The sequence below is a fragment of the Conger conger genome, chromosome 5, assembly GCF_963514075.1.
Source record: "Conger conger chromosome 5, fConCon1.1, whole genome shotgun sequence".
Taxonomy (NCBI): Eukaryota; Metazoa; Chordata; class Actinopteri; order Anguilliformes; family Congridae; genus Conger; species Conger conger.
The window spans coordinates 62,309,190-62,379,518 of NC_083764.1; the positions used below are offsets into that span (position 1 = coordinate 62,309,190).

General features: G+C 46.4%; 5 protein-coding genes across 6 annotated transcripts in view; 1 reads left to right on the forward strand and 4 right to left on the reverse strand.

Annotated features, from left to right (window-relative positions):
• Positions 1-725: 725 nt before the first annotated feature.
• On the reverse strand, positions 726-8,391 carry LOC133128949 (inner ear-specific collagen-like). Its single transcript, XM_061242757.1, has 5 exons — positions 7,983-8,391; positions 5,565-5,645; positions 3,325-3,387; positions 2,081-2,604; positions 726-1,052 (listed from the first exon to the last, which is right to left on the reverse strand). Exons 1-5 carry the CDS (start codon positions 8,389-8,391, stop codon positions 726-728), a joined length of 1,404 nt encoding a protein of 467 aa, XP_061098741.1.
• A 12,203-nt stretch (positions 8,392-20,594) lies between these two features.
• Positions 20,595-33,668, forward strand: LOC133128496 (importin subunit alpha-3-like). Its single transcript, XM_061242080.1, has 17 exons — positions 20,595-20,838; positions 22,199-22,243; positions 23,165-23,254; positions 23,544-23,573; positions 23,910-23,962; positions 24,447-24,542; positions 25,387-25,472; positions 26,777-26,863; positions 27,230-27,399; positions 27,805-27,849; positions 28,222-28,353; positions 28,829-28,957; positions 29,690-29,794; positions 30,549-30,620; positions 31,143-31,305; positions 31,798-31,892; positions 32,228-33,668. Exons 1-17 carry the CDS (start codon positions 20,770-20,772, stop codon positions 32,324-32,326), a joined length of 1,566 nt encoding a protein of 521 aa, XP_061098064.1. The 5' UTR covers positions 20,595-20,769; the 3' UTR covers positions 32,327-33,668.
• Positions 33,669-35,477: 1,809 nt separating this feature from the next.
• On the reverse strand, positions 35,478-36,992 carry LOC133128951 (uncharacterized membrane protein C3orf80). Its single transcript, XM_061242758.1, has 2 exons — positions 36,973-36,992; positions 35,478-36,294 (listed from the first exon to the last, which is right to left on the reverse strand). Exons 1-2 carry the CDS (start codon positions 36,990-36,992, stop codon positions 35,814-35,816), a joined length of 501 nt encoding a protein of 166 aa, XP_061098742.1. The 3' UTR covers positions 35,478-35,813.
• A 2,470-nt stretch (positions 36,993-39,462) lies between these two features.
• LOC133129373 (zona pellucida sperm-binding protein 3-like) lies at positions 39,463-46,058 on the reverse strand. 2 transcript variants are annotated; one of them, XM_061243420.1, is made up of 8 exons: positions 45,622-46,058; positions 44,225-44,340; positions 43,610-43,713; positions 42,851-43,025; positions 41,401-41,518; positions 40,540-40,625; positions 40,265-40,425; positions 39,463-40,053 (listed from the first exon to the last, which is right to left on the reverse strand). In XM_061243420.1, exons 1-8 carry the CDS (start codon positions 45,997-45,999, stop codon positions 39,680-39,682), a joined length of 1,512 nt encoding a protein of 503 aa, XP_061099404.1. In that variant the 5' UTR covers positions 46,000-46,058; the 3' UTR covers positions 39,463-39,679. The 2 variants fall into 2 exon arrangements, with proteins under 2 accessions (XP_061099404.1, XP_061099403.1); XM_061243419.1 differs by having other exon boundaries at positions 40,259-40,425.
• A 13,919-nt stretch (positions 46,059-59,977) lies between these two features.
• LOC133129803 (schwannomin-interacting protein 1-like) overlaps positions 59,978-70,329 on the reverse strand; it is a 20,275-nt gene continuing 9,923 nt past the window's right edge. Inside the window, exons 3-7 of the mRNA XM_061244113.1 lie at positions 67,269-67,386; positions 65,598-65,822; positions 62,953-63,076; positions 62,420-62,513; positions 59,978-62,261 (exon numbers count right to left, since the gene is read on the reverse strand). Of these exons, the coding sequence (XP_061100097.1) occupies positions 62,210-62,261; positions 62,420-62,513; positions 62,953-63,076; positions 65,598-65,822; positions 67,269-67,386 (613 nt within the window). The 3' untranslated portion in view covers positions 59,978-62,209. The remainder of the gene's footprint in view (positions 62,262-62,419; positions 62,514-62,952; positions 63,077-65,597; positions 65,823-67,268; positions 67,387-70,329) is intronic.

The window sequence follows — 70,329 nt, forward strand, 5'->3', positions numbered from 1 at the left end:
GAGTTAAGGGCGTGGTCCTGAGCGATGTGCTGAGTTAAGGGCGCGGTCGTGAGGGATGTGCTAAGGAAAGGGCGCGGTCGTGAGGGATGTGCTAAGGAAAGGGCGCGGTCGTGAGGGATGTGCTGAGTTAAGGGCGCGGTCGTGAGGGATGTGCTGAGTCAAGGGCGCAGTCGTGAGGGATGTGCTGAGTTAAGGGCGCGGTCGTGAGGGATGTGCTGAGTTAAGGGCGCGGTCGTGAGCGATGTGCTGAGTTAAGGGCGCGGTCGTGAGGGATGTGCTGAGTTAAGGGCGCGGTCGTGAGGGATGTGCTGAGTTAAGGGCGCGGTCGTGAGGGATGTGCTGAGTTAAGGGCGCGGTCGTGAGCGATGTGCTGAGTTAAGGGCGCGGTCGTGAGGGATGTGCTGAGTTAAGGGCGCGGTCGTGAGCGATGTGCTGAGTTAAGGGCGCGGTCGTGAGGGATGTGCTGAGTTAAGGGCGCGGTCGTGAGGGATGTGCTGAGTTAAGGGCGTGGTCGTGAGCGATGTGCTGGGTTAAGGGCGTGGTCGTGAGGGATGTGCTGAGGAAAGGGCGCGGTCGTGAGGGATGTGCTGAGTTAAGGGCGCGGTCGTGAGGGATGTGCTGAGTTAAGGGCGCGGTCGTGAGGGATGTGCTGAGTTAAGGGCGCGGTCGTGACGGGCCCAGGCAGAGGGGCCGCGGCCGGGCGGGGCTCGGGGGCCGCGGCGAGCTCAGTCCTTCTCGGGGTACAGCAGGAAGCCGGAGAATGTGCTGTCGTCCTCGCTGCTGGAGTACACCCCGTTCCAGTCACGCAGCGTCTCCAGCCACACCTGGTCCCCGGCCGACAGCTTCAGCAGCACCAGGTTGGAGGCCTGGTCGATGTCCTGGCCGTACAGGGAGTCGCGCGTGCGCACCTTCCGCGTGCCGTTCACCACCAGCGCCGCGCGCAGCGGCCGGTTCCGCACCGTGATGTGGTAGCTGAACACGTACACCCCGCCGTGGCTCACGTTGAACTTGCTGCTCTCCAGGCTGTAGTGGCCCTCCTCGTTGTAGAACACCTTCCATCCAGATTCAGATTCACATTCAGATTCAGATTCACATTCAGATTCTGATTCAGATTCACATTCACATTCACATTCACATTCTGATTCACATTCACATTCTGATTCACATTCACATTCACATTCTGATTCACATTCACATTCACATTCTGATTCTGATTCAGATTCACATTCTGATTCACATTCACATTCACATTCACATTCTGATTCACATTCTGATTCACATTCACATTCACATTCACATTCTGATTCACATTCACATTCTGATTCACATTCACATTCACATTCTGATTCACATTCACATTCACATTCTGATTCTGATTCAGATTCACATTCTGATTCACATTCACATTCACATTCACATTCTGATTCACATTCTGATTCACATTCACATTCACATTCTGATTCACATTCACATTCACATTCACATTCACATTCAGAAAACTTTATTCATCCCTGCATGGCACTGACAAGTCAACAGAAAAACAATACCACAGACATCTGTGCAAAAACAACGGTCACACTTTGCAATAAGGTTCAGGAATTGGCATTTACTAATGTAGTTGTTAACATGAATTAATGATGGATAGATTAAGCATTAATGATGCACAAATGCATGAATTAAGCATGACATTAACTTTTCATTAGTTAATGCAATTGTTAACGGCTAACTAACGTATTTGTACATGGATATTTATACATTAGCAAACCATAGGATCAACTTATAAGTAGTTACCCATTAATAAATACATCAACTGACTTTTTCATTCCTATATGAATTGGCAATAACTAATGTTGTTGTTAACATGAGTTAATGATGTACAAATACATTAACAGCTGCATAGATTAACTCCTTAGTAGTAGATAGTTAACAACCACATTAGTTATTGCCAATTCATGGAACCTTATTGTAAAGTGTTAAATATATATATATTTTTTATTCACTGAGGTGTCAGTTGAATAATAATAGGAATCTGTAACGTGTCATTAGGATGTAAAATGGCAAGAATAAATGGGGATATTACCTTGTCGAACTTGATGGGCAGGCCCGGCGGGGGGAAGGACTTGCTGGGGAACAGGCCGACGCTGAACGCCGAGCGCTTCTGCGGCTCCGTGGACCCCCGGGGGCCCTTGAACCCGCGCGGGCCCCTCTCCCCCCTCACCCCCCTCTCCCCTTTGGGCCCCATCATCCCCCGCCCCCCTAGGGGCCCGGGCGGCCCCCTGCCACCCGGCTCTCCCTTCGAACCCGGGGCTCCCGCCTCGCCCTGCAGCCCCGGGGGGCCCGGGGGCCCCTGAGTCCCGTTGGTCCCGGGAGGGCCGGGGTCCCCGCTCTGGCCTGCGGGCCCCGGGTCGCCCCTGTCCCCCTTCATCCCGACGGGGCAATCCCCCTTCTGTCCCTGCTCTCCGGGCGGGCCCGGGGGTCCAGCTTTCCCGGGCCCCCCCTGTTCGCCCTTGGTCCCGTTCTCGCACGCGTCGCCCTTCTGCCCGGGGTCGCCCTTGAAGCCCGGCAGGCCCAGATCTCCCCTGTCGCCTTTGGGGCCAGGGTCACCTGCGAGGGGTTAAGAGCCAATAGCAGAGCAGAGGGAGGCTGAGGTCAGCGGACGCTCCGCACCAGTGGGCTCCAGCCCTGGTGCCGGAGAGCCGCAGGGTTTGCTGGTTTTTGTTTTCAGCACCCTGTTGAGACCCAGCTAACCAGGTGAGGTGTAATCAGCTGTTCTAATTGATTAATTAAGTGCAGAGTAACAGCAAAGATCACTGATCTACACTCTCAGAAATAAAGTGACAGTCGAGGTACATTTTTGTCCTTCCAGGATCACATTTCCCAGTTCTTGTTGGGTACAAATGAGTATGTTTTCCAAGCAAGGCTAGGGGTACAATTTTATGTACCTAGAGGTCTAACTCCATGTTACTCCATTTTATTGATCCCTCCGAAAAATATTTCCTTTCTGTTTGTCTAGATATCTTACTTGCTACATCCTGCATCCAAGGTGTGCCTCTCTGACTGAGCGATACACGGCTACATGGCATGCAGGAGTAAAATCACGTTTTTGGAGAAGGAAAACACTGCCAGGGCGGTCGTGCTCAGGACAACACCGCGTGTTTCCGGCGACATCCTCCGAGCGCACGATTACAGAGCCCACACGCAGCGCGGGAGCAGGGGTATGAGCGTCGGGAGATTACGCGTCCTCCCGTGTTTCCCCGTTATTGCTGCCCGGGGCTGTTCCTCTATGAAGCGTGTCGGTGCAGGCAGAGCCGTGGAAGAGCGTACCTTTATCCCCCGGGCCTCCCGGAATTCCGGGCGTTCCGACTCCTCCCCGGTCGCCTTTGTCTCCTGAGGGAAGAATAGAGGGGGCGGGGTGATTTGGGCGGGTAGGGGGCGGGAGGGGGGGGTACGGGGGGGACAGGAATGACACCCTCGTCTTTCTCAAGTTGGGCCGTGTGATGTCATCTGAACGGTACCATGACAACAATTGCGGTGACCGTAGCCATGGCAACCCGTGCCGATTGTGCTGATTATGGCATTGTTGGTGACGGCGATGATTCGGGTGTGTTTTTATTGCTCTGATCCCGCCTCCTGCTCAACTCAATAGGCTCCTCAGTTACAATCGGCCTCTCTGATAGGCTGAGGGAGTTGTCAGTCATGCCTGGTGGGTAGCAGGGGCACCTAAATGATGGAGCGTAATCACAATGAGTCTCCGACATCTGGAATCTGTTTTTTTTTTTTTTTCAGTTTTCCCATCATTGATGGGATCTGTGGAGTTTTTACAAGGTTTCCAAAGTCACGGAGAGAACACGATCAGCCCGATATCATCACGGTGTTATTATGGCGTGAGAGAGACACGGATTTCACTCAATGCCCAGAATAATGTATGGTGACTACTGTGAACACTAAAATGTCCCCCCCGAAACCATATCAAACAAAGTCGTTACAGTCCTGCACATTGTTTCAGCTCGATATTTACAGCGACCACATCTTGTAGCAGCAAAAACAACAGCCATCGGCTTTTTTTCACAATACACACTAAAACAGAGGTTTCCAAATTGTTTCGTTTTTTTAAATTGCGGAATCTTCCGTGATTTAAAGATAAAGTTTTTTTTCCATGACAGTGATGACAATCGATCTTTCACCAGCGTCCTATTGAACGTGATTCTGTGACATTGAACCGTTTCTGGGAGGGTTTACAGCGGTCGTTGTTGGCTTTAACTCCAGCCTCAAACATTGATTTTATAATTACTTCATCTAGTTGCTAAATAAGGGCTGTAGGTTTGCACATAACATACATAGAGTGAAATAATGTGTTATTTGTGTTGTCTAAGTAACAACTGTATGCTGGGATAGGCTCCAGCCCCCCTGCGACCCTTTTCAGGATAAGCGGGTTAAGATAATGGATGGATTACTTACCTACTTGAAATATTATTAGCCTACATTACTTACCTACTTGAGATATTACCTTTCCCTGCGACCCTGTTCAGGATAAGCGGGTAAGGATAATGAATGAAGGGCTAATTGTTAATTGGTTGGAATGAAACCTGCCCACACCACAGCTTCAGGTGTGATTGAGTGTGATTGGACAGAGATGAAGCTTAGATCTTGAGACTCCCAGAGGTTCAGGAAGACTTGGGCTGCTTGACGTTCGAAAGCCATGTTAAACACATACAAGTGGAACGGCAACACTTTGCAATGGCGGTCCTCACTCCTGGTCCTGGAGAGCCGCAGGGTGTGCTGTGGTCCTCACTCCTGGTCCTGGAGAGCCGCAGGGTGTGGCTGGCTTTTGTTTTCGCCTTAATATCAGCAACCGATTGACACCAAAGAAACCAGGTGAGGTGAGATAACTGTGTAATCAAGCGCTTTAATTGATCAATTCAGTGCTGAGGAACAGCAAAAACTCACACACCCTGCGGCTCTCTAGGGCCAGGAGTGAAGTTGTTAACATTAATTAATGATGTACAAACACATTAATTAATCATGAAATGAACGTTTAATTCGTTAATATATTAGTTAACTACTAACCGGTGTATTAGATACATTAATATTAATACAAAAGGAGGGGCGACATGGCTCAGGCAGTAAGAGCAGTCGTCTGACAATCGGAGGGTTGCCGGTTCGATCCTCCGCCTCCGACACCTAACCCCCATTTGATCCTGACGAGCTGGTTGGTGCCTTGCATGGCAGCCAATCGCCGTTGGTGTGTGAGTGTGTGTATGAATGGATCAATGAGAAGCATCAATTGTACAGCGCTTTGGATAAAGGCGCTATATGAATGCCAACCATTTACCATTTACAAAAGGAAACCAAAGAACCTATAATTAGTCGACCATTAACAAATACGTAAACTTTTTTTTATATTCCAATTTGAATTGGCATTAACTAATATAGTTGGAAACACAAATATATTTTGTACAAAAACAATCACGAAGCTGTACAGATGAAGTTGTCAGTAGATTAGCTAAAGGCAACATCATGTAAACAGTTTGTAAAGTTTTACCAGTGGAACCTTGAGAACCCACCTTTGTCTCCCGCAGCTCCTGGCACACCTGCGGGTCCAGGAAGGCCCCTTAAACCCGGCTCTCCCTTCTCTCCTGGAGCTCCTGAAACACACAATTGGGGAGTTTATTTGACCCTCTTACGTTACCCAGAGAGACGCAGGCAGCTGAAGCCATTTGGACAGCTGGGCAGTTTACCGAGGTACTTCAGGTTAAGTGCCTAGCACAGGGGCACGATGGCACTGTCCCACCTGCACTCAAACCTGCAACCTCTCAGTTAGAAGTGCAAGTCCCTAACCACTATACTGCACCACTGCCTTCATAAGGATACCATGAGCAATGTTAATGTTGTGCTCTGTGACAGATTAACACTATGCACTGTAACAGACTAAAATAGTAAACTGTAACAGACTAACACAATATGCACTGTAACAGATTAACACTATCCACTGTAACAGTCTAAAACAGTAAACTGTAACAGACTAATACTGTAACAGACTACCACCATGCACTGTAACACAGGCCAATAACATTCACACTGTAACTGAAGGTGACAACATCTGGACCGTAACATACGAACACCCACAGCGACGCACAGAGAAATTTGCTGACTGACTTTTCTGAGAGCCACCTATGTGCAGTGTTCACATTTGCTGAGAAGATTAGAGAGTTTAAAGAGGACACGTTGTCATACTTTCAGCCTGATAGGAAATCTCTAAAGCACCCATATTTCAGAGCAAGTCGACCGCGAGTCCCACAGCCAATGAAAGCAAGACTTCACACATTTCCTCCGCACGTCAAGCAGAGCGTATAATTCCTGGGTGCCAAGCGGAAACGCGGGGCTGAATAATTTAAACGGCAGTCGAGTGGAAAAAAACCCCAAAAGAAAAACCCAAGCTGATATTTTAAGTGCAGACATTCCAGAAATAAGTCCCAGTTCAAGGCATCGCCCGGGTACTCTTCCCTCCCCAAAACCGCGCCCCCCCCCCCCCTCCCCAAACAGAGAACGCTGCCATTTTAACACTCCTTCAATTAGCCTTTGTCAGACCTCTCCTTTCTTCCTACCACCACGGATTGAAAGAGCGGCAGAAACCCGGCGTCTCTCCCCGTCCGCGCTGAGCTTATCTCCTCTCCACAGAAAGCCTAAATCCTCCTAAAAAGCTGAACGTGCATAATATTAGTCACGTTTTTGACACAGACAGGCTTTTAATGTTGTTTCCGCACCTATCCCCGACCTGGCTGCTCTTATCTGCCGCTCCACCAGTCTAGCACCTTGCCCGGGGGGGGGCGAACGCAATCAAAGCCTCGTACGGATATCATAATCGCATCTGAGGTTGTAAATTTCCGACAGCTCGGGGGTAAATGTCAAAGCTCAGATGGCATGTTCTGCGCGCTGAAATATTTCTGATCTTCTACGGCGCGCAAGATTTTCATTGGCTGATTGACTGATTGGCGCAGTTACCCAATAAATAATTTCCTCCTTTTAAATTCCTAATGCAGTTTACATCACATTACATGTCATTTGGCTGACGCTCTTATCCAGAGCATATTACACTTTATTAGACTAAGCGGGCGACAATCCTCCCCTGGAGCAATGCAGGGTTAAGGGCCTTGCTCAAGGGCCCAACGGCTGTGCGGATCTTGTTGTGGCTACACCGGGGATCGAACCACCGACCTTGCGGGTCCCAGTCCTTGCGGGTCCCAGTTTATTGTCCAGCAGAAAGGCTAAAGTATGTAGCGCAGTGCAAAGGCAAGCGCTGTGTGTCAAATACACAATGCTGCAATGCTACAGAAACACACAGGCCTGCTGTACAACTGCACAGCTTCTCAGAGCCGAAGTACCACAGCTGCTGATCCACAGCGGGAGTGGGCGAAAACGCGCCCTGAATAACCAGCAGCCCAGTCGCTGAAGAGAGAAGGCACGAAACTGCGGAATAAACACTCAAATAAATACAAATAAGCGCCTAAACAAAGGGCTGTGTCGAAGTGTCCCTGAGCAAGACACCTAACGCCCAGATGCTCCTGAGGAGCTGGTCGGCACCTTGCATGGCAGCCAATCGCCGTCGGTGTGTGAGTGTGAGTGTGTGTTTGAACGGGTGAATGAGAAGCATCAATTGTACAGCGCTTTGGATAAAGGCGCTATATAAATGCCAACCAAAAATCCAGTTAAAGGGTTCTTTGTCGGGCAAAATTGTGAGAGTCTGGGAGTTTTCAGACTCCACACCTCCACACCTTTCAGACTGAGTGTGACACGTGTTACTGAACAGGCCTGTGTTGCTCTGCTCCTGAAGTCTTCCGATGTCACGGTGACAGTGAACGCACAGCCAGGAGACGGCAAAGTCCATCACAGAGTGTACCGGCTGCGGCTAGAGGCACTGCCGTTACAGGACAACAGGAGGAGGAGGAGGGGTGTGTGTATCTGCAGCGGTCTGGGGGGCTCACCTGGCAAGCCCATCTCCCCGGTGAGGCCCGGGGGGCCCCTCTCTGGGGGACAGCACTCGCAGACGTTGAAGAAGCACTCGGTGTAGCCCAGGCTGTAGTTCCCGTGTGGGACACCGGGGGGCGCCGTGCCGTCGGTGTGGTACTCCGGGAAGGCGTCCGCGGCGAAGGTGGTGCTGTCGGTGGGGGAGAGGGAGAAGGCATCCATGGCGCCGGTGGTCTCCTCCACGCCCGTGCTGGTGGGCATGGTGGTGGTGGTGGTGGTGGTGGTGCGCGTGCGTTCCACCCTGCCGCCGGGGGGCTTCTTGGGGTTGGGGTTCTTGGGCCAGCGCGTGGTTCTGGCCGCGGCGGCACCCGTCACGGCCACCATCGCCACAACGAGGACAAGCAGGCGGAGAGGCGACGGACCCATGTCTGTAGCTCTGCCGCGGCAGAAAGGGACAGAGCCGTCGCGGTTAAAACGCAGGCAGGGCAGGACCCCTTTCGAAGAGCGGGTTTTCCGGAACGCTCTTTCCCTTTCAAAGTTCTACAGTGGGGCAGTGTTCTAGAACTCCCGTGCTTTCAATTGCGCAACAGCGACTGTGACATCAGCCTTAGAATGTTCAGTTACGAACATCCTAATCACACATTTGTGATCCGGAAAAGTGGTTGGGCTTTTTACACGTGTAATTACACGGTAACTACTGATTGAATAATGAATAACTTCCGTGCAGTGTTAAATTCCCTTTTCGTAAAGTGAGTTGTTAGGATTATGAGTTACGCAATCAACGTACACTCGGTTGTGCTAATTTCCCTAATCATTAAAATTACGCTCGCTGTACCAGTAATCACACACATCCCTAATGAGCAAAAAAATTGTTTTTTAAAATATTGAGTTTATGTAAAGGAGCTTACCGCTTCGAATGAGGAAAATCTTCCAGTGACAGAGCTGTTTTTGCAAGGAAAACCCTTTCTAAACTTAGTCATTAAACTCAAATGTATGTGACTGTTTATGACAGGTTTTAATCCTGTTAAATCCTGTCCGGGGCAGGCAAATTTAAATCACAGTGCTAAACGTTCTAGTCTGTTCCAACATTTCTGTCTGCAGTGTCACCAGGTCTGTGGAGAGGCTGTCAGATTGAGATGAACAACGTGTTATTAACAGACAAATGTGACGAACCAGAATTATAACCATTTGACCTACCTGTTCTGATCTCACTTCAACTGTAATAAGTCTGTGTGTGTGTGTGTGTGTGTGTGTGTGTGTTTCCTGTGAATAATAATTCATGCCAAACCCTTTAAGTAATATTTGCGCTTAAAAAAGGAATTCCTTGTTTTTTTTTTTTACAGAATTTACAGATTTGTTTGTAAGTTATTCATTCATGAGTCCTGCATGTTGTGGCTCTTCAGATTTTTCTATTTCAGTATGATCGAAGAAAATAACATTATGACTTGCAAAATGTAAAAGGAAAACAAAATTAACCTCAATTTCTATATCGACATAAGCGCTAATGGATACCAGTGACTTAGGATCTGGACTAAAGGTTGAGAGTTTAAACAGAGTTGCATCACTCTCGACTAAATATTAACCTGGATCAGCTATATAAGGTAACCTGTGTAACCTGAATACACATATTATCCAAACAGGTAAGTAATTTTGGCTAATGATATTTAAAGTAGGCAAGTAATGTATGCTAATTTACAAGTAGGTAAATTGGCCTAATGTAGGCCAGCAATATTTCAAACAAGTATGTAATGTAGGCTAATAATAATGAAAGAAGGTAGGTAATGTAAGCTAGTAATATTTAAAGAAGGTAAATAATGTAGGCTAATAATATTTAAAGAAGGTAAGTAGTGTAGGCTGATAATACTTAAAGTAGGTAAGTAATGTAGGCTAATACGATTGAAAGAAGGTAAGTAATATAGGCTCATAATATTGAAAGTAGGTAAGTAATGTAGGCTATTACTATTTAAAGAAGGTAAGTAATGTAGGCTGATAATATTTAAAGTAGGTAAGTAAGGTAAGGTAATAATATAGTCTACTTCCTTTCATACCGTTACATCCCAGAGTTTCTTTAATCCAATCTGGTGTAAACTTAAACTTAAACTTAAACTTACGTGTCTGAAGAGATGCAGGCGTCGTGTCCTTGCCTGGTGAACCCTCCCGGCTCCGTGCATCCTTTTTATCGTCCGTTACCCCTCTCAACATCACAGCTCCACCAATAGGACAGCAGGGAAAGGGCCGGGGCGGGCCGCCATTGGCCGACGACCCGAGGTTTGGCGGGAGCCGAGGGACTGGAAACTCGAGGACATGCTAATAATGTTTTGTGTCGTATCGGGTTGGACCGGAATGAAACCGGCCGGTCCGTTTCTGGTTTCCGCGCGCCTTTGTGACACGGGATACAACACACTTACACCTAAACCTTCCACAAAGGCACTGTGCACGGAGCGGAGCATGGGCCACGGCACGTTTCGACACACGGGGACTCTATCCGCCGCCCCCCCCCCCCCCCCCGACGCATGGGCGAGCGGATTACTGGGAATTCTGGAAGGTTCTGAACAGCGTGTACCCATGACGTTACGCACACCGGACCCTGGGATACGCGGGTCGGCGGGGAACCGGGCCTGTGAGATCGCCTTGCTGTAACCGACCAACGGTCGCAAAGCGGGGGACTTCAAAATGTCCGCCGGGCCTGGCGACGGGGGGTTAGGAGAGGTAGGCGGAGGACGAGGACAAAGTGCCGATTGAATGGGCGAAACCTCCGCCGACCCGCGTCCGGTCGGCTTTCGCCAAGCGCCCGTGCCCGCTCCGGGTCGCACGGCGAACTTCAGAACCGCGAACCACCCGCCCGCTCTCCCGGCGGATGAGTTTACGGTCCTCACAAACGCCGCCGCACAAAGACGCTCAAAGACCTAGTCCGGGTTTCACCGAAAGGGACCTCAAAGTTGACCGTTTCTCAAATTCTGCAATACCGAGCGTTTCGCCCTCTTATATTGGACGTAAGCCATCAAATATTTTCTTCTTGTCGTGGGCTTAGACTATTCCCACGAATACAGCAGACAGTGTGAAATGCATCTTCTATACCAAACTTTCTCAGTCTAATATTAGACTGAGAAACCCGTCTTCTTAAATTAGATTAATTCCCTCTCACATTGTGCTCAAACCCCCTGATATCAGACTTATTCCGCATGCCATTGCGTAGGATGCAGAATATTTCACCACACCTCTCTTAACATCTCTGGCTGCAATGTCAAGGTCTAACACAAACTACTGAAATTACACGGGAACGAAAACAAAATGGAGACGTATCGTAACACAATGGCATGGAATAACACATGGTCTCCATGACCAACAGAAGGTGATGACTTGTGGATATGACCTACTATAATTTCAGCCTCTAGTTCAGCTACTTCACTGGTCTACGGCACAAGGAGCTGGTCGCCATGACAAAGAGGATGGAGGGAGGGGGGAAGGGGGGAGGGAAAGAGAGAGGGAGCTTTGTCTGCATTCAGACAATCAGGGTCCCTATTCGATGCCTAGAGCTCCCTCCTTGATTTATCATTCAAATTTAACTGTGTTGGGAAAAACAAGACATTGTATCCCTGTGGCCTTACTTGATTTTAAACCTAAATGGGTTTTTTTTTGCAGGTTTACTATTTAAAAAAACAGGAAAAAGCATCACTGTTATCACAATCAACACTGATTACCTGCTCTCTCTCTCTCCCTCTCTTTCTTTCTCTCCCTCTCTCTCTTCCTCTCCCTCTCTCCTTCTCTCTCTCTCTTTCTCTTGCTCTCCCACTCTCTCCCCCTCTCTCCCTCACTCTCTCTCCTCTCTCTCCCCATCTCTCCTCTCTCTCTCCCTCCCTTTCTCTCTCCCTCTCTCTCCCCCTCTCCCTCTCTGTCTCTCCTCTCTCTCCTCTCTCTCTCCCTCTCTCCCTCTCTGTCTCTCCTCTCTCTCTCTCCCTCCCTTTCTCTCTCCCTCTCTCTCCACTCCTCTCTCTCTTTCTTTTTCTTTCTCTCATTGAATATACTGACACACATATTTTCATGAACTGAATGCATACTGTATGTATAGTATTTCTATATACCATTTCATGCTGATGCATCTATTTGTGTGTTTTTCTGGGCTTTGTTCAATGGCTTTATTTACTCATTTGAGGCGATTAAATGGTGCTCCTTTTAATTTCAGTAAGAATGTATTGTTGTGCTCGGTCATTTCTGACTTTCTCTCGTGTTAGTTACGGACATGGCATTTATTTTCAAGTAGGTAAGTAATGTACTCTAATAATACTTCAAGTAGGTAAGTAATATAAGGTGATAATACTTCAAGTAGGTAAGTCATATAAGGTAATAATACTTCAAGTAGGTCAGTAATATAGGATAATATTATTTCAAGTAGGTAAGTAATGTATGGTCATAATACTTCAAGCAGGTAAGTAATGTATGCTAATAATATTTAAAGTAGGTAAGTAATGTATGTCTAATAATATTTTAAGTAGATAAGAGATGTACGCTAATAATATTTAAAGTAGGTAAGTAATATAGGCTTACATTATTTCACCTAGGTTGGCTAGGTAATGCAAACAAATATATTTAAAGCAGGTAAGTGATGTAAGGTAATAATAATTATAGTAATAATAGGTAATAATAGGTAATTAATGTCCACAATTAATATTTCAAGTGGTCACAAAAAATATTGATTTGATTCAGTTTTTAACTATTCTGCCAAATTACTAAAATGTAGTGTAAAATGTATAGTACGTTTATTTAGGAGCTTTCATTGAATTATTTTTGAAAGAAATTCTGTACAGAATGTTATACAGGTGCCTAAGACTTTTGCACATTACTGTACTTCTCAGTCTCTGGAGTTGTTTAAAGTATGTACATTACATTACAGGTATTTAGCAGACGCTCTTATCCAGAGTGACGTACAACGAAGTTCAGATCAAACACAGGGACAAGTGTGAAGAGGACCCTAGAGGACAGTACGAGTCCTAGCCTGAGCATACAGATATTATTGGAACCCCTGAAGAATACATCAATTTACCAACTAGCATACCACGGTTGGCAGCTAGAATACCCTGAGTACAACAATAACTATATATGAGAGCTATTATAATCTATGGCATACACAGGGCAATGTAAGTGTTTTTGGGGAAATCTTCAGTCATATCGCAGAGCTACGGGGTGTTCTTTCCTTCTGGCTTTGCCCCCTGCATATCCAGTGTGGGTTTGGTTCCCTGGTGTTTTATTTAAAGGGACCATTTTTCATTGCTTTCTCGAAACCCCGCTCCTTGGTGACACCGGGTACCTGGGAGCTAATGGCCACCAGCTGTCCATCAAAAGCTGTTTGAGAGGATGGCTTCTTGGATGACACCATCCGGCGTCAGTTTGGGGTGTGAGTATATTTTTAATAGGACTGTGACAACAACATAGTGGAGTAATGGACAGAATGGATTTGATTACCATGTATTCTATCGTTTTAATATTTTGGATATTTCTCATTTTTGGTGAGATTAGAAGCATTGTTTTCTGGTTCTTTAACATTTTCCAAAGTTGTCACACAAAATGATGAATTTAATCTGATTTAATCTTAATCTCTCTTTAATCTGCTATATGTTACAGTTTTTGCTTTGTAAACTTGCTCGTGGGTGTTTTTCCAAACAGAGTGGACACAGCTAAGTTGTCCTAACACACATTTATATGAAGCATAAAGGTATTGTTAATCTGTGGCGGATTTAAAAAGCATATCGTATCAACTTTGTGGATAAAGGTATAGGATAAATTAGAAGTCAGTTGGACAGACATGTTTACCAGAACATGATGTGTACAGTCAAGCTTGTGAACCGCTACACAATGTACAGTATGTTGTGTTGAACCCTGGGTAACCTGGGTGCATGTCCTACCTGTTACCACAAGAGGGCGTGTGGAGCTCATTGGTTTCCATTGTAAACGATAGGAACAGGTACAGTACGGTCAGCCTGGCTGGAAATTAAGACATCTGTTTATATCGCAACAGAATGTTCTAGCTGAGCTCAATATGCAGTGTCACGAAATTTAAAATTATATCTGCTGGTAGTGTATTATTCAAGTTCACGTGTTTATGTCTTAACTGTCCATAGTGGTTGGATAAAATAATCACCCTGACAGTACAGTTTCTGAAAATAAATGGTCTGGTTTCAGGATCATATTCCCATGAATGTCAGCAATGATGCTTGATCCGGAATCCACTTTTCTGCTTTGTTTTCTATGTTGGCCACAGTAGACCTACAGTACCTTGCGTCTGAAGTGCAAAGAATTTTTTTTTTTTTTTTTTTTAAACGTGTAAATGATGTTCACCGCCTGCCTGCTCGTACGAGTAAGGAGGGTTCGCGGGGGGAGCCAGTTAGCAGCTGGTCTTTCAACCTGCGTCTTATTACTGGAGAAAGCACGCAAGCCACTTTGACTGGGTGCGCAAAGGTTAAACACGTATATCATTCATTAATGTTCCCTCGTTCTCTTTTAACATCAGCCGGTCCGCGTCTTATTCCAATCGTGCATCTGTAGGCTATGTCTGAAACCAAATCCTCCTGATGAGAAATACACTGACGTCACACAAAGAAAAACACCCTGGGTGCCAAATACAGAAGCCTAAATAAAGGACAGCCGAGCCTAATTGTCTAGGATCCTTGTCTACAGTGGAGCAAATAGTTCACGAGTGAGTCGTTTGAAACGAGCTTAATCCTCATCCGGAACATTCAATTTAAAAAACACCATAGGCTACTTCCCCGCATCACGTCCAATAAAGGTTGCCAGTGACGTTCCAGCAGTAGAGGATGTTCAGTGGTGAAACATTTTGAGCCTACAAATAGTTATGTGACCGTAGCATACCGGTAGGGATGAGTAACCAAAAACCGTATGCTATATATGTACCAGTTTTCGTTGCCTGCATGCTTTTATGCAGACCGTGTGTATGCCAGAGAGTCGTCTGTCACTACATAACAGTTCACAGCAGGTGTTGTCCTTGGAATAGACGGCATACAGTAAAATACCAGATTCATGAAATATCGCTAACTTGCCTTGTCACGCAAAATAGGTTTACCGAAAGTCACCCACAGTGACTGTTAATTACGGCGACAGCCAGCCGTTTGGTTTTAGGCTACCGTCTTCGTGACATGCTCTACTGAGACTATTTAAGTGTCATTTGGAACCGGTATTCAGTCAGTCAGGGCGGGGGACGGCGCAGCGCGACTCTCAATAAGTAGAGAGCAACAAAACATTCGAGACCGAAGAATCGTTTAGCTGCGTAAAGAACGGGTTTAATTTCTTTTTTTAACAGAATGGGTCTGAAAGGTTCTAAGTCATCAGCAGAAGCTGGTGCCATCCTGCTGGGTTTTGACACCGCAGGTAAATCTAATCTGTTCTCTAAACTGAAAGAATCAATTTTCGGCGTCCGGGCCGTAGAGTACATCGAGATGGAGAGAAGGCCAGACGTGAAACAGAACATGAGACGGAAGAAGATTAAGTTCAACTGGATGCCCTGCGGTCAGGACGCGTCCGGGCTGGTGTATGTAATGGACGATCCGACGGGAGGCGTCTGGATGAAGCCGAACGAGAGATCGACCCGATCTTGGAAAAAGAACGCTTAAAATGGACTTTCCATTGTTGATGTTGTCGATTTATCTCTTCTCAAATTCTGACCGAAAAGTTCGGTCTGTGGGACCGCTGTGCCACTGAAGCGAAGAAGAATGTCAGTTTGAAGAACGACTTGCTCATCTCTAGCAGATGGCACTGGACTGGAACAAGGCTTCAGGTGGTCACGTTGGTCCTGGCGCACGACAGCAGATTATGAGTCTTGATTGTCACATATTGAAAAATCATTCTCGCTGGACATAGGATGATTTGAAATTGATGGTTGTCGATCTGAAGTGTGAGTAGCATCGCTAGACCTGTCCCATTCCCCTTCTCCGCAGCTTCCAGGGAAAGGTGTTCTGCGATTTTATTCGTGTGATATCTTTCTGATAATTTATTAAATACAGCTCTCTTTAAAAGCAGACTTTTCATTCGCTCTAGTAATTACAGACAAAAAAGTCTAAGGCAATCTAGTTAAGGAAGAATGTTGTGCAGTAGCCACGTTTAATGCTGGTTGTCTTGCATAAACATAAAATTAACGCAGATGTATTAATATGCACCTAAAGGTACAAGGGACAACAGGAACTTTGTTGCGGGATCTTCTCTCTTGTCACGTTTCATGGCTTAAGACGATTTACGCCTTTTAATAACGGTTTTAATAAACAGTTTTTATTACACTTTTTTTCTTTTTTAACCAATCCACCAGTATGTTTCAGAAATATGGCTCACTGGTGCCACCACGTGGACAAATACTTATACATATAATAGTGTGAATTCTTATTCGCGCAGGCAGTGAGGTCAAGTGTGTGCGGATGATGATCACAGCGCTAAAGATAATCCTTGGTTGACCACTTTTCTGGGAAATAAAATGATACAGAATATACATTCAGAATACATTCATTGTGTTTTGAAGCTTCGTTTGTTGTAACTTGGCAGATTTAATTTAATCAAACTGAGCATGAAACAAAGTTGAAAAGTGATATACTGTATGTGGAAGTGAGTAGTGGAGAGCGGGGTAAATTGTCGCATGGTTAAGACGTCACACTCTTCATTACTTCGAAACAAGAGGCACTACCGCAAAAATTGAACAGCCATTTTGTGTGGCTTCATGTTCTGAGGTATGGCTGCAACTTCCTGTTGGCATGAGGTCACAGTCACTATGGGCTGCGGACAGTTTTCTTATGTTTCTCCTTCACAAGCAAAGACATGGCACATTGTATGTAATAAAACGTTTTTTATGTACAAATGTTCAAAATTATATTTTTGTATAGAACAGAATACAATGTATTTTTATACCTTTTTATGTCTCAATGACTTCCCCACTATAAATTGACAGATAGAACCTGCTGAAAAATCACTGTGATACAGTGTAATCAGCAACTAGGCTTCTTATAATGGTACTAATGTTATTGCAAATTGATTACTATAGTCTATTATTTAGCGCAGCAGACACATCCCTGGACTACACAAGACAGGCTTTTAGCTTGATTGATGCTTGTACCCAAGACCAGGTAATTTGTGTGTCCGAACTGTGAATCTGTGTCTGAAGGGTTTGATTAGACAGGTAGACAGTAGACTACAGCTGCCACGTGGCACGGTGTTCTGCTGTTGTTCGTTGCAGAGGTTGTTGATGGGGGGAGGCTTGCATTCCACTGTCATTGACTGCAGCAATTATTGGGCAGCCCGTAGAAGCCAGTAGCCTAGTGGCTAAGGTAAATGACTGGGACCCAGAATGGGTCATGATGAGATCCACACTGCTCTTGGGCCCTTGAGCGAGGCCCTTAACCCCACGTTGCTCCACGGGGGGTCCCCTGCTTAGTCTAATCAACTGTAAGATGCTTTGGGTAAAAGCATTGCCTAAATAACAAATTATTATTTATGGTGGGTAAAGGGGGATGTTTTTCGCCACAGAGATTCTTGATGGTCTCAGAGATTCTCTGCAGACATTCATGGGGGTACCAGAAACTGGATTTGAGGGGGCAAAGCAAATGTTTTGGAGGCAGTGCCACCCCACCCCTCCCTGATCTGGCCCACGTTATATTTGGTTTTGAATTTGACTTGGTTGTGTTGTTGAAAAAATCCTTAGTACTCAGTATAACTTAGTACTTAAACATGATATGAAGATGTAATTAATGCAAAATATGTGCCTGAGAGTTAATTCATTCATTTGGTATGACATTAATTCTATTGTTATGTATTGAAATGTAAGATAGTGAAGAGGGTGTTTTTTTCCCCTGTTTTTTCACTACCCAACTGATGTCTTTTGGATGTTTTCTTCATGATAGGTGTCATGAAAAATCCATATGGAAAAAACACATTTGTCTTTTTTTTCCTGGATAATGACATCACTGAGGTTTGTAATATTGGCATACACTTTGCACTAAACAATATTTAAGTCACTTAATTTTTTTTGTAAAACTGTTGATGATTTCACTGTGAGAACATACACTGTACTGCCATTAACTTGTATGTTCATGAACTGAAAGAGTAATGTGAGTAGGCCTATGACTAATGTATTTGTCTATATAACGTCTATGAGTTCTGTATTTGATGATCGGAATACCTATCACACATCACATATCCTGTTATGTGAAATTGTGGTTCTTTGATAAGCATGATTTCAAAGATTTATCTGGAATTCCATTGGTTACACTGCACTTGGGAAATAAATATAGATTGAACAATACAAGTCACCTCATCTCTCAGGTTATTGAATCAAGTATTATATCTCTGTCCTATAGCCTTTGGGCATATGGGAAGAGTTGGAACCTGGATTTTCGGTACCAGGTCTGTACTTTCTAACCTCATTGCACTGAGTATCTACAGACCTAGCAAGGGTCACATGTGTGTGTGTGTGTGTGTGTGTGTGTGTGTGTGTGTGTGTGTGTGTGTGTGTGTGTGTGTGTGCACATGGACTGGTGTGAGGCTATAGATAGTGGTACAGTATGACATAACTGATGGTTTGGGATGGGCAGTATTTCATGTGTAACAAGTATTGCTTATACTTGAGTAACAAGTATGTCCCTGCTGACAGCCCCACTGGTCGCATACCAGCAGCTGCAATCTGAAACTTGCTTGCATACATTTTTGGAATGCACTCTGCTTAGAACACATTGCTAAGGATTGTGGTGTTCGGGAAAACAGCCAGCGGAATTTACAACCAAATAAATATCATCACTAATGGTTTACAGTAGATTCAGGCATAGCAGTTAATTGTCAATAAGACATGAGGTTTCAGATTCATTCACATGTGGGACAGCTGTTTCCTCACTGGCCTCACCTGCAGCCTGCGTTTCTTCCACTGTCACTTTGGTGAATGGTTGGTATTTATATCGCGCCTTTATCCAAAGTGCTGTACAATTGATGCTTCTCATTCACCCATTCATACACACACACACACACACACCGACAGCGATTGGCTGCCATGCAAGGCGGCGACCAGCTCATCAGGAGCATTTGGGGGTTGGGGGGTGTCTTGCTCAGGGACACTTCGACACAGCCCAGGCGGGGGATCGAACCGGCAACCCTCCGACTGCCAGACGACTGCTCTTACTGCCTGAGCCAATGAGACGACTGCTCTTACTGCCTGAGCCAATGAGACGACTGCTCCTACTGCCTGAGCCAATGAGACGACTGCTCCTACTGCCTGAGCCATGCCGCCCCTTATTATAAACTTTATTTCTGAGAGCACGTCTTGTTATCGCTTATTGCACCAACGGTCAGGCTAGCCGGACACGAAAGGCTACAGGTGCCGTCTAAATGATTTTGTGTAACCAGAACCTGCGGGAGGATTTGAGGGCTTGTAGCCTGTGTACTGTACATGCCGATCTAAATTTACACAGCTCAAAACAAACTGTTTGGGTTCTGATGCAGAGCCATTACAATGGGAGTGAAACTGCACCGCCTGATGCATACAAAATCAACCACCACAGTCGCCATTATTGGGTTTAAAGGGACAGGCCAGCTCTCTTTGGTTTCTTCTCCAATACTTTTACGCTATGCTTTTTTTGTTTTCGGCACAACGTATCAAAAAAACGGTACCGCAAAATGACACCTTGAGGTCCAGCAGCAATATGGTACAATGAAACGATCATAACAGTACGACACATTTGTGTATATTTATAATTTTATAATCTCCAATCCGACCCAACTTTGGAATGTCCAATTCATGAACCAGTCTGTAAGTATTTGGACAGTGACACAGTTTTTGTTGACTTGACCCTGTACTCCAGCACACTGGATTTGAAACGAAATAATTTATAATACATGAGCTGAATAACTGAAGAATACTTTTTTCAGTTGTGATGGAAAGTCCCATTATCAACAGTCAAACACTTGAAGAACACTCACCAGCATTTAAGCATAGATGGCACGGAAGACTACATCAGGGTTGCAGTCGTCTTGTTTATGCCTACCTTTATATTTAACAGGGCAAGCGGGCGCTCAGGGCTCAAGGAACTGGATGTCATTCACACCTTGAACTGTAGATGGCGAAAGGCCGTTAGATAACGCAGCTGATCCAGTCTACAGCTGAATCGCCGTTGATGTGGGGTAGGCTACATAGCCTGCTTACACGCGCAGTGTTTGGAAAATACTCAGTGTAACCCACAATGTATGAGCCGTTCCACAGCATCGTAATAAATAAATACTTTTTCCTATATTTTGTACGGCTGGCTTGTAGGATACGACCATCCCGGGCACATCGTCTGTCCCACATCCCTTACAGCCAGATTTACATGAACGTTCTTACATGATATTAACAAGCACAATACAAGACCATCTGGGTTTTTAAACAAATTATCGCAGCCTACAAAGTGGGTAGCCTGGTAAACAACGGACTCTATCTGTAGGGCGTGGCTGCGATAAAATATGCCCTCCTTTACTGACTTCTTATCCAATCATCGAAAAGGTTTCTCCCCTCGTTCGTTAGCAGCTGATCTGAGATCAGTTTGGCTGTTGTCTTCTTAATGGTTAAGGGTGGAATTTGTATGGAGTTAGCGGGTCCTGTGTCGGTGTTTAGCCTGAAATCCTGTCGCTGTGGCTTCTGGTAGAGCGGGGGGGGCGCCCTGTACCGGCGTCATTCCCAGAATACCACGGGGCAGAAACTAGCAAAAGTGCGAACTTAGCTCTAAAGCTAAAAGAAAGGAAGGCTAAAAGCACTGATATTTTCACCACCAAACGCGTCTGCATTTCAGGAAAATGGCTGACGAGGAGAAACAAGATAACCAGCGGTTAAAGAATTTCAAAAACAAGGGTCGGGATCCGGAGGTGAAATGCTGTTTTGTTGCCTTTTTTTGCTAGCCAGATTCTGGTTAGCCCATATTTTATGATAGCCAGCCAGTTAGCTAGCTGTGTTTGCGTCCTCTTTTAAGGCGGACATGTGCTGCGTGTGGAGAGGGTTTATATAACGTTAGACCGAGAACACAGATTTGTAGTTTTTTGTATTTCACTGTTTCACATCCTTTGATTTGTTTGTCTTTAGTAACAGCAACGTTGGGCGAGATCAGAGCAGATCTCGTCTATGCAAACTTAACACTACGATGCATCTGAATGGATAATACGATAACGTTAAGTTAGCTAGGAAGCAATTGGCAGTGGAACATTCGTCCATGTTGTTAAGAGTAGCTAGTATTATCCAAAGTTAACCTTAGCTAGCTAATTATGTTGACCTGCTAGTTCGCTAGGTCTGTAGATGACTGGTTAGAGGTGGTTACTTAGCACTAGCCACCGTTAGCTGGCTATTGGTTCAGATGCTGCTGGCTGCATTGAGTCGTGCACGCACCCATATTAAAGCTAGTTTGCTAACTGGACCGTACGGCCTACTAACTAGCTAGCTAACATTAGATGTGTTGTCACATGGGTAGCTAGTCTAGCTAAGCATTAACGGTTTTAACTGGCTAGCTAGCTAATGTTATGTTAGTACGTGCAACTTAGCGTTAGTTATCTGCTATACTAACTAGCTTTATGCTACATGAACGCAAATGGCTTCTAGCTAGCCAACGGGGATGTGTAATATCAGTAACGTTAGCACGCTAAGTAAATTGCACGTTTCTATGTCACACGCACTGCTTCTTAATTATTAGTTTTGCTAATATTTTTTGTTTTGTGTATACGTGCGGTTACGAAGTTTCCAAAGCAGCGCGCGAACATTCCACGGCTTGACCTCTGATCTGCCCCGCCCGGCCTGTGCGTCAAACGCTACGCTGTTGATACGCGGGATGTTTGCCCTGAATCGTTCACATTTAACTGATTTTCTAATAACCAAATTGATCCAACGTTTTACAGAAGCTATTCAGCTCAAGTCCGATGTTAGCGTTTCAACAGAATTTCTCACTTGGGTTCCGTTTGTTTTCTTTCATGTTCGGTAACACTTGCGCCTCTGTTCCTTTTTGTTACAAGTTGTTCAAAGTACGATTCCAGCATATCATGGGGATAGTTCACGGCGCTCAACCTTTCCCATTTACTCTAGTTAATCCATGGTTTCCATATAAATAGTTGTGGATGGTTTACCCCCCACCTCTTCAAATGGTCAGTTGATGGAAGGCTTGCTGCGGTAACCGTGCAATGGATGAATGGTGTTCACATTTTTGTCACAAGATTATCTAAAAACATCTTTCACCGCTTCCAGACTATGAGAAGACAGAGGAACGACGTAGCTGTGGAAATCCGGAAGGTACGTTTTAATATGCATGACGTGCGCCTAATTGTGCCATGGTTTGAACATCGTCATCATCATTATCCAAGTTCTAAGTCGACTAAAAAAGATGTCAGAATTCAGTCCTGGAGCACCACACTGTCTGCTGGTCTTTGGTGTGTTTTGCCACCACGAATGAATTGGGCCTGGATTGGGTGCAGATTGAAAGGAAACTACACATACCCACAGCCACTGTGGCTCTCCCTGGGGCCTGTGTCACAGAGCAGGATAACAGAGTTAGCTGGATAACTGCACTGAGTGTGAACCCCATTAATACTTCAGCGAATGTACTGGATTCGGGAACATTCTGTGTTTTATTCAGTACAGTTATCCAGCTAACTCCGTTAATCCGGCTTTGTGGTACTGGCCCCAGGCGTAAGACGCCCCTGTTTCAAGACCTTTTAGTCCTGCCTTTCTCCTCAGAGCTGATGGTTTTACCCCTGTAAACCGGGGTCATGCTGGCCGAGAGTAAGACCTGCGCTTGGAGGAGTGGGGTGGAGTGAAGGGGCTGGGTTGGGTTCAGGCCTGGTAACTGAAGCTTGGTGCTCACTGGTGCTCAGACGTTCCTGTAAACCAGGCCCTCCCGACCCCGTTTCTGTGCGTTTTCCTCTCCTCACCTCTCACTTGACTGTTAGAGGGTCTTATCGAGCTGCTGATTGGTCAAGTCGGGCGTGCCGATTTGGGGTTGAAATGGAAAAAACCTGCAGGATGTCAGATCTCCGGGAATGGCGTTTGGCAGCCCTGCTGTAAATATTAAGTATTGGGAGTGACTGGGTTGCCCCTTCAGTGTTGGCTGAATTTGTGATGAATTGGCTGATTCTCCCTCTCCCTTGTCCCTCTCCCCCTCTCTCTCTCTCTCTCTCAATCTCTCTCTCTCTCTCTCTCTCTCTCTCCCCCCAGAACAAGAGAGATGAGCACCTCCTGAAGAGGAGGAATGTTCCGCAGGGAAGCGGCTGTGAGGACCCTGATGTCGACGGGGACCTCCAGGGGGTAATCGCACCTGCCTGTGCATCGTTAGGGCCGTGTGCTAGTGAGAGCAGATGCTCAAGCTTTCCTGGAAATGATAACTTATAACGAGACATTTCCTTCCTCTTCGAGGTGCGACACAAAATGACCTGTTAGAAAAGTGAAATCCGTCCCACGTTCCAACTCCTCATCTGTCTGCTGGAGCTTCAGTGCCTGCCGTTGAACGTTTTCCAATATTGAGATGAGATGCGATTTTTGCTCTTTTGTCCAAATTAATTGTACGTTTTTCTTTTCATTTCTTTCCTTTTTGCAGCTGACCACCTCTTTGGAAGCCATAGTGCAAGTAAGTTAAATGTGTATATATATCTTAAAAACATGCATGTGAGGTGTATAATGTTTAACTGAGGTATTGTTGAGGCACACTTGATAGAAGGTCAATTGAAGCAAATTTAGTATCACCAGAATTAGTTGCAACATACCTCTGTGCAAAAAGAATAAAAAGGCCTATAAAAATCTAGGGAATTAACTAAATCAACTGTACGTCGCTCTGGATAAGGGCGTTTGCCAAATGCCAATAATGTTTTGAAGAATCATCAAGCTGTCCAGGAGATGTGGTTAGGTGTTTGTACCGTGCATTTTTCCATTGACATTGACATGCTCTGTTCCTCCTGTATCCCAGAATGCAACCAGTGATGACCAAGGCGTTCAGCTCAGCGCGGTGCAGGCTGCCAGGTAGGAGAGCCCCGTCCTCCCTGAGACCCATGCGTCTGCGTTGCGTTGTGGCTGTTTTGCTACATTTCTGCCTCGAATGCTAAGTGTTCTGAGTGATATCACATGCACAGCGCGGCCTCTAGAGTAGTGGTTGGTAGTTCGATCCCCGGTGTAGCCACAATAAGATCCACACAGCCGTTGGGCCCTTGAGCAAAGCCCATAACCCTGCATTGCTCCAAGGGGGATTGCCTCCTGCTTAGTCTAATCGACTGTACATTGCTCTAGATAAGAGCGTCTGCCAAATGCCATTAATGTAATGTATGAATACATATCACAGTCCCCGGTTGAGTGTCCTTTGGCTCGGTTTCCCCCTCGTCACTGTGAGGCGGTTCGTGCGTCTTGAAGGAGCGCTGTATAGATCTTCTGAGTGCGGCTGTTTTTGGGAGGAGGATGAGCCTCCGGTTTTTTTGTATTTTGCTGAGTTGTCATTTCTTTCTGTTTTCAGGAAGCTGTTGTCCAGCGACCGCAACCCGCCCATTGATGATTTGATCAAGTCAGGGATTTTGCCTGTGCTGGTGAACTGCCTGGACAGAGTTGACAAGTAAGTCTGGTCACTTTTTTTTTTTTTTTCTTCCTTCTTCCCTTACGTCGTTCATTCCAGCTGCTAGGTTTCAACTCCTTTAAACGTACAATTGGTGAGAGTTTTGTGTTAAATCGTTGTTACAAGATCGTTGTTCTGCCTGTGTTTATGTTTGGGTTTCAAAATATGCTGTTGACAGGCCGGCACTCTGTACCTAAACACCGTATAACTGTACAATAAGGCAAGCTCATTGGTTCTAATTGCCACAGCCAATGGCCTTTCAACGTCAGCGCTTCCCAGAGAAGGCGGAGGGATAAACAGTGTTGTGGTTTGCAGGTGTTTGTTGCTGCTATTCCTCTCTTGACTGTTATTTGTCTGAAATTACAGATTGTACCTTTAACCTTACCCGTTGCTTATTTCTTTTCTTCATTTCTTCGTCCAGGACAGCGTACGTCACCGCGAATAAACGTGGAGCTATGCTCATTTTTCTATCTAATCGTCATGTGGGGTTTTAGGTTTCAGTGGGCTTTTCCTTGTCCCTGGAGATATAAATCTGTGTTCTCGGCGCTGCTGAGGAGTCTATCCCCTGCACCAGTCTGCTGTTCTGAAAGGATGTTTGTCGGGTGTCGCGTTAAAAGCGTAGTGATGATAATCACCACCGTGTGGCGCATCGGCTAGCTTTTGTCTTTTTAAATAGTGCCAGTACCTGAATAATAAGTATAGTTTCAGTATGTCAGTATTGGCAAAACCTAAACTATGCCCATCCATGTCTGTGTTTGTGTCAGTTTCGTGCTGATCTCTTAAACCCCGCCCCCCGGTCTCTCTCTCTCTCTCTCCCTCCCTCCCTCTCTCCCTCCCTCTGCAGTCCTGCTCTTCAGTTTGAAGCGGCCTGGGCTCTGACTAACATTGCCTCCGGCACCTCAGAGCAGACACAGGCAGTGGTGCAGTGCAGTAAGTACCCACCCCTCCCGTCGCCCAGCACTGCCCCCTACTGGCCGTATCGGTCCTACCACCCAGTTCCCTCACACTGACCCAGCACTGCCCCCTCCTGACCGTATCGTTCCTACCACCCTGTTCCCTCACACTGACCCAGCACTGCCCCCTCCTGACCGTATCGTTCCTACCACCCTGTTCCCTCACACTGACCCAGCACTGCCCCCTCCTGACCGTATCGGTCCTACCACCCTGTTCCCTCACACTGACCCAGCACTGCCCCCTACTGACCGTATCGTTCCTACCACCCTGTTCCCTCACACTGACCCAGCACTGCCCCCTACTGACCGTATCGTTCCTACCACCCTGTTCCCTCACACTGACCCAGCACTGCCCCCTACTGACCGTATCGGGCCTACCACCCTGTTTCCTCACACTGACCCAGCACTGCCCCCTCCTGACCGTATCGGTCCTACCACCCTGTTCCCTCACACTGACCCAGCACTGCCCCCTACTGACCGTATCGTTCCTACCACCCTGTTTCCTCACACTGCCCCCTACTGACCGTATCGGGCCTACCACCCTGTTTCCTCACACTGACCCAGCACTGCCCCCTCCTGACCGTATCGGTCCTACCACCCTGTTCCCTCACACTGACCCAGCACTGCCCCCTCCTGACCGTATCGTTCCTACCACCCTGTTTCCTCACACTGACCCAGCACTGCCCCCTACTGACCGTATCGTTCCTACCACCCTGTTTCCTCACACTGACCCAGCACTGCCCCCTACTGACCGTATCGTTCCTACCACCCTGTTCCCTCACACTGACCCAGCACTGCCCCCTACTGACCGTATCGTTCCTACCACCCTGTTTCCTCACACTGCCCCCTACTGACCGTATCGGTCCTACCACCCTGTTTCCTCACACTGATCCAGCACTGCCCCCTACTGACCGTATCTGTCCTACCACCCCGTTTCCTCACACTGACCCAGCACTGCCCCCTACTGATAACGAAGGTGGTATATTCTCCCTGTCTCTACTGATAACGAAGGTGGTATATTCTCCCTGTCTCTAATGATTATGAAGGTGGTATATTCTCCCTGTCTCTAATGATAATGAAGGTGGTATATTCTCCCTGTCTCTAATGATAATGAAGTTGGTATATTCTTGTCTCTGTAGTGATTATGAAGGTGGTATATTCTTGTCTCTGTAGTGATTATGAAGGTGGTATATTCTTGTCTCTGTAGTGATTATGAAGGTGGTATATTCTCCAGGTCTCAAGTGATAATGCAGGTGGTATATTCTCCCTGTCTCTCCCCAGATGCTGTACCCATGTTCCTGAGCCTGCTGCTGTCCCCGCACCAGAACGTGTGCGAGCAGGCCGTGTGGGCGCTAGGCAACATCATCGGTGAGCGATCGTGTTGATAACGATCGAGTTGTTAATGATGTTCAGGAACTAGAGCTTCAGTCAGTGATTGGCTGGACCCCTGTTCCTGGAGATCTGCCATCCTGTAGGTCTTCGCTTTAACCCTACTTTCACACGCTAGTTATTGTGATTAGCGGGTAAACGAGATCTCTAGCTGTTGAGTTAACGTGTGGCTTTGGCGGTTTTGGCGTGAAAACGTACGGGATGGTAAATCTCCGGGAACAGGCTTGGGCAGACCTGCTATAGGGTGCGCAGACCGAGTTTCTCTGGCCCGTATGGTCTTCCTGCACTCCCGCTCTGAATTCTGCACTGATTCTGATTGACCTTTGACCCCCTCCCCCTTCCCAGGTGACGGGCCGCGGTGCAGGGATTATGTCATCAGCCTGGGCGTGGTCAAGCCTCTGCTGGCCTTCATACGGCCCACTGTACCAATCACCTTCCTCCGCAACGTCACATGGGTCATGGTCAACCTGTGCCGCCACAAGGACCCGCCCCCTCCCCTGGAGACTGTCCAGGAGGTACTGCCCTCCTGCTGTCTGTCCGTCTGTCTGTCTGTCTCCCTCTGTCCTTCTGGGTAATGGAATGTGCTGCTGACAAATACTGTAAATGCATGGCATGAAATGGATGCATTTCACATCTGTGTGTGTGTATGTAAAAATTTGTATATTTCCCCATATTGTGAAATGTTTTACTATATTTTATTTTATTTTTTATTTTTCCCCCATATGTTCTCTGCATTGTCAATCTCTGTAAGGGTGATGTGTTGCTCAGTGCTGGGTTGTGTTCCTGCCTTCTGGCTTGTTATAGCCCTGAAAGTGACTATACAATATATGTAGACTACATGTTTTACATTTACATTCTCTTTTACATCTCTCTCTCCCTCTCTCTCTCTCTCTCTCTCTCTCTCTCTCTCTCTCTCTCAGATTCTCCCGGCCCTGTGTGTGCTGATTCACCATACAGACGTCAGCGTGAGTACCGGAACCTGCCTGCAATGGGTGGTGCTGATGGAGTTTAATCCAGATGAGAGCAGTTTGCGCACTGATACAGATGATGTTGCCCAGTTCATTTGCTTTTGACCCTTTCAAGCGTAGGTGTACTGGAATGTCCCAGGCCAGGGTTCTAGAATCGGTGGGCACTGTGACATCAGCATTTTCATCTTCATTTGCTTCTCTGAGCAAATCCTCTGACGCTTTGTTTTGAGAAAGTCCTCCTAATTATAACCTGACCATCCATGCAGTGTTTCTTTATTTACTTTGGTTCATTGGTACAGGGGATGGCTGGACCAACTGGTGAGTGTCACTGGGCCAACCAACTTCCTGTTTGCGTGTCCACTGTTTCAGATCCTGGTGGACACGGTCTGGGCGCTGTCCTACCTGACGGACGCGGGGAACGATCAGATCCAGATGGTCATCGACTCGGGAATCATCCCGCATCTGGTGCCCCTCCTCGACCACCAGGAGGTCAAAGTTCAGGTAAGCTGAAGAGACGATGTGCACTTACTGATTTAGAAGATGAACACTATCCATCTGTATTGATCCGCAACGGGCATCAATGCATGGTGCATTACATTACATTACATTATTGGCATTTGGCAGACGCTCTTATCCTGAGCGATGTACAGTTGATTAGACTAAGCAGGAGACAATCCTCCCCTGGAGCAATGCAGGGTTAAGGGCCTTGCTCAAGGGCCCAACAGCTGTGCAGATCTTATTGTGGCTACACTAGGATTCGAACCCCCGACCTTGCGTGTCCCAGTCCTTTACCTTAACCACTATGCTACAGGCCCGCCCCATGGTGCATGAGTGTGTGCCGCCAGAACACAGGCCCTGAGTTTGGCCGTGCGTTCGGAATGGGCTGTAAACGGTATGCCGTGGTTGTTGGAGTACACAGCGTTGCTGTGGAGCCCTTCTGGCCCGTTTTGACGGGGTGGTTGTTCGCTCCTCCCAGACGGCGGCTCTGAGGGCTGTGGGGAACATCGTCACCGGCACGGACGAGCAGACCCAGGAGGTCCTGAACTGCGACGCCCTTTCCCACTTCCCCAACCTGCTCACGCACCCCAAGGAGAAGATCAACAAGGTGAGTGCGGCTGCTTCCCGTCTTGTTGCGACAGGTTCTTGCGACAGGTTCTTGGAGATGTCAGGAGGAGATTGTGCTGCTGGGATCAATTCCTGGTTTCACGAGGGCCGCGAATCGCGGGTTTTCCCACCCTCCCTTTGCCAGGGAATCGGGTGTGAAGGTGGTCTGGCCAATCAGTAGCACTAACTTCGGTTAATTATCCAAAGAGAATAGAATACCGGGGCTGGAATCGGATTTGAGGGCCAGATTTGATTATCCCTACAGGGCTTCTGTGATGTCAGCTGGTTGTTCTGGGTCTTTGTGATGTAAGCATGTCGTATTCTACAGGGCCTTTGTGATGTAAGCATGTCGTATTCTACAGGGCATTTGTGATGTAAGCATGTCGTATTCTACAGGGCATTTGTGATGTAAGCATGTCGTATTCTACAGGGCCTTTGTGATGTAAGCATGTCGTATTCTACAGGGCCTTTGTGATGTAAGCATGTCGTATTCTACAGGGCCTTTAAGCGTTTTCTCAGCAGAGTGCGTGCTGTGTAGGATCTGATTGGTTGGGGGTGTGGAATGAGAGTTTGCGATTGGGCCGTGTGGGGGTGAAGGGTCGCTGACGTTGGCCGTTGGTTCCTGTCGATCATCGTGCGGTGTAAGATCTGATTGGTCAGTGGTGTGGAGTGAGAGCGTGCGATTGGGCCGTGTCGGGTGAGCGGTCGCTGACATGGGCGGTTCTCCCTGCAGGAGGCCGTGTGGTTCCTGTCGAACATCACCGCGGGGAACCCGCAGCAGGTCCAGGCTGTGATCGACGCCGGCCTGGTGCCCATGATCATCCACCTGCTGGACAAGGTATGCCTGCCTCTTCTCCTTCATTCTCCTCTTCGCTCGCTTGCTCGCTCACTCTCTCTCTCTCTCTCTCTCTCACACTCACTCACTCACTCACTCACTCTCACACTCACTCACTCTCACACTCACTCTCCCTCTCACTCACTCACTCTCCCTCTCACTCACTCACTCCCTCTCACTCACCCTCTCTCACTCACTCCTCACCCTCTCTCACTCACTCATTCACTCATTCACTCACTCACCCTCTCTCACTCACTCACTCCACTCACTCCACTCACCCTCTCTCACTCACTCACTCTCTCTCACTCCACTCACCCTCTCTCACTCACTCACTCACTCCACTCACTCACTCGCACTCACCCTCTCTCACTCACTCACTCACTCACTCACTCACTCACCCTCCCTCTCCAACTCACTCTTAGTGCAGGTTAGAAGGTTAGCGTGGGTGACGGACGTGTTCTCCACTAGCTGCTCCAGCGAGAGTACCTGTGATTTACTGGTTGCTGTTATTTGTTTTGGTAGTGTTGATTACTGTTATTAATGTAGTTGGTATACGTTTGCTATTCTTTACTCTTACTGTCATTGTTGTCATGTTTTTTTCTGTTTGCAGTGTTTAGTATTGAGGTAGGAGAATGCTAATAAAACATTTTCAGTTTGTGTTTAATGAGGGTTCCACATAGTTTGGCCCCATGGTAGTGTGCATGGGGAAAGTTGTTGCCCTGCTGTGAATTAAAAACTTTGAAAAACCTGCCTCCAGGGGGATTTCGGGACGCAGAAGGAAGCAGCTTGGGCCATCAGTAACCTGACCATCAGTGGGAGGAAGGAGCAGGTGAGCCTCTTCGGTTCAGAACTACAGTTCCCACAATGCAGTACTCGGGGTCGAGAGGTCACGCCATAACCACTTTTCACATTCCACCCTGGATACGGTCATTAATGTGGCTGTTTTCACCCGTTAAAATCGTCTGCACACATCGCCTTACGCTGAATTACCCATGAACTTGGTTAAAAGCACCCAATTAAGCTCTAATGCTTAACCGTCAATAGAAAATGGGAAATTTATGTATGTTTTACGTTTACATTTTAGTAATTTGGGTGGGGGGGGCGGGGGTGGAAATCAGGAGGGAGGACTAAGGTACGTAATGTATGCTCGACGCCAATGACGTTTTTATGAGAGGCGGTGTTTCATTTGTGAGCTGGGCTGGGGGCCCTCTGTCCGGCCTGCAGGGTGTTGTTTTCACCCTTGGGTCGTAGGAGATTGGTGTTGTGGGCTGGCGGTAGTTTTGTCGCGGTGTGCCTTCCCCCTCCTCCGTTGACTGGCGGCGCGGCGCGCTGTTCTGCCCGCGTCCTGCAGGTGGCGCACCTGATCCAGCAGCAGGTGATCCCGCCCTTCTGCCGGCTGCTGACGGTGCGGGACTCCCAGGTGGTGCAGGTGGTGCTGGACGGCCTCCGGAGCATGCTCAAAATGGCCGACCAGGAGGCGGACGCCGTCGCCGGGCTGATCGAGGAGTGCGGAGGTGAGGCTGCGATTGGCTGCCCTGCGGGCCGGGTCCCGGGGCGGGGGCTGCGATTGGCTGCCCCGCGGGCCGGGTCCTGGGGCGGGGGCTGCGATTGACCGCCCCGCGGGCCTGGTCCAGGGGCGGGGGCTGCGATTGACCGCCCCGCGGGCCTGGTCCAGGGGCGGGGGCCGCGTTTGGCTGCCCCGCACGCAGGCCTGGTCCCGGGGCGGGAGCTGCGATTGGCTGGTCCAGGGGCAGGAGCGGCCTGTGGGCCTAGTGGCTGAGGTGCAGGACTTAGGACCCTGCAGGTTGCCGGTTCGAGCCCTGGTGTGACCGATAACCCTGAACCCTGCATTGCTCCAGGGGGGATAGTCCCCTGCTTTGTGCAATCTATCTAATTTGTGTAATCTAGTAAAGCTATGTGACGAATTATTATTTTTACCCTTGGTTCATAGGAGATTGGTTTGTGGGGTAATAGTTGTATAATATGGTTATGTTTTTCTCTCTCAGGTTTGGAGAAAATTGAGATGTTGCAGAATCATGAAAATGAGGAGATCTACAAGCTGTCCTACGAGATTATTGATCAGTTCTTCTCCACCGACGACGTGAGTCCTGCCCTTTACTCTGTTACTCAGGGCCTCTGTATTCACAGAATACTGCCACAATAGTCCGAATATTCTCTATAAAACTGCTGTAGGTCTTGACTATTATCTGTTGAAAAAGAAAGAAGAAACTCCACAGTAGTCGGCGTGCTCTCTATGAAAATGGCAGAATAGTCAGAGACTGTTCTCTTAAAACGATATGCCACAATAGTCCGACTATTCCCGAGTGAAAGTGATACAGAGAACGGAGAAATGGCTGACCCTGAAGGAAATAAATGCTTTTTGGTCTAAATATTGACAACCTTTTTTTCTTTTTCTTTTTTTAACTCTCCCTGTAGATCGACGAGGACTCGAACCTGGTGCCGGAGGCCGGGGAGGGCGGGACGTACGGGTTCGACTCCTCCGCCAACCTGCCCACGGAGGGGTTCCGCTTCTAGACCCAAACCCTTAGTGCTGGAGCGTCTGGTCATCACCCACAAAAAAAAAAAATGGGGAGAGGGATAGTGAAAGAGAGAGAGAGAGAACGGGCGTGCGAATGAGAACGGGCGTGCGAATGAGAGCGAGCGTGCGAACGAATGAGAGAACGAGCGAGTGAGAGTGAGCGAGAATGAGGGAGGGCGTCGGCCTGCTGGCTCCGCGGTTGCCCCTGACAACCAAGCGGATTTGGTGAAGCGTTGCCGTGGGAACCGGAGCCGTGTCCGGGTGGACCAGGCGAGGAAGGGGTCGGAAGCGATGAATGCAAGCGAGCGCAAGTGCTTTAGTACTGGGAATATTTCTTTATTTTATTTTTTTTTCCTTTTTTAATTAATTAATAAAAAATCACAATCTGCACTGTGCCTATAGAACACGACGCTTAAGAACTGTCACATTTCAGAACGCACTCTACACTGTTGACAGGAGAGCGACCGCTTTAGCTTTGTGCTTTCGTTTTTGTTCCCTCATTTTACGTCTGCACTGAACCATAGCCGCGTGACTAGTTTTTGTGCTGCTGAATTTAAAGATGACCGTCTCCACCCTGCGTGACAAGAGGAAACCCGGGCCACTGCAGTTTCCAGAAGCGAGGAGAGGCGGGATGTGGACTTGGGAATTGGCGGAAACTCGAGCGGGAATTGAAATCGAGAAGGCGGGGAAGGGCTTACGTCGTGGCTTCGGGGTAGGGGCGTTCCCCCTTCTGATTGGCTGAACTGGTGAAGGGGTCGGGCCCGCCCTGCCCCGGACGCACGCGGTGGTTGTGGGAGGGGCTCGTCGACGAAACGCGCCACCAAAGGAAGGAAAGGGCGCGCGAGCGACTCGCCCGCGGTCTGCGAGGAGGAAGTGTACGCGCTCCCCGCGGGCACCCTGCCGCTTTTCCCCAAACCTTTCTGGTGATTTATTCTTAGGTTTTACTTTTTCCACTCTGTATTTCAGTGCTTGCATTTAAAAAGTGCCCGCCCTCACCCCCTCCACCGACACCCCGGGAGTTTCTGTTAGACTCCACATCACCCTGTTTGCACCTAAATGCCGTACTGTGAGTAAAACGCCCCCTTCCCCCTTGTAGTGAGGAATTATTGCCGTTTTTTGTTTTTTTTCGTTTCAACTTTATTTTTTCTTTTTAAGCAGTTTCGTAACACCACTGAATTGGGCTGGAGTTGGTGGAGGTGACCTTTTGTGGGACTTTGTTGGGACTATTTGCAACATTCCATGTCAGGGCCTAATTACACCTAGATATGTACGACTCCCTGAACCTGTTTGAGAGCAGGTAGGGTTGTCCTTCGAGGGAAATAAATATTGAATCCCGAATATGCCTCTGTTCAGTGTTTTCCACCTGTCTTACACGGACATTATTTTATTTTATTAAATCCTTGACACGACACAGTAAGTGGCTCATCTGATTTCGAGCTGACCCTTTTTTACCATGTCTGCATTCTTGTATGCGTTGATTTGTTGCCACATGATTCGCTGATGAGATCAGTGCATTAGCGAGCTAGTGTCTGCCTTATCTACGACTAATTCCTTTGCATCATTGCCGTTTTTATTTTCACTGGGCTTCCTGCAATTTTAAATGTAGAAAACCTAATGTAGAAAAGATTCAGTCAATTTAACCAACTTCCTTTGGCACACCTGGTCCTCGTGTTGGCGAATGCCAATGACCGAATCCAAAGGCGATCAAAATCTTAGAATCAAGTGTTGATTGATCTCCCATACCTTCCCCGAGGACATGATTGATCAGACCAGACTGATCAGAAAGCCATTTGTCCCTGAAATGGGAGGTCTGTGTATTAAAAGTTATGTCATTTCTGCATAGTGAAACAAAAATGTAGAAACACTCCTTAGTTCTGAAGCCATTTTCCTTAACCGTGTGAATAGCCCAGGACCCGCACGCAATAGTTTCTCGTTTAATAGCTGTTCGGAACAAAGAAAAGCGCAGCTAATACTATAGCTTGGTTCTCTGTTTATGCTGCATCATTAAAATGGCCTCCTAGTTCAAAAATAATGCATCGTAAATGAGGCGGGTGTCTATGATTTCAGCCCATGTGTGGTGTGCATTTGACATGCTTATGTCAGCAGAATTAAATGGAAAAACTAGTGGGAGACAAAAAAATGGTATCGCACATAATTGTATTTGGCTCTAAAAACAAATACCGCAAATGGGGAAGTCAATCCTAATGTGAGTTTCAAATGTATATTCCAACTATTGAATATATATATATATATAATGCCATGTGGAAATGGAAGAATACTGTTGTGTAAAACTCGCAGATCTGTACATTGCTTGTCGCAGAGACAACATGCTGTTACTGACACTGAACATAAATTTCACTTTTCTCTTTACCCAGTTCATGTGCTGCATTCTTTCCGGCTCATGCGTGGTAATCGGTTTATAAACGCATCCACCCTCTTCGCGAGAGGAACAATCTGTCTGACGATTAGCTAGCAGAAGTTTTATTGAATTACACAGTGGGGACTTGGGTATCGGGTTTCCCCCCCCCCCTTTTTTTTTTTGTTCCTCTTTAATTTGCCCCTAAATGTCAGTTAAAAGTGTGCACTTGCGCAGGCTATTGCATTCGGTTGTTACGTGCGTAAAAGTGATGTGTGGCGCAGGCAGCTGACATTATGTCCTTGTCTCCATTATTCGTGGGTCATTGATCACAATGCCGCCTAAAAACTTGAGATCTTGAATCTCGCCATTTTCTGAACTGGGCGTGTTTTTGAACCGAGAAATGGGCAAAAACCGTGCGTTAAAAAACGCGCATGCTCAAGTGATTTAATGTCCAGAATTGTACTTTATCCAGCTATTATTCCGACTCCTGGTATTGAAATCAATCCGTTTCAGTATACATTGTCAACCATATGAACCTTGTAAAAGAAGCAACTATCCATATTTATAAAATAAATAGTTGTAGCTGTTGTTATAACTAGTCGCAGTGTCATTTAATTTGATGTTATATGAAGTCGAATAAATGTTACTTCGAATTTCCATACTTTTATTTGTATTTATAAAAAGCAGAATTGCCAGTAACACGTTAATTCACATAATGCAGCAGAGGGTGACCACTTCTCCCGCTCATCTCTCGCTCATTTAGCAACCACAGAGGAACGTAACATCACTTTTTTTAAATACAAGAACACGCTTAAATAATGGGTATTATACAGCATGGCATGAAGTCAAAGTAGATGGCAAAACCTAAAGCTAAAAGGCAGTATTCCAGTTAAATTCGTTGCACACATGGGCCTAAATAGATCACAATTACGCACTACTTTCTTCGCTGAATGTATTTTCTCCAGGACCACCATCAAGTTGCCAGGATCCTGACAAAATTACCATGTGACCTTAATTACAATGGAGAAAGTGTGTCAGCTGCTAAAATGGTCGGTTGGCTTGTCACTGCACGTTCATGACTAAATAAACAATTAACTATATTCCTGCCATAACTCACATTATGCTTATCCAAAGGGCGTTCGAGATGTGGAGAGTGGATGGAAGGAGTGTTGAAGTTGAACAGGAGGGAGTCCCGCCGGCGCCGCGTGTCGTCCGCGCGCCTCCTGCATGGTCTCCTCGTACGTTGGCAAGTCTTTCACCTCGTCGTACGCCGGCAACAGGACCGGCGAGGCGATGCTGTCGATGCTGTGCTGGCTGTCGTTTTCCAGCAAGTTGTCCCGGGACGTCGCGGCGCCTCCACCTAGGAAAGTTGGCTCCTGCTGGCCGTCGCCCTGGCGACGCGGTCTCGGGCAGACGATGCGCTGGATGAAGTAGCCCACGGCGAACAGCAACAGCAGGATCAAAAGCCCGGAGAGTTTGCGCGTGATCCAGTCCAGACTGTCGAAGAATGCGCGTGGCTGAGCAGCGTCTGCACTGCTGTTACGTGGCGGGCAGCATCGCCGGTCCTCGCGACACTGAATGTCTCCGCAGTTTCGCAGCGCCCGGCTGACAGAAATTACAAACAATGTCAGAAAAGTTAAGTGCTGTGACGGGCAAAGCATCCTTTCATCCGTTTTCTGTTCCGTGACGAACGTGTAGCATATTCATCCCACTTCCCGTGTTCTTAATTCATTCTCTTTCCCCTCCGTTTGTAAGCGTGAGCGATGAAGTTTACCTGATCTCGTTTCGTTGGTCGCAGAAAGGACTGAAGCTCCGGAGCTTCCCCCCCCCCCCCCCTACCGTCGCAGTGTGAGCTGTGACGACGCTTGTTGATTGTCACGTCACCGCACGAGCAAAATCGGCGTGGAGAAAATATATGCCTCCTTTCTCATGACATGTTCGACACTCGGCCTTGTAGCGTTTGCTTTCTTTTAACGATGTTTTTACATGTCGTCTGGCATATAACCCACTTTTTACCTGATATCACCTGCTTCACAATACCTGCTCCCTGGGCCACAGACGCAGGAACTGGGACACTTTGTCCCAAGCAAGAGGCGGCCCAGTATCTGGGGCGGTAAAGCCGGGGTCGAGGCGGCTCTGATTGAACGGGTCGGCAAAATAGATTAGGATTTTCTTGAGGTCCAATCCTTTCGAATGATCCCTGGTTGCACCCCTGCCCAGTATATCGGGTTTACCTATTTTAATTTGTTAAAAAATATATTGGCGAGGGGCGACTCGCGATACGTTTTGTCCCAGGCGCCCATAGCTGCGGCCCTGTTTGTACTGGAAGCTAACCGAGGCAGAGAGTGCGATAGACCATAAGTGGGAAGGCGATGATAAATCTCTGCACTGAAAGATGCATGATTCATTGATCGTGGTTTTTAATGTGTCCGCAATCTCCATTTGTCACAGGGTCAAGGGCAGCCCAGTCTGGGAATTGCGGAGTTTTTTTTTTGGCATAAAACTTTTCTCCTTCGAACAGATGCTTTTAAGCCACGGACATTGCGTGCGCCTCGCATTATGTAAAGCGGCAAAACAATAAAACTATGCATAAATAAATAATGGAGGCATTTCTGATCCGACCTGCTCTTTAAACCACTGCTGGCCAATCAATTAGCCTACTTCACTGCCCTTTAAGTCGACCGATTACGGGCTAACTACTTTTAAACGCTTGTTGTCCCAGTCCTGTTCTTCGTTTAAACCCCCGCACGATTTCAAACCGTTAAAAGTTTCCATCGCAGTGACATGGGCTGTGTTCAAAAACAAACTAAGCATACTACTTGTACTACATTTAAATTAAAATCAGAATGCTTTTTTATCTTTTTTATTATGCGGTATGAAAAACAGCTTATGAAAACGGGGGCGAGGGGAGAGAGAGACATAAGGGTGACGAACTACAGGCGAGTCTTCAGGGCGAGTTCGGTTAGCAGAAGGAAGGGGCATAAAAGGAAATTAGCAATACATTTCCATTTATGATAAATTCCACGCAGACGGCTAGGAGTGGTCGCTGTGTGGAAAAGCTTCCCAGGACATTAACATGGAGATATAAACATTGGGGGTTTTCAAGACCTGGCTTGATTGATACAGTGCTAGATACCGTTTAGCTTTTAGGCAAACTAAGCAGTAGGTACACTTTAGTGGTAGGAAAAGGCGAGCTTTGCTGGGCTGACTGGCCTGTTCTTGCCCCTTTTTAGTGAAAAAATAAATGCTGGTACATCTTGGTTTCAAATGGGTTTAATATAGTATTGGGTCTGTCCAGATGAACAAGAACCAACAACCAGGAGTGGGTCAAGACTCCGGTCCTGGAGGGCCGGTCTGTGAGCTGGTTTTTTTAGTTCAACCAATTACCTTTATTTATTTACCCTAGAAATGATACTGGTTATAGATACTAGATTGGGGGGGAGGTTAGATTTGGTGAGGGGGACAAGTTGTAGGGGGGGGAAACTAGACTCTAAAGGATAAAATAAGTTCTGATAAGTTAATTCCCTTTGATTAAGGGACAGACAAGGTTGTAGATTAGACCACTGTTCTGCACGTGGCTCATGTTTTTCCAACTGTGTTGGAGGGTGATTTCAGTGGTGCCGGAAAATGTCGTTATGTGGTCTCATTGGTCGTAAACACAAGTGCAACAAACCAATGAAATCGATCGGCGGTCCGGTGACTGACAAGAACTCCGTGTGAGCTAATGGCAATGTCCCATTAGGAGGAGACAGTTCTGTTGCCCGCAGCCCAACTCTTAAAACGCCGAGCCAGTACGGAACACAAGGACCCCCAAGCGCTTGAATGGTAAATGGTCTGCATTTATATAGCGCCTTTATCCAAAGCGCTGTACAATTGATGCTTCTCATTCACCCATTCATACACACACTCACACACCAACGGCGATTGGCTGCCGTGCAAGGCGCCGACCAGCTCGTCAGGAGCAAATGGGGATTAGGTGTCTTGCTCACTTTGACACAGCCCGGGCGGGGGATCGAACCGGCAACCCTCCGACTGCCAGACGACTGCTCTTACTGCCTGAGCCAATGAGACGACTGCTCTTACCTCCTGAGCCAATGAGATGACTGCTCTTACCGCCTGAGCCAATGAGATGACTGCTCTTACCGCCTGAGCCAATGAGACGACTGCTCTTACCGCCTGAGCCATGTGGCCCCCCTGACTGCTTGAGCAGTCAGAACATGGTTCTGTGAGCCACACCGCTTACAGCAGTGTGATTTTGAACAGCATTAGGACCAGCACACTGTGGGGCCTTCAGCACCAGGTGCTTCAGCTTGCATTACCGTGTGGACTCTACCCCCTCCATCTCTTTGCATCAGCTATGTAATGCGATCCCACCCTTACAAAACAGGATTTTAAATTCGCTCAATAAGCCAGAATAGCTCATGAATGCACTCTAACCTTTCAGAGACCTGCATGGCGGGCAGTACCAGTTGATCCTAATCATTTCCTGTAAACATGGAGGACGTGCAGTACGCCCAGTGTGATTTCATTAGGCTCCGGCCACTGAAAGAGGACCAGCGCGCTTAATCAGTTTAGGGTCATGTTTCCTGACAAACTGCCCCACCCCCAGTACAGAAATGGACAAATTCATTCCTGTAATCATGCAGACATTTCTATCAATCCTCGCACTGAAACCCCTTCGAATGTCTATTAAAGTCTATTAAAACATGACTTCAGTCAAGTCCAATACCTTTGGATTTTGGCTAGGCGGGAGATTATGAAAGCAAGAGATCCTTCAGGATTAAAGTGGTCTTTATTGAATTTTATTTCACAAGTTGGTTCTTTGCATCCAGACTCCCAGTGACTTGGCCTGCAAATGGACAATTTGCCAGTTGCAACTGAAGACCTTGTTGGTCGGGCGCACGACCCACCACTCGCCCAGAACTAAGACCACTCTCTCCGTCTCCAATCGCGCCCTCTTCATTTTCAACAACCACAGAACGTTCCAACTCTACCGGGTTGGCAACCACCTCTCGGTATCAAGGTCATCCCAGCTCTCGATCTCAAGGTCATCCAAGCTCTCCGTCTCAAGGCCAGAGGTACCCAAGGTGCCCGCTTCCAGTGAAATGGCAGGGCGGGCGTCCGCAGAATGCGCCGATCGCCCAGTCAAAGGAAGTGTGGCGGTCTCCATTTGTCCAGTCGCAAGGTCCTCCAATGACCGTGGGGTGTCCACCGCAGTGCCTGCCTCAGGGGGAATGGCTGAGGGGTCCACTGCACTGCCCGCTTCGGCCACGCTGTCCGAGGCATCCGCAGAATTGCCCGAATGCTCCGCTCGCCCAAGTGAATGGACGATCAGGGGGCCAATGGTCACAGTCTTCGCTGAAGCTGTGAAACGGAACAGGAGAAATCCAAAATTGTAGCAAAGATTTAAAATTTCATTTCGTTCCATAACCCATTGAGGAGCAGTGATTTAGGGAACACATTTTCAGAATATCCAGTAAAATCATCCAATGTAGAGTCAGTGCAAGTGCATCATAATGGTTACTCTGCAAAAATATCAACTTTACTGCAATGTAAGGAATTGCTGTACCAGAACCTGCAGCGGGAGGTTTGGTCCCGGCGGTACCGGCTGCACCCGTGTCAGCCTTGGCTCCCCTCTTCCACACCCCAACTTCTGGGGTTCTCTTGCTGGAGGAGAACCCGTGGAACCCCTCACAGCTGCCACAAGCCTGGTCGCGTTCATCGGCCGACGTCCACCTGGCAGGGCGGTAATTTCAGGAGGGGGGGAGGGGGGAATTAATGGTGCAATATGCATATGTGTGTATATATATATATATATATATACATTTTTTTTTTTTAAAGCACACCCACCTTCCGTCAACATAGGAGCAAGCCTGGTTTGGGGACCCCGTGCTCAACTCCACCGGCTCAGCAGTTACCAGACAGGTGATGTAGATCTGCAGGGTGGAGCCAAGGACCGAGATTACGTTCGGTTGGGGGGGGGGGGGGGGGGTTGAGGTGAGGAACACTGGGGGACCATGGCTGGCAGGAAGAAAGTGACAGAACACAGTCTGGAATCTTTACATTGGCATTTGGCAGACGCTCTTAGTCTAATCAACTGTACGTCGCTTTGGATAAGCAGGGTTAAGGGCCTTGCTCAAGGGCCCAACGGCTGTGCGGATCTTATTGTGGCTACACCGGGATTAGAACCACCGACCTTGCGTGTCCCAATGTACCTTAACCACGATGCAGCAGGCGGCCCTGTAGTAAATCTGTAGTAAACACGGAAGCCGTCAGTGGTGCAGGGAAATCCGTCACTTCAGGTGTATAATGCCTGCCTACTCTCCCCCATCCATCCATTATCTGAACCCGCTTATCCTGAACAGGGCCGCAGGGCGGCTGGAACCTATCCCAGCATACATTGGGCGAAAGGCAGGAATACACCCTGGACAGGTCGCCAGTCCATCGCAGGGCACACACACACCATTCACTCACACACTCATACCTACGGGCAATTTAGACTCTCCAATCAGCCTAACCTGCATGTCTTTGGACTGCGGGAGGAAACCCGAGTACCCGGAGGAAACCCACGCGAACACGGGGAGAACATACAAACTCCGCACAGAGAGGCCCCGGCCGATGGGGATTCGAACCCAGAACCTCCTTGCTGTGAGGGGCGGCAGTGGGCAGTGCCTACGCCCTTCTCTCTCCCAACATCCAATAGCACTTAACCGAGTCCCTGGAGTCCTGGTGCATCCTGAAGGCGTCCAGCTCCAGGCGCAGGTGGTCGTCCCGGGTTCTGGGCAGGAAGCGTGACCGGGACCCCGTCGCCCTAGCATCGGTGAGGCACCTGGAGCGGGACGTGCGGGGGAGCACCGTCAGGCCCAACCCTCAACTGATCTGGGAGCAGTTGACGGTCAGGCCCAACCCTCAACTGATCTGGGAGCAGTTGACTGTCAGGCCCAACCCTCAACTGATCTGGGAGCAGTTGACCGTCGGGCCCAACCCTCAACTGATCTGGGAGCAGTTGACCGTCGGGCCCAACCCTCAACTGATCTGGGAGCAGTTGACCGTCGGGCCCAACCCTCAACTGATCTGGGAGCAGTACAGTTAGGCCCAACCCTCAACTGATCTGGGTGCAGTTGACCATTCATACACACACCAACGGATAATAGTCAATGCAAGGCACCAACCAGCTAGTCGGGAGCATTTGGGGGTTAGGCTTCCTACAACAGGCCTGTAGAGCCCCAGGAATGGGATTAAGCCAGGGGTGCACAGCCAGGGCCGATGCAAAGTTTGTACCAACTTCTGCTCTTAATCATTTAGTATTGAATAAAATAGCTTGATCAGACATTCATATATTCACCAGCTATAGCCACAGCCTGCTAGTGTGTCCTAAGGATTGTACTGTGCTCAAGTACAGGAGAGAACCAATAGTCAGAGCTGTCAAATAAATAGGTAATTGGTTGGAACAAACACCAGCCAGAACCAGTCACAGAAATGTGACTTCTCCAGGGGCAGAACACAACATTCCAGTTCCAAACCATGTTTGCATGGATGAAAATGGATTGAGGCAGGGTGGGCAGTTCCATTCCTGCAGGGTTGGTGTCCTTGCAGAGTTGTCAATTACGCAGACCAAACAAGCCAATTGGCGAGACATTTATGCTGGTTTAACCACAGATTAGACCACAATAAGGCATTACATTGTGTGACAGTCATTGCCAAAAAATCTTATTTAATTGGCCCTGTTATTTAGTCAAGTTAAAAGGTCCAATAGGTAATTTTGGCCTTCTAACAGTCAAGATGGGAATAATGTTCAAACCACAACACTTTCTCATACCCCTTCTGTGAATGCAGTGATGTTAAAACACCATTGGCTGTGGCAATTAACCAATGTTCAACCAATGAGCTTGAATTATTGTACAGTTATGATGTTTCGGTACAGAGTGACCGTCAACTGCATATTTTGAAACCCAAATTTAAGGACTACAAACACAGGTAGAGGGTGGGTCAACCCATCAGTGAGTCAACGATAGGAAGGGATTTACAATGGCCTTGTAACAATATTTTAAACAAATCTTACCTATTGGACCTTTTAACATGAAACCCAGAAAGGGCTAAAAGCCCTGAACTGAACCTCCATTCTTCACCAGTCCCTCTCCCGCTCAAGGCCACAGCTCACCCTCCCTCGATGAATGTGTATCTGGGGTGAGAGTTCACGTCAGGCACCAGGGTGGCCATGCACGTGTCCACAAAGACACGGAGGGGCGCGTGGTTGCCCTGGACAACGGAAGCCTCCAGATTGATCACGTCGCCAAGGAAGTAGACGTTGGAGGTCCCCTCAGAACGCCAGTCCGCTGCAGGCAAGCCAGAGCACATCACGAGTCCTCAGTGTACTTAGCTGGACAATTTAATGATGCAATACAAAGACACCGTCCACACAAAAGGGTACAGAGAGGGTGACAGACATGCAGACTAAACTGGTATAAGATTACCAGTGTAGATGGTACAATGTACAAGATGGTCAATGGACCTGCATTGTATTAATAGGATTGCATTCTGTACAGTCAGCTGACTTTGCTTTGGTCTAGTTCGGGGGTCGGCAACCCTGGTCCTGGAGAGCCGCAGGGTGTGCTGGCTTTCGTTGTTACTTGGCATTAATTGATCAATGAAAGTCGTTGATTACAGTTAACTCACCTCACCTGGTTTCTTGGGTCTGAATCCGTTGCTTATTTTAAGGTGGAGACGAAAGCCAGCACACCCTGCGGCTCTCCAGGACCAGGGTTGCCGACCCCTGGTCTAGTTCAATAAAATCTCTGCATTTGGCGGTTGTGTAATTCCATTCATCCCCATCCTTTCCGACTAAATCTCCGACTAAATCTCATCTTTCAGATTTGCAGTGGTGGTAGCGAGTTCCATGTCAGTTCCACGACCACCTCACCAGTCAGGAGTCTGAGGGTGAAGTAGATGGCTTCTTCAGAGGACTGTCGAGCGGAGAAGGGCACCCACGTAGGCTCCAGGTCATTACTGCTCACACTGTACTGCCTGCACACAAGCAGAAACCAGAGGGGAACACGCTGCATGCTGGGAGAGAAGGTTCTCATGGGATACCAGGAAGAGAGCCAAGCTGAGTCCAACCACACTTCACTACTTTTTTTTTTTCCAAATGTGCTCAAAATTCCAAGATTGTGCGCTAGAACACCATAACCTTCAGTTACGGCTCAATTGTTACACCAGCATTAGACGGTTTGGTTACGATTCCAAAGGATTTCATGGTGACAATTTTGAACCAATCATGCAAGAAATGCCCAACATCCTCCCCGTTATACAAAATGTGTACCAGGCGCACAAGCATTTGATCAATTGTTAGATAACCAAACCATTGCTAGAATATTAGATGCACTTGCAGTTGCAGCATTTAGCGGACACCTATCCAGAAGCAAAGTGTGAATTGCATTTACACAATTTGACCAGCTAGTCTCATTGAAGTGCAGTTAACCTCTAGAGTACAGTGGCAGTACTCCAGCTGGAGGTCAACCACCATGGTATCGCTCACCTTCTATAATGGCACTTGATCGGAATCATGGTTTCCTCCAATCGAATGACACCATCCGGCAAAGGTGTTGGCGAGTAGAATATGGAGTTCTTGTAGACCAGCCATTCATTGGTGAACTGGGGATTACAGGTGAACATTTCAATGACTCAGATGTAGATTGAACAAACCCAGCCCAGTCATTACACCATTTAGTCACTTTCCAGCAAAGTGCGGAGAAAAAAAAAGCGAAAAAAAAAAAGCCACAAAAGGTCAAACCGCAGCAGGTGCGTGGCCAAATGGCAGGAAAGTTCAGCACAAACCTTTGAAGCCACTCCGATCGCCGCAGTGAAGTCCAGGTTCAGAAAATGAAGTTCGCTAGTATTTGTTCTAACAAGGATTTGCCAATTGGCACAATTCAGCCAGGAACTAACCAATTGGCAGAGTTAATGGGCAGAACAAATATGGCAGGACTTTTCATGTCTGCAGATCACCAATTTCACTATAGGACCTGAGACTTCAAACACCAGTCCAGGAAGACCATAGCATCTTAGCACTCGGTCTTCATTCAACTCCTGACTAGAATACTAAGTCAGTCTACTAGAACATCATTACTTTCATGATTATCTGCAGTATGGGAGATCAGTGTCTGTTGTGACAGTCGATCTTTACAATGTTTTTTGGGCATGAAAGGACATGTATGGGGGCATGAAATAAGAGAAAAAAAACAGACCCCATCTCCCCTAATTACATCAGCATGAGAATGTTCAAGTTACAAACATTCTACAAACATGTGACCTCACACCTAAAAGGGTCAAGCAGTCCATTAGCCAGCTAATAGCCTTAAATCAGCACTACACATGCCACAGTGTATGCAGGAATTTGCTCCCATCATAAGCTACACCACCCGGATTTCACCAATTATTTTACCCGCTTGGTTCAGAAGCAAACGGCAGTAGAGATCACAGAGTTCAGTAGCACCGCCTTAAACCATTACAATCACAGTCCCACACAAACCACCGCAGACCCATCCGGCCACAGCTTGTAGCGTAGTGGTCAAGGTAGATGACTGGGACATGCAAGGTCGGTGGTTCTAATCCCGGTGTAGCCACAATAATATCCACACAGCCGTCAGGCCCTTGAGCAAGGCCCTTAACCTTGCATTGCTCCAGGGGAGGATCGTCTCCTGCTTAGTCTAATCAACTGTACGTCGCTCTGGATAAGAGCGTCTGCCGAATGCCAATGTAAAGATTCCAGACTGTGTTCTGTCACTTTCTTCCTGCCAGCCATGGTTCCCCCACAGTGTTCCTCACCTCAACCCCACCCCCCATTGTCTGCTGCCTAATCTAATCAACTGTACGTCGCTCTGGATAAGAGCGTCTGCCGAATGCCGATAACGTCATGCAATAGCGCTCGCTTACCACCAGCTCCGTGCCGCAGTCCGTCAGCCCAGCGAGGATGGTGTACTGCCCCTCTCCCGAGGTCACAGCCCCACACTTGCCGCCCTTGCCCAACGGGTGCGGCCCCAGCCGCAGGTCGGAGCTGTCGATCACGGCCCCCGTCCCGAACAGGTCGGCCTTCACTGCAACCTCCATGGCGGAGTCGTGGCACTGCACGGTGACGGTCCGGGGGGGCGGGAGGGCGGGCGCGGTCGGGGAGGCCTGCCCGGGCCTCTTGTGCAGCTTGCGCATCTTTCCGGACGACGTGAAGGTCCGGGGCGATAGAGGGACGCAGTCCACCAGGACCGAAATCAGCAGCAGGCTGGCAGCCCGCCCCAGCACCCAGTCTACAAGCCCCATCCCAACACACAATATTCCTCACTAAGATCACTTAAAACACACAGAATCACTTGTATTTGTAGAGTATGGAGTGATGGGGCGGGGCTTATCATCCTTTATAAGTAAGGACTGCCAGGTTGTGTCCAATTACAGGACACCGCAAGCAAACGACAGCCAATGAAAATGCACCGTCGTTAGTCACATGTCAATGAGCTCTTGCTATTGGCTCTCACGCGACACCAGCTGTTTTCACAAGCTATTAAACATAATTATTGAGGCTACACGGGTGCTGCCTGACAATTCATCAATTACTCTGTGTGGGGCAGGGCTGTCCAACCCTGTTCCTGGACCCTCCTGTAGGTCATCATGTCAAGCCTTATTTGGCACACCCAATTCTACTAATTAGAGGCTCAACAAGATCTCTGGCTGTTGAATGATGTGTGCTTTGCAAGTTTGGCATGAAAGCCTCCAGGACAGTAGATTTCTAGGATTATGGTAGGGTTGGGTTGGCCCTCAAATCTAAATTGGCACTGGTTTTCTCTGCTCCCGTGTAATTAGCTGAATAATTAGTGGTAATGCTTGATTACCAGGTAAAGGGAATGTAAAGCCACTTGTTCATACCTTATGTCTTACTATATGCAACGTTTTCAAGAAACGAAAATGGGATCAATTGCAACACTTAATCGATCAGTTATAGCAGCTTGTTACACAGTTAGATTACATTATTGGCATTTGGCAGACGCTCTTATCCAGAGCAACGTACAGTTGATTAGACTAAGCAGGAGACAATCCTCCCCTGGAGCAATGCAGGGTTAAGGGCCTTGCTCAAGGGCCCAACTGCTGTGTGGATCTTATTGTGGCTACACAAGGATTAGAACCACGGACCTTGCCTGTCCCAGTCATTTACCTTAACCACTACACTACAGACCGCCCTATACACAGTTCATTCACCTCACCTGATTTCTTGGGTCTGAATTGCTTGTCAATGTTTTACAGATAAAGCAAAAACCAGGTCATCTTAAGGCTATCCAAAAGGAAAAATTGCTATATTTCTGTAAACTTTATGGAAAGGTCTGGTCACTTAGTTATGCTGAACAAATATCGCAATTCAATTAACATCTGCCACCTTTTCTTCATGAGCTCACTTTGGCCAGTTTATTTCAGTGATTACTAAACTGCATTTGTGAAGAAGGATGTGATGTTTATACTTGTTAAATCAATGTAAATTACACATGTTGATTGAATTACGGCCGATATGTCGGTTTTCAACGGGATTCAGGTGCGATTTTCACCGTCATCTCGTTTTCACCCTCTCTATGACTATACAGTCCTTGCTCCCCTATACCTTCCCGCCTAAAGGTCTGAGAGAACCCTATTCATTCAATAATAATAATTATATATATATATATTATATATATTATGATATAATATATCATAGAGACGCTGGCAGCTGAACAATAATCAAACATGTTCTCTATTTCATGAATCAGTTGCTAAAAAGTATTACTTCTTGCGATGGTTGGCTTTCGTTGGGTGTCATATCACAAGCATGACAATAGGTGTCAGCATTTCCTCAGTTTGTATGGGTCGATTTCGTGTGGTTGTCTTCATTTGATGAGATAAAACTCGCACCCGCGTAGCAATTAGGAGCATTGGCGTTCTTACTGAGAACGAATTTGACCACTACTGAAGCAGTGTGCTGATCGTAAACTATCCTGTAGTTACTGATTCGATATCACTGTCCAACCGACATTTGTGCTCTCTCAAGTGCTGATATTCGTATTTGGAATTAAAGCAATTTCGTAAGGTACCGAGAAAGCAAGTAATCCGTTAACATCGTGACTTATCGGGGAGAGATGTCAGGTTAAAATTTGCTTTGGGTTTTTAGTGCCTGGTACCTCGTATTGCCAACCGCATTGGCTGTTGTTGGTCTCATTTTGCACGTTTAAACTTTCCGGGCTTCTTCGCGTGTTGTGCTGAGGGCCGTCCGGAATGCGTTATGAGTTGTGTAACCTAGCGCTGTAACAGTTAACACTGTCATTTGTAGATTTTTGTGGTTGTCACTTGCCATCGACTCTCATTCGCTTCCGCGGTCTTGCGCGGACCAGTCTTGGGGTTTCCCTTCCCCGTGCTGGAACTGGAAGTGACACATTTGTAGGCTGCGTGGCTGCTTACGTAATTATCATTCGTGGCAACTGTTGTCTTGCAACTGACGTTGGGAATTTCTTGATTTCTTGGGAATCACACTTGATTCGCACGGTCACGTGACAGCTTTGTTTTGATAATATTATTTTACGTTTTAGTTGTGTTTTTATATTGTCTGTAACTTTGTGCCGCTCCCTTTCCCTTGGAAACTAGATTTTTGAATCTCAGCGAGACTAACCTGGTTAAATAAAGGTTTTACCCTTGTATTATCTTAAGGGTCAAAGGTAAAATGACCCGCCACTCTGCTGATCGGCAGAGAAACTCTCCTCGATTATCTTTTTTCTACTTCAAAAAGTTTGTGATCAGTTTCATCATGCAAAATAGAGTTTTGGGGTTTAAAATAATTAATTTAGCCGCTTTATTTAAGCGGTTTAGTGAAGGCGGGTCATTTTTTACCCTTAGGAGAAGGGGAGTTTACTGAATCTTAAGACTACACAAGGGTTAAATAAAAAATAATATTTTCCCTCTACGTTTTAGTGGGTGCCAGTGTTCTAGGTGTCCTGACCAAACTTCATATGCAACAATGACTGCAGTCATTATAGATTTGGGAAATATGTTCAAAAATATAAAGCCATTTTTTAATATACAGTGCATCCAGAAAGTATTCACAGCGCTTCACTTTTCCCACATTTATACATTATGTTACAGCCTTATTGCAAAATTGAATAAATTCTTCTTTTTCCCCTCCAAATTCTACACACAACACCCCATAATGACAACATGAAAGAAGTGTTTGAAATTTTAGCAAATTTATTAAAATAAAAAAACTAAGAAATCACATGTACATAAGTATTCACAGCCTTTGCTCAATACTTTGTTGATGCACCTTTGGCAGCAATTACAGCCTCAAGTCTTTTTGAATATGATGCCACAAGCTTGGCACACCTATCTTTGGGCAGTTTTGCCCATTCCTCTTAAGCTCCATGAGGTTGGATGGGGAGCGTTGGTGCACAGCCATTTTCAGATCTCTCCAGAGATGTTCAATCGGATTCAAGTCTGGGCTCTGGCTGGGCCACTCAAGGACATTCAGAGTTGTCCTGAAGCCACTCCTTTGATATCTTGGCTGTGTGCTTAGGGTTGTTGTCCTGCTGAAAGATGAACCGTCGCCCCAGTCTGAGGTCAAGAGTGCTCTGGAGCATGTTTTCATCCAGGATGTCTCTGTACATGTCTCTGCATTCATCTTTCCCTCAATCCTGACTAGTCTCCCAGTTCCTGCCACTGAAAAACATCCCCACAGCATGATGCTGCCACCACCATGCTTCACTGTAGGGATGGTATTGGCCAGGTGATGAGCGGTACCTGGTTTCCTCCAAACATGACGCCTGGCATTCACGCCAAAGAGTTCAATCTTTGTCTCATCAGACCAGAGAATTTTGTTTCTCATGGTCTGAGTGTCTTTCAGGTGCCTTTTGGCAAACTCCAGACGGGCTGCCATGTGCCTTTTACTAAGGAGTGGCTTCCGTCTGGCCACTCTACCATACAGGCCTGATTGTTGGATTGCTGCAGAGATGGTTGTCCTTCTGGAAGGTTCTCCTCTCTCCACAGAGGAACGCTGGAGCTCTGACAGAGTGACCATCGGGTTCTTGGTCACCTCCCTGACTAAGGCCCTTCTCCCCCGATTGCTCAGTTTAGACGGGCGGCCAGCTCTAGGAAGAGTCCTGGTGGTTCCAAACTTCTTCCATTTATGGATGATGGAGGCCACTGTGCTCATTGGGACCTTCAAAGCAGCAGAAATGTTTCTGTACCCTTCCCCAGATTTGTGCCTCGAGACAATCCTGTTTCGGCGGTCTACAGACAATTCCTTTGACTTCATGCTTGGTTTGTGCTCCGACATGCACTGTCAACTGTGGGACCTTATATAGACAGGTGTGTGTCTTTCCAAATCATGTCCAATCAACTGAATTTACCACAGGTGGACTCCAATTAAGCTGTAGAAACATCTCAAGGTTGATCAGTGGAAACAGGATGCATCTGAGCTCAATTTTGAGCTTCATGGCAAAGGCTGTGAATACTTATGTACATGCGATATCTTAGTTTTTTATTTTGAATAAATTTGCAAAAAATCCAAAAGGTCTTTCATGTTGTCATTATAGGGTGTTGTGTGTAGAATTTTGAGGAAAAAAAGTAATTTATTCCATTTTGCAATAAGGCTGTAACATAACAAAATGTGGGAAAAGTGAAGTGCTGTGAATACTTTCCGGATGCATTGTATCTAGTTTTTGTAGACGTTTTGGAGCATGGAAACGGTAAAGAAAAGAATTTGTAATACAGCTTGTATTTTGAACCCAAACTTTATTGTGATTATATACCCCAGGTTACAATCCTGATGTAAAAAAAATATTAACTACCAACTAACAAAAATAAGAACAAAATAATTTTGTTCCTGTTAGTCCACCGTTTCTGTAGTCAAACATTGTATGTTTTTTCAAGCAAAGGAAAACCTTAAATATGATGTTCAAGGCTATAGTCAAAACCATAAAAATAATTAACAAGTGTACTCTACTGCTGATAGCTTATCTTAATCAGTGCACACATAATTATTCATTAAAACAGTGATTAGAGATCTATAAATGCATTTCACACCATCATAAAAAAAATCATATCCAAATTAAATCATATAAAACAAATAAATAATAATAAATAAATAAATAGTAAATAGTTTAACATACATTTTTCACACGGCATATCTTCAAATAGTTCAAATAATTACCTTCGAATAGCAATGGAACAACCATAATTAAACATAATTAATTAATTAAATAATTTAAATAAATAATTTAAATAAATACATAGAAAAAAATGAAATGGCTGTACGCTTTTCCTGTGAGTGTCCCGAGGTGATGTTTGTCTACGTTTAAAACGCTGAATCGCTTCCTGAACAGAGTAGTCCGGGGAGGGATTGGTGAAGCCTGCAGCAGTGACCACGTTACTTTGCGCATGCTGTTGTTCAACGCCCAACCCCATCAGGGATTGGCCCAGATGTATCATGTGGTGCCAGCAAGGACCAATCAGACGAGTGCTCACGGTGGATATCGGGGAAGTAACATTTTCCTCGATTGTACTTGGTGTCGCTGCAGCAGACAATTATTGATTCCCGGATAGCAAGTGGCTCCGGGCCGGTTCTATGCCCGGTTCTGCGCCGGTTCTGCGCCGGTTCTGCGCCGGTTCTGGCCTGAAGTCATCCAGAACCGGCGCAGATCTGGCCCAGATCTAGCCCGGAGTCACTTGCTATCTGGGTTCGCTGTCTGAGGAATGCATTGTATGATGATGATGATGATGATGATGGCGATGTTGATGATGATGATGATGATGATTGTATCACCATTATCTAAGTGGGAGTGCTGTTTAGTCCTTTTAGTTTCCAAAAATGAAAGTGGTCTCTGACTTGGTTTGTTTTAGCAAAGTTGATGATGATGATGATGATGATTGTATCACCATTATCTAAGTGGGAGTGCTGTTTAGTCCTTTTAGTTTCCAAAAATGAAAGTGGTCTCTGACTTGGTTTGTTTTAGCAAAGTTGATGATGATGATGATGATGATGATGATGGTGGTGGCAATAAATATGACTCACACAAGGCCTCAAACAGTGGAGCAGCTGATGATGATGATGATGATGATGAAGTAGCTTATGACTTGGTTGTTGTTGAGTAATAACGATGAAGGCTACGATAGAGAAGAAGAAGATGGTGGTGGTGAAGACGATGGTGATGATCGATGTGGTGACTGCCTTGGAGTTTCCGGCTGTGAAGTAGCTTATAGCTTGGTTCCTGAGAATGATGATGATGATGATGATGATGGTGGTGGTAGTGATGGTGAGGATGAAGGCTTAGTTCTTGTCGTCTCCGGCAGCGATGTAGCTCATGACACGGTTGATGGTGATGACTCTAACCCGCAGTCCTTTCATGGCTTTACAGAGCTTCAGTCTCTTATCAAAGGGGACTGAAGGGACCTTGGCAGGAAAAGTAATAAAGTGTAATTTAATGTCTGCAGGTTAAAGCTCTTTACATGTAACATTTACAAATACATTTACCATTTACATTTTAAGTAGATTTTAGTCTCATTTTTTATTTAGGAATAATGACAGTGATACAAGTATTAAAACCCAGAATGTTTGACGAGAATATTGTAAAAAGGAAAATGGGAGGGGGGAAATGAAAACTCACCTCGATCGCGGAACCGTCTCCAGGTGCCATGGATGAAAAACAGTTCTGTTTTGGGACACGATTATTTAAACAGATTTAAAGGGACGAAAGAGTCACTGACCTGCTTATGTCAAATCTAAATCAAATTTGTTCTTATTTTACTACGCATATCTTCAGACATCAGAACTTCATTTTTTTAAATCCATGTTTGAAAGCAAAAACCTTTTAATTGCATACCCCAAAATAGGGTTTATTGTCACAAACATTGGTTGTTTACGTTGCCCTTGTGAAATACAACAAGTCACAACTATATTCTTAATAAAAAAAATAAAAACATAAAACACATAAATGGGCATAAAATGAAATCTATTGTGTTTTTCGCACCTCTGCGAAGTCGTCGATGGTCTGGATTAGACGGGAATCGAGGGCATGGTCGGAATACTTCTGAAGCGCGCTCTTGTAGTACTGTATATCCTGTTTAATGTTCTTCAAACATTCCCCCTGGGAAGACATTCATCGCCGTCAGCCAAGTGCAACAGTGAACAAAATGGAGAACTAAAATAATTCCATCCAAAGAGAATACATACCTTATCAAACTTGCTGTTTCTTTGGCCATGGCACGAGGCATCCTGTAGCATGGAACGGCGAGTTAACGGTTAGTGAACGAGTACACAAATCGTCTGGATGTCTTTAGTAAGCAATACGCCTATATTTGTGTCAACTACCAGCAGGGGAAGAGGAGATTCCCAAGTGATTGTGTCTATCTGTCTGTCTGACATCATCCTACAGATACAAATTGTTCTCGGCTTTTAAAAAAACGAATGAAGCTCGTTATTCATTGTAAACATCGTTTTTGTAAATGTAAAGTTGTTTTATTAAAAGAAAGAAGGAATTCGTCGTTATCATTGAGGCAAGCCAACTGTAGAAAGTAGACTTTTGTGTTTTCTATACCTATATTGCATTAGCCTACAAAACGCATTAACTTAAGTTAATTCACTGAAAATAAGTATCAGTTTGTGTCATCATAGCGTACCTGACGAGGGTTTGGTTCGCAAGCAGACACCGTTTGGGTCTTCGTGTTCAGCTCTGCTCTCTGCTCCGTGCAGTTTATTCCGTTAAAAAGATTGTCCTGCAATTAAAGAGGGTTATAGGCCTGAAATCATTACCAATTGTAGTACATTAACAACTGTAAATAATAATATAAGTGTAAAAATAATTTTGACTCCTGAAAAAACACAAACTAATAATACGGGCACATTATTTTTTTCCCCCGTTGCTTACGTGCTGGAGCGCCTCCGTCATCTTCAATAGTAGTGCTCGTGAGTGCGACACGCATCGGTCCATGTCCACGCCGTCCGCGCTGACCTGCCGTTTCACCGGGTGCGCCACGCTGACGTCAAAGGTGTAGCAGGAGAGCACGAGCACGAGCAGCCACTGGCACAAACCTGAGGGAGGACCGGTGTTGAGGTGCTACACAAACGCGCGAAATTCTACAACCACCTATAGTTACAGCATCCAGGGAATTCGCACAAAATGCTATTTTATCAGCGTGTGATAATAATAATAATAATAATAATAATAATAATAATAATAATAATAATAATAATAAGAAGAAGAAGAAGAAGAAGAAGAATGATAAGAATGATAATAATAATTATAATAATAATAATGGTACATTACATTATATTATATTAGCATACATTAGACGCTCTTCTCCAGAGCGACGTACAACACGTGCAAATCATAACAAAGGACAAGTGTGCTGAAAGCCACAGAGAGAAGTACGGTTTCATGTGCTGAAATCATGAAAAACTTGAATCCTTGTAGAATAATCAGATAAACCGACCAAGTAGCAATGCCAAGCAATAACTAAAACACAAATAGTAAGATAATTAAACGCAAGTGTGTAATAATAATAATAATAATAATAATAATAATAATAATAGAATGCTATAAAAATACTTACAAAGCTTTCCGTTTTGCTGCATGTTTGTAACTGTCAGTCAGCTTCAGTGATCCCCGTCTGCGTTCGAACGATATTTATACAACCTCCAAGGGATTCCCCATCAAGAACAAAAAAAAAAAAACACCCCGCCAATAAATAATTGATTGTAGCCAATGGCGGATAACCTGACGCTCGATAACGTGTGATTTCCTCAGGTGCGGTCGCGCGCTTCAGTAACAGTCACAGCTCTGGAGATGAATGAACTGGAATTGCCGGCCGCGCCACCCTCGATGCCTCGATGGCTTTTTTAGCGGTGTAACCCACCGAGGTACCAAAAAATGCCCAATAAGCGTGACTAAATTTCGTTGGAGCTTTCGAGGTAGCTGCGACGGCTTGTCATAATTTAAACAAATTTCCCCCGTCAGGCCAATCTACAACCCGGAAAGTGAATGTGAACTCTGAAAAGTAATGAATAATGGATATATTAATATATTTGAATAGAAAGCAAACAGTAATCATTACATTACATTAATGGCATTTGGCAGACTTATCCAGAGCGACGTACAACAAAGTGCATACCCATAACCAGGGATAAGTGCGTTGAAAGACCCTAGAGGGAAGTACAATTTCAACTGCTACCTGTACAACAACGATAAGGACCAGGGCCTATTAGATTTTTTTTCTTTTTTTTTCTTTTTTTAAACAAACAAATAAACAAACAAACTTATAAATGCCAACCACAAACAAACAACAAAGCAAAAGTGACCAAATTTAACTAGCCAAACACTACTTACCTAGCCAAACTAAAAATACTGATACACAAAAAAGTAAATCACAGAAAGACAACAATTAAGGTTCACAGGGAGGTAGGGAGGGACAGGGAGAGGTGCTGCTTGAAGAGGTGCGTCTTCAGTTTGCGCTTGAAGGTGGGAAGAGATTCTACAGTTCTGACCTCAATGGGGAGTTCATTCCACCACCGTGGAGCCAGAACAGACAGTAGTCGTGAGCGTGAGGTGAAAGTTCGGAGAGGGGGAGGTGCCAAGCGGCCTGTGGAGGCTGAACGAAGAGGTCTGACAGGGGTGTAGGGTCTGATGATTTTTTGTAGGTAAGCTGGGGAAGACCCCTTAACTGTTTGGAAGGCTAGCACCAATGTTGTGAGTATTTGGGAAGGTTGAAGACCAGACGAGCTGCTGCATTCTGGGTAAGTTGGAGGGGTCTGATGGCGGATGCTGGGAGGCCAGCCAAGAGGGAATTGCAGTAGTCCAGGCGGGACAGAACCATCGCTTGGACCAGGAACTGGGTCAGTAATCATTCTAGCCAAGCCGAGATTATGCAACAAACTACTAAACCTTATATATACACTCACTGAGCACTTCATTAGGCATTTATTAGATTCGGGGCCATAGGTTTTGACCCCGAAAGGGGGAGATCTTTTTTCTGTGAATTTTCCCCTACATTAGACTTATTATTTTCACTTATTGGTCTTCTGCTGCTGTAGCCTATCCACTTAAGCGGTTTGATGCGTTGATGTTCTTTTTGTCCGAAGAACTGCCGCTTGCTGGATGTTTTTTGTTTTTATGCACCATTCTCTGCTAAATCGAGAGACTGTTGTGCATGAAAATCTGAGATTAATCAAATCACCCTGTCTGGCACCAACAATCATTCCATGGTCAAAGTCACTTTGACTTGAACAAAAAGTCACAGTTCTTACACACTCTCACATTTGATCTGAAAAAACTGCTGAACCTCTTGACCATGTCTGCATGCTCTTAAGCATTTAGTTGCTGCTACATAGTTGGCTGATTAAATATTGCCATTACCAAGCTGGTGTACTGTTCTACTTTATAAAGTGCTCACTGAGTGTATATATGTATGTAGGGCAGTATGTAGCGTAGTGGTTAAGGTAAATGACTGTGACACGCAAGGTCGGTGGTTCTAATGCCGGTGTATCCACAACAAGATCCCTTAGGGACGACTTGGCTCAGGCAGTAAGAGAAGCCATCTGGCAGTCGGAGGGTTGCTGGTTCGATCCCCCGCCCGGGCTGTGTCGATGTGTCCCTGAGCACGACACCCAACCCCCAAACGCTCCTGACGAGCTGGTCGGCGCCTTGCATGGCAGCCAATCGCCGTCAGTGTGTGAGTGTGTGAGTGTGTGTATGAATGGGTGAATGAGCAAGGCCCTTAACCCTGCATTGCTCCAGGGGAGGAGTGTCTCCTGCTTAGTCTAATCAACTGTACGTCGCCAAATGCCAATAATGTAACGTAACGTAACGTAACGTAATGTAATGTAATGTAATGTAATGTAATGTAATGTATATATAAACCTCAATAGAGTTTATATGAGCCCAATGGGCCGTGGCCCGTTTAAAAGTGGTCAACTATCTAAGTTGAATCTTTTGTTGTGCAATAGACCCGTTTTAATACTGCTCTTGTAGTCGTAATTATTATTTAGAGTTCTCCTTTATAGTTCTCCTTTTCAGTCGTATTATTGCTCTTCTCTGCTGCATTTGTTGGAGTAGATTTAACGTGCAGTTGCCACATGAGATGGGAAATTGAATACATGTTATTAAGTATCTTGCATTTACTTCCGAATATTGGACTGGTACATAATGGATTAAGTGCATTTCAAATGGTTTTGGTGGTACAAGTTCTGTAACTAAAACCGTTTTTGTGGCCTTTAATCTTTGATTTCAAAGCCTACAGTTTAGCACTGTTTGGATAAATACCTTTTTAAACTGAAAATATTTATGAAAATGTATTCCAATTTTATAAACCTCTACATCCCTGAACCCATTTGCAGTGGACTGGATAGAGAATGATAGTGTTCAATGTCAGTATTTTCAAAACTTTTATAACAATAATAATTACATTTACATTTTTTGGCACAATAATTTGTCTTTTAGCTGACACTTTTATCCCAAGCGACTTTCAGTTGATTAGACTAATCAGGGGACAGCCCCCCCCGGGGCAATGCGGGGTGAAGGGCCTTGCTCAAGGGCCTGGCAGCTGTGTGGATCTTATTGTGCCAGGGATTGAAACACCAACCCAGACCCAGTCATGCACCTTAACCACTACGTTACGCTTAATTGTGTTTTTATTCAACATATCCAAATACATTAATATTAGTCATCATCCTGTAATAATACTACATTTTGTATATAGGATCTACTACATTTCGGAATTCATGGAGTAATTATGTGGGGTAGTGGCAAAAATGGCAAAACAGCCACAGGCATTGTTAATTAGTACATTTATTAATACATTTAAGTGAAATGTTTGTACAGGAGGGGCGGCCTGTAGCGTAGTGATTAAGGTAAATGACTGGGACCCGCAAGGTCGGTGGTTCGATCCCCGGTGTAGCCACAATAAGATCCGCACAGCCGTTGGGCCCTTGAGCAAGGCCCTTAACCCTGCATTGCTCCAGGGGAGGATTGTCTCCTGCTTAGTCTAATCAACTGTATGTCGCTCTGGATAAGAGCGTCTGCCAAATGCCAATAATGTAATGTAACTGTGTAACAAGCTGCTATAACTGATCAATTAAGTGTTGCAATTGATCCCATTTTAGTTTCTGGAAATCGTTTCTCAGGAATATGGTCTCTGTACTTCACAAACACAAACACTGGTGACTGAGTTAGAAAGGGGAAGCAGGGCCAGTGACTCAGGTCTATGCAGCTCTTTCAAGTAAAAGCCTGCAACAGTATTTTCAGGATTTGAAAGTTTGTAGAAACTTATTGTCTGTAGAAACTAATCGAGATTAAAAAAAAAAGTGAACACACCAGGAAATTGTAATCCAGAAAGAAAAAAAAAGAAAAAAAGAAAAAAATAAGAACGAATAAAAGAAAAAGACTGAAGAAGTTTGCAGAATAGTGGTATTTTGTGACTCAATCACAACATTAGAGAAGATCAAATTGACATAAATGATCTCTATTTAGTTGGGATTCTTACGGAAAGCGACTTGTATGGCAACTAGTTACAGATCCAGTAAAGATTGACACTTGAATTCAGTTGTGAATTATAGGTTCATCTACACCCCTACACCCCCGCCTGTAAATGACCATGTAGTTCTCATCTTGTGACCGCGGAATTATAAGGTTCTGTCTGCGTTCGGAGTATTTATTATTATTTACATATTATTTGCGTATTTGAGTAGCTTTCAGATGTTGAGTTTTCACAACCTAACACAGAAAAACTGAAATGCAGAGCAGTTCTTCATAGATCAAGATGACAGACACCCTAAAACTACATTGAATGTAGAATCTATTTGCCCTATAAACAACAAATTTATGACACTGATATTTGTCAAAATGTCAGTTAGAACCTTATAATACTAAGATCTTGAACTGAATTCAAATGTAAATCCTTCTTTAAAAAAACAATTAAAAAGCATTCATTATATAGTAATATTGGCATATTTCAGACCTGGATTAAATATAGATTTATTTGAAATACTTCAGCTCTTTAGATGCTGAAAACTCTACTGAAGCTGTCAGGGATATGTACACAAATACAGAAGAATTTTGTTTTGAATTATTAGCTAAAATAGTTTTAGTTTCAACTGTGAAATTACACACATCAAATAATTATCTTTCAAAGATAAATAAAGTAGTTTGCACAGTGTCAGGTAATGAGGCAATAGTAGTTCACTGTAGAGCCTATAAGCGGGTCTTCTAAGGAAATACCCACAATACCCAGGTCAATTTAGCATTACTATTAGTGAAACTGAATGCTTGAATGACTGTTTGATTGTTTGGCCTAATCAGAAGGGTGATGTCATCGCAGTGGGGCTAACAACAATCGGTTTTCATTTAAGTTTCCCTGTGGTACTCCATGTGGTTCTAGCCTTGAGTAAGCTCTCTAACTCGGGGAAGTCGGCACCGGCTATGCTGAGTTTGTGAGAAAAATATTTTATTGCAGAGCTGTACAGAGCTGGCTTGGTTTTTTTTCCTGAGTGAATTGTGTGAATTGTTGGACCTTAAATGCCTCTCTAAACTATGTCTAATCAATTCAATTTGCCACATGTGGACTCCAATAAAGTTCTAGACACATCTCAAGGATAATTAAGGCAAACAGGATGCACCTGACAACGATTTGGAGCGCCACAGCAAAGGATCTGAATACTCATATAAACGAGAGATTTAAGTTTTGGATTTTTAATACACTTGCAAAAAGTTCTAAAAACATGTTTTCACTTTGTCATTGTGGGTTATTGAGTGTAGACTGATGGGCAAAAATGGCAATGACTGAAGCCACTGCATATCTGGTCACCCTTTAAGCCCTTGTATCGTCCCCTTTAAGCCCTTGAAGAGTAGGTTTGTTTGCAAAGTTTCTAGAACTCCATGGCTTTGAATTACTGGCAGCGATTGTCAAGGCCAGTTCACCGTCCAGCGATAGAGTGACACTCTCACGGAATCGCAGAACGTTCCTAACGTTGCCCGACGTAGACAGTGGGAGACAGAAGTATAAAGGTGTATGGACTATGTACTGGCCTTGACGCCAGCATAGGTGTTCAGTTAAGGATATTCTAATGGCGTGTGACCTCACACCTCAAAAAGGTTCAGCCTGTGCATTCTCCAATCACATTAACCCCCAATGCTTTCACTTCAAATGAGACTGCAGCTCTCAACCTGGACAAAGTAATACATAATAATACATAAAATATAAATATATAATTACAATTCACGACAAGAAAATACACTCCAGACCGTGATATATGAAATAGTATTGTTTTATTAATAACTTTACATTATTTCTGTACATAAAACTTTGCTGTTTGTTTTTGAAGACATAAGTGTAAAGACATTAACACACGTTCACATAAAACGAGTCCTGGGCCAGAACAACCAACCTTTCACAAAAGGTCAAAGCCCAATGACGCTGAGTACGTCCTGGTGCCACACTCCTCACCACACCGCCCACACTTTCCAATAAAACTTTTCGTTTCTGTTTCATGAAAACTACCGCTAACTACACTACCGCAGAATTAAGAGACTAGAAACACGGCCCAAATTAGTTTTGTTTAGTTTTTCATTTGCAGTTATCTTTCCTTCTCTGGATAATCTCTCACTTTAGGTTACAGCCAATTTGTTAATTTAAGTGACCTAATTTAGTGGTGAATGTAAAAAAAAAAAAAAACCCAGACACTATGAAAAACCAGATAATTCACTCTCCATCCAGTAGAGGACAGTATCAAAGATTACATCCGTCATCCACGTAAAGATGCAAAGTAAAATGATACAAACTGTAAGGTGCTGTAGCAGCAAAAGAGCCATTGCCACAGATTCTAAAGACAAACCAGATGGTCAGCTGCACTGTATTTTAAGTGAATAGTTTAGTCCAGGGATGGGCGATTCCGGTCCTGGAGGGCCGGTGTGTATGCAGGTTTTTGTTTCCACCAGTTACCCTGGCTAAATGAACTAATGGGCTGAATGCACCAACACTGGTTCACTCAAAGATTAGATCACAGGAAAACCGGGGACAGTCTGTCATTCATCAAGAAATGTACTGTAGTTAAAATGTCAGATGGCATAAAAGGCTAATTATGTAATTAAGGCCAGAAGTTGGTCTGAAATCCAGAAATGGATATGGCCCTCTTTGCCAACTAAAATTTAGTATCTCTGCCACTAAAATCAAATCATCATGCATCCTATTAAAATTCTTGACTGGTCATGTCCAATGCCAGCAGGTTGTAGTGTAGTGGTTAAGGTACACAACTGGGACCCGCAAGGTCGGTGGTTGGATCCCTGGTGTAGCCACAATCTGCACAGCCGTTGGACCCTTGAGCAAGGCCCTTAAACCCTGCATTACTCCAGGGGAGGAGTAATGCTTTGTCGCCTACTTAGTCTAATCAACTGTACATTGCTCTGGATAAGAGCTTCAGCCAAATGCCATTAATGTAATGAAATGTTTTGTTTCCCTTGGATGCATCTAGAGATATGGCTGAGCACGGATCATCGAATCTGTCCCTCCAATCCAAATGCAGCCCTGGTTTTTATTTTCTCCCAGTGGTAGAGATTAGGGAAAGAAAGGAGGTCCTGACCATCTGGTTGCTGTAAGGAATCTGTGGCATGGCCCAAGTTCTCATTAGTCATGCGACAGTAAAACACAGAACTCATGTGACATATCGAGTGCACTCGACAATCTCCTATTTCGGGGCCGTCTGTTTCTCTGCCCTTGGCTAAGTACGCTTTACGCAACTTGGTGACACATTGTGATGTGGGTCCTAAAATCTGCACATGGCGTGCGTGGGGGATATTGAAGACAATCAGGTCACACTTTATGTTCCACTGTCCCGATTTCACATAACTGGCATGACAGCGCTATTAATAGCCAGTAATACTGTAGTTGTGCAACGATTGATGTGGGCTTGCAAACTACAGACACACTGACTGAACTTGCTAACCTCATATTCACATTAGCAATAGCCTCACGGCGCCGCCAGATCAACAAAAGGAACCGACCTGGCTTCACAAGCCCATGCATTCCGCGATCGCATTAGTTAGTTCCCGGGGCTGTCACTTCGAATGAGTAAGGTACGACGAGTTAGGACATTTGCATCTCTGCAGACATCGTTCTTGCGCTGATATTTGTTCAGTGGAATCTCCCGCCATCAACACTCGCGGGGCGGTGCGTACTTCACCAAATACCAGTCTGGCACACTGCACCCTTCAAACTGGGACACGCTTTGCGCACTTCTGCTAAGCACCCGCCAAGTGGCCAAGTGCCCAAGTGTTCAAGTGCTCAAGGGTTCAAGTGCTCAAGTGCGGCGTACTGGGACTAGCCTCTGAGTTTTCCTCTTCCGGAAAAGGGTGCCTCCTTCGGTGATGGTGAAACTGGTGAAGTCGGACTGTTCTTCTGCACGGACCGGACCACCAGGGTGCAGCTACGGGGGGGCCGGGGGGGGCCAGGGGGCCGGGGAGACAGGGAGACGGGGACGGGGCGTTTATTTGGAGACCATCTTCTCTGTCACGTGTCTCTGTTGGCTTTCTGCATGTCTGTAGGGAAAAAAACGGAGAACATATTATTATATTATTTCTTTTTTTCACTTCATTCTGATGGATGGAGCAGGCAGTGGTAATGGTTACAAAACAAGGGTAATGTTGTAGATTGAAGTGGCCATGGTTCCCGATCCAGATCCAGATCCTGCTCCTACCTGGTCAGGTCCTCAATGTCCACCAGCATCGCGTCCTGTTCCACCTGGAGCTCGTCCCTCACCACCAACATCTCCACCAGCTCCTCGTTCAGACCTGCAACAAGGCAGAGACGTCAACGTCATGTGTGTGTGTGAGAGAGTGTGTGTATGAGTGTGTGAGTGAGTGTGTATGAGTGTGTAAGTGTGAGAGAGTGTGTGAGTGTGAGAGTGTGTGAGAGAGTGTGAGAGAGTGTGTGTATGAGTGTGTCAGAGTGTGAGTGTGAGAGAGTGTGAGTGTGTGTGTGTGTGTGTGTGTGAGAGAGTGTGTGTATGAGTGTGTCAGAGTGTGAGTGTGAGTGTGAGAGAGTGTATGAGTGTGTGAGTGTGAGAGAGTGTATGAGTGTGCGAGTGTGTGAGAGAGTGTGAGAGAGTGTGTGTATGAGTGTGTCAGAGTGTGAGTGTGAGAGAGTGTGTGTGTGAGTGTGTGTGTGAGTGTGTGTGTGTGTGTGTGTGTATGTGTGTGTGTGTGTGTGTGTGACAGAGTGTGTACTCACTCTCTATCTGTGAGTGCAGGTCGTTGACGATGACCTGTAGCTGACCGAAGCTCATGTCCCGCAGGTCAATGGGCCTTATACTCCTCTTCATCAGACACTCACTGATGTGGGGCAGGTGGGGCAACTGCAGGGGCAAGACAATGGAGATTTAGCACAACATTTAACACATCATTTAACACATTTTCCAATATTTGACACATCATTTAACACATTTTACAATATTTAGCACATAATTAAACACAAAATGTAACAATATTTAACACATCATTTAACACAAAATTTTACAATATTTAACACATCATTTCACAATATTTAACACATCATTTAACACAACATTTTACAATATTTAACACATCACTTAATACAGCATTGAATACAGCATTTACTAAATTTAATATGACACAATATTTAACACCGCATTTAACACATTATTTAATACAGCAATACACCCACACATGCAGGCACCCACGTAAATAAACATGCACATGTAAATAAACATTCCAGTCAGCATGGTACACTACTGCATCCCAAATGGGATTCAAAAAAAGGAGAAGAAAAGAAAAAGATTTTCCATTTAAACGTATTATCTAGCCATTTAGTGGTACGGAGTTCCCCGTTCTCTGGAAAGCAGCTGTGTTTACACCAAAGATGATGGTGTAATGCAGAAACCCTCCAGTAGGTGTCAGCACTGAGTCATACAGGCTCGAGGTTGAAAGAGAACTCATCACTCCCTTCCAGGAATGCAAAATAAAAAAACCTCATGTCTATTCTCCACACTGTAACCTTCACAGCTTGCGGTTTACATTACTGCACTTGAACACTCATTTATATGTCTGTGAAGGTGCAGTAGAGGGTAGTTTTGTGTCACCTTCAAATCCTAAATTATTTTTTATATCTGTGCTTAGTTTTGTTTTTTTTCATGAGCATTAAACTTGTTACTCTTGTTAAAGACTCTGGATCTATTGTCTCTGTTCCGTTCTGTTGCTTGTTTCCCCTTTCACGGTGTTAGATACACACACACACACACACACACACTATACACACTATACAGACACACTATACACACGCTCACTCACGCACACACACACTACACATACACACACACACTATACACACACTCTCACTTGCGCACACACACACACTATACACACACACACGCACACACACACAGATACACACACACTGACACATTATGCAAACACACACTCACTTGCACACACACACACACACACACACACACAGAGACACACGCAATGCGGCTCTTCTCGTTCCACACTGGCGGATTCCTTGTCTCTCACACACGAGGCAAACTCTCTTACCCTGCGTGTACTCTCTAACCCAGTCTGTACTCTGTGACACACTGCAGCCTCGCTCCCAGCCTGCATGCACTCTGTGCCCCCACAATGCACCCTGCAAGCACGCACGCACTCTGCGCGTGAACTCCAGTGACCCTGCCTGTACTCCGTGACCTGCAGACACCCTCTCACGCTCTCTACACCAAAGCTCCTCCCCCTCCTCGGGCCAAGCACCTATCACAGCACGGCCCCTCTCGCCAGCCCCCTCCCTCTTCTCAGGTTGCTATGAGACCAGAGACTGTAGAGCTAAGAGCTGGCCACAGTGTCCTTATTTACCATGAAGTGAGGGAGAGAGAGAGAGAGAGAGAGAGAGAGAGAGGGAGAGAGAGAGACCGAGAGAGGAGAGAGAGAGAGAGAGGGAGAGAGAGAGACCGAGAGAGGAGAGAGAGAGAGGGAGAGAGAGAAGAAGAGAAAGAGCGTTTCACGTGACTTCTGGCCCGAAAGGCATACTATGGAGGATTTTCACCTTTGTCACTTCTGCCCAATACTGCTTGTCTACGAGTGTTTGTTATTCTAAAAGCTCCTCGGGCCACTTCTGGGGGCCTTTTTTCATTTCTGTGCTGTTACATTACACTCTTATCCAGAGCGACGTACAGTTCATCAGACTAAGCAGGAGCCAATCCTCCCCTGGAGCAATGTAGGGTTACGGGGCCTCGTTCAAGGGCCCAACGGCTGTGCAGATCTTATTGCAGCTACACCGGGGATCGAACCACCGACCTTGCGAGTCCCAGTCATTTACCTTCACCACTACAAGACAGGCCGGGCCCTGCTGTAACCGAAAAGCACGTGTCCAATGCGCTGAACCCATACGCTCTTATCGTCCAATAGAAGGAGGACAAGAGGAGACGTGTATGGATTGGCTACTAGACTGGCGAGCTGGGTTCGCGAGAGATTGAGAGATTAGCCTTGGTGGCTGGCCGGCCTGTAGCGTAGTGGTTAAGGTAAAGGACTGGGACCCGCAAGGTCGGTGGTTCGATCCCCGGTGCGGCCACAATAAGATCCGCACAGCCGTTGGGCCCTTGAGCGAGGCCCTTAACCCTGCACTGCTCCAGGGGAGGATTGGCTCCTGCTTAGTCTAATCAACTGCACGTCGCTCTGGATACGAGCGTCTGCCAAACGCCATTAATGTAATGTAATGTAATAATGTGACCGGCGAGCATGTGGCTGGCTGTCAGATGCACAGAGAGTCCGTGGGAGCGGGTTTGAGAACCCCCCACTGCCCCCCAACGCCCCCCCCCCGCCCCCGCCGCGTTTGACCGCGAAAGGTGACGAGCTCTGGAAGTCACTCACCAGGTCGGCTACGGGGGACTTCCTGCGGGTCTGCCTCTCCACCTCCACCTGCATCCGGGCCATGGGCTTGGCCATCGCCAGCGCCATCTTGGCCTCCGCCTGCAGCTTCCTCTGGCGGCTCAGGAAGTCCGAGTCCTCCGGGGACCCCGCGTGGTCCTCGCCGGCGTCCCGGTCCGGGCAGGGGGAGCTCTGCTTGGTGTGCGCGTGGAGCACGTCCATACACGACTGCGTCGGGACAGAGAGGCACTCGTGTGAGCGACAGCTGTGCGCTAACTGTGGCAATGTGTACCCAGCCTGTGCGCTACAGAGCTGCGTTAGCCTGTGCGCTACAGATCTGCGTTAGCCTGTGCGCTACAGAGCTGCGTTAGCCTGTGCGCTACAGAGCTGCGTTAGCCTGTGCTCTACAGAGCTGCGTTAGCCTGTGCGCTAAGATCTGCGTTAGCCTGTGCGCTAAGATCTGCGTTAGCCTGTGCGCTACAGAGCTGCGTTAGCCTGTGCGCTAAGATCTGCGTTAGCCTGTGCGCTACAGAGCTGCGTTAGCCTGTGCGCTACAGAGCTGCGTTAGCCTGTGCGCTAAGATCTGCGTTAGCCTGTGCGCTACAGAGCTGCGTTAGCCTGTGCGCTACAGAGCTGCGTTAGCCTGTGCGCTAAGATCTGCGTTAGCCTGTGCGCTACAGAGCTGCGTTAGCCTGTGCGCTAAGATCTGCGTTAGCCTGTGCGCTACAGAGCTGCGTTAGCCTGTGCGCTACAGAGCTGCGTTCGCCTGTGCGCTACAGATCTGCGTTAGCCTGTGCGCTACAGAGCTGCGTTAGCCTGTGCGTTACAGAGCTGCGTTCGCCTGTGCGCTACAGATCTGCGTTAGCCTGTGCGCTACAGATCTGCGTTAGCCTGTGCCTGTGCTGCGTTAGCCTGTGCGCTACAGATCTGCGTTAGCCTGTGCGCTAAGATCTGCGTTAGCCTGTACGCTACAGAGCTGCATTAGCCTGTGCGCTACAGAGCTGCGTTAGCCTGTGCGCTACAGAGCTGCGTTAGCCTGTGCGCTACAGAGCTGCGTTAGCCTGTGCGCTACAGAGCTGCGTTAGCCTGTGCGCTACAGAGCTGCATTAGCCTGTGCGCTAAGATCTGCGTTAGCCTGTGCGCTACAGATCTGCGTTAGCCTGTGCGCTGCAGATCTGCGTTAGCCTGTACGCTACAGAGCTGCGTTAGCCTGTGCGCTACAGAGCTGCGTTAGCCTGTGCGCTACAGAGCTGCGTTAGCCTGTGCGCTACAGATCTGCGTTAGCCTGTGCGCTAAGATCTGCGTTAGCCTGTACGCTACAGAGCTGCGTTAGCCTGTGCACTGCAGATCGACGTTAGCCTGTGCGCTGCAGATCTGCGTTAGCCTGTGCGCTACAGATCTGCGTTAGCCTGTACGCTAAGATCTGCGTTAGCCTGTACGCTACAGAGCTGCGTTAGCCTGTGCACTGCAGATCTGCGTTAGCCTGTACGCTACAGATCTGCGTTAGCCTGTGCGCTACAGATCTGCGTTAGCCTGTGCGCTACAGATCTGCGTTAGCCTGTACGCTACAGATCTGTGTTAGCCTGTGCGCTGCAGCTCAACGCTAGCCTATTCATAGATGGTAATATTGTGCTACAGTAGGTCCCCTGGAGAATGGGACCTTCTGGGCCTCACCATGGGGGACAGGGGCGTGTCCAGGCTGGTCTCTGTCCTGCTGTCCTCAACATCACTGTCCTTATCGCTGCCGCTGTCGTTCACAAAGCAGATCTGCAGGTTCGGCCCGTTCTGCTGCCTACGGACGGACAGACGGACAGAGGGATTAGAGAGAGACGTGGGGGGGAGTGAGAGAGAGGGGGAGAGAGAGGGAGAGAGAGGGAGAGGGAGAGGGAGAGAGAGAGAGAGAGAGAGAAAGAGCAAGAGCAGGTTGACTGAAGGATAAGAGGGGACAAGATTTGAGTGCAAAAAAAGTAATTGAAAACAGAGTCTGCAGCCATACCGAAGGGCTTAGAGCAGCCAGGACAGAGAGAGAGACAGGCAGATAGACAGAGAGACAGAAAGACAGGCATACATATTGAGGGGTTACAAACAAACCAAGCTTAATCTAGCCACATGTTAAGCCTGGTCTGTGGCCAGAATAGGAGTTTCCCAACCGAGCCACTAGGGGAGTGGTATAAACCACATGTTTACATTTTGGTAATTTACGTCTTACTGGCATACTGTTCTTACACTGGCACATATTTACACAGAAGCGGTGGTGGCGGGGGGGGGTTGTAGTCCAATGTCCTTTCCATCTCCTGCAATATTGCCTCATGACATAAAAAACCTGGAGGCGGATTTAATGACGACGCGATCACTTTTCCAAGCACCCGCCCACCCGGCCTCCGTCAAACAAAGAAGTCCATGTCGGACAGTCGTGGAGTTTCCACCTCCTAACGGGCGGTTGAGAGTGTGGTTGTAACGGCCGCGAGCGATTCCCAGCTCTCCCAGTAGCACTTCCCCCTTTTCGGAAAGAGGAGCCGGGACCACAAGGTCGCCGTGGTTCCCCGTTAGAGGAACCCCGCCCGCTTCTCCGAACCCACGGACTTCGGGCCGCGCTCTCCCCAAAGCGCCCCACCTTCTTCTTCTTTTCCGCAAGAAGACTCTGGGACCGGGAGGGCCCTCCGTGGCCCGAGACCACAAGCTTTCAAACCCCACCGGGGTTTATTTTTCCCACGCCGTGACAAGCGTTGGGACACTTAATAAAATAACGAGAGAAAAAACACCCTGTGACTGTCTCATTCCATCATCGCAGCCGAACCCCGGTCCCGAAACAGGGGAAGTTTATAATTTACATTACATTTTTGTCATTTAGCAGACGCTTTTAATCCAAAGCGATTTACAAGTGCATAGGTTCTTCCACAAGTTAAAGCATCACATCAATAGCTCGTAAAATACACATGAAGTGCTGTTCTAAACATATAGTCATCATAAGTGTAATTTATTTTATTTTTATTTATTTTTTTGGGGGGGGGGGGGATTAGACAAGAGGGATAGGGATGTCAGAAAAGACCACGGAAAACAACTGTGGTGGATGACAGAAGAATTATTTCCCTGGTGAAGAAAAACCCCTTCACAACAGTTGGCCAGATCAAGAACACTCTCCAGGAGGTAGGTGTATGTGTGTCAAAGTCAACAATCGAGAAGACTTCACCAGAGTGAATACAGAGGGTTCACCACAAGACGTAAACCGTTGGTGAGCCTCAAAAACAGGAAGACCAGATTAGAGTTTGCCAAACAACATCTAAAAAAGCCTTCAAGCCAAAAAGATGAGAATTGTGTCGATGTCCCAATATTTATGGACCTGACTGTATATTTGCGTGTTGCGGTATTATGATTAAAAAAATTATAATAATAATAATAATCTGATCAAATAGGCCCTGTTCCTTATCTTTGTTGTGCAGGTAGCAGTTGATATTGTTCCCTCTAGGGTCTTTCAGCACACTTATCCCTGGTTATGGGTATGCGTTTTGCACTTTGTTGTACGTTGCTCTGGATAAGTCAAATGCCATTAATGTAATGTAATGTAAGGTGTGTGTGTGTGTGAGTGTGTGTGCCTGTGTGTATTTTTTATTTTACATTACATGGCATTTAGCAGACGCTCTTATCCAGAGCGACGTACAACAAAGTGCAGATCAAACACAAGTACAAGTGCGAAGAGGACCTGAGAGGACAGTACAGTTCTAGTGTGACCATACAGATATAATCGGAATCCTTGAAGAATACATCAACTTCCAAACTAGCATACCACAGTTGGCAGCTATAATACCCTGAGTACAACAATACAATAGCTAATACAAAAAACAACAATATCTATACAACTATATAAGTGCCATTACAGTCTATGGCATATATAAGGCTAATCATGGTGGTGAGTTAGGGAGGGAAAGGTGTAGCCTGAAGAGATGAGTCTTCAGTCTGCGCTTGAAAGAGATCAGAGACTCTGCCGTTCTGACATCCACCGTGGGACCAGGACAGACAGCAGTCGTGAGCGAGAAGTGTGTCTCATTCTCATATTACTTTATGTTATTGTAAATTATGCAATATCGTTCCTGGAGAACTGGAAGGATATTGCTGGCTGAAACTGAAAGAGAGAGCAGGGCCTCCAGGAATGTGGGACAGTCCAGAAACAGTCAGGGAGGCCGTCTGCACACCAGCACCCCACAGTGGCTGGACAGTGTATAACACGTGGAGAAAGATAGACACGTGCACACACACACCCCCCCACACACACTCTCACACACACACAGACACACTCACAGTCACGCGCACACACGCACACACACACACACACACTCACAGACACACACACAAATGCACATACTCACAGTCAAATAAACCCCACCGGGGTTTATTTTCCCACGCCGTGACAAGCGTTGGGACACTTAAAAAAATAACGAGAGAAAAAACACCCTGTGACTGTCTCATTCCATCATCGCAGCCGGACCCCGGTCCCGAAACATGGGGAAGTTTATAATTTACATGACATTTTTGTCATTTAGCAGACGCTTTTAATCCAAAGCGACTTACAAGTGCATAGGTTCTTCCACAAGTTAAAGCATCACATCCATAGCTAGTAAAATACACATGAAGTGTTGTTCTAACATGTAGTCATCATAAGTGCAATTGTTTTGTTTTTTTGTTTTTTTTGGGGGGGATTAGACAAGAGGGATAGGGATATCAGAAAGGGGGGCAGGGG

What these genes read in the sequence shown, in the direction of transcription:
- LOC133128949 (XM_061242757.1), bottom strand. Translation starts at nt 8,391, where the DNA reads ATGGGTCCGTCGCCTCTCCGCCTGCTTGTCCTCGTTGTGGCGATGGTG. An exon ending in GGGAGGCCCGGGGGATAAAG is followed by an intron (nt 2,605 to 3,324) that starts GTACGCTCTTCC and finishes AACCCCTCGCAG; the next exon opens with GTGACCCTGGCCCCAAAGGC. An exon ending in TGCCCATCAAGTTCGACAAG is followed by an intron (nt 1,053 to 2,080) that starts GTAATATCCCCA and finishes TCTGGATGGAAG; the next exon opens with GTGTTCTACAACGAGGAGGG.
- LOC133128496 (XM_061242080.1), top strand. Translation starts at nt 20,770, where the DNA reads ATGGCTGACGAGGAGAAACAAGATAACCAGCGGTTAAAGAATTTCAAA. An exon ending in TAGCTGTGGAAATCCGGAAG is followed by an intron (nt 22,244 to 23,164) that starts GTACGTTTTAAT and finishes CTCTCCCCCCAG; the next exon opens with AACAAGAGAGATGAGCACCT. An exon ending in CCAAGGAGAAGATCAACAAG is followed by an intron (nt 28,958 to 29,689) that starts GTGAGTGCGGCT and finishes TTCTCCCTGCAG; the next exon opens with GAGGCCGTGTGGTTCCTGTC.
- LOC133128951 (XM_061242758.1), bottom strand. Translation starts at nt 36,992, where the DNA reads ATGGGCGCCTGGGACAAAAC. An exon ending in ATGGGCGCCTGGGACAAAAC is followed by an intron (nt 36,295 to 36,972) that starts GTATCGCGAGTC and finishes AATTTCTGTCAG; the next exon opens with CCGGGCGCTGCGAAACTGCG.
- LOC133129373 (XM_061243419.1), bottom strand. Translation starts at nt 45,999, where the DNA reads ATGGGGCTTGTAGACTGGGTGCTGGGGCGGGCTGCCAGCCTGCTGCTG. An exon ending in ATCAAGTGCCATTATAGAAG is followed by an intron (nt 43,714 to 44,224) that starts GTGAGCGATACC and finishes GCTTGTGTGCAG; the next exon opens with GCAGTACAGTGTGAGCAGTA. An exon ending in ACCAGGACTCCAGGGACTCG is followed by an intron (nt 40,626 to 41,400) that starts GTTAAGTGCTAT and finishes TCCACCCTGCAG; the next exon opens with ATCTACATCACCTGTCTGGT.